General features: G+C 44.8%; 2 protein-coding genes across 8 annotated transcripts; both read right to left on the reverse strand.

Moving 5' to 3' along the window:
* Positions 1–1335: 1335 nt before the first annotated feature.
* LOC308579928 (uncharacterized protein) lies at positions 1336–8800 on the reverse strand. Of its 3 annotated transcripts, none has more exons than XR_014004642.1 (5): positions 7616–8800; positions 7483–7515; positions 7366–7392; positions 3655–3758; positions 1336–1561 (listed from the first exon to the last, which is right to left on the reverse strand). XR_014004642.1 is itself a non-coding variant. In XM_081180988.1 (5 exons), the coding sequence occupies exons 1-5, from the start codon at positions 8508–8510 to the stop codon at positions 1439–1441; spliced, it is 411 nt and encodes a 136-aa protein (XP_081037114.1). In that variant the 5' UTR covers positions 8511–8800; the 3' UTR covers positions 1336–1438. The 3 variants fall into 3 exon arrangements, 2 of the variants coding, with proteins under 2 accessions (XP_081037114.1, XP_081037113.1); XM_081180988.1 differs by having other exon boundaries at positions 3655–3789; positions 8418–8800; XM_081180987.1 differs by having other exon boundaries at positions 3655–3789.
* A 12725-nt stretch (positions 8801–21525) lies between these two features.
* SLC25A48 (solute carrier family 25 member 48) lies at positions 21526–56090 on the reverse strand. Of its 5 annotated transcripts, none has more exons than XM_081185677.1 (8): positions 55806–56090; positions 44239–44282; positions 40600–40671; positions 39229–39481; positions 35736–35993; positions 32598–32731; positions 23313–23439; positions 21526–22027 (listed from the first exon to the last, which is right to left on the reverse strand). In XM_081185677.1, exons 1-7 carry the CDS (start codon positions 55849–55851, stop codon positions 23320–23322), a joined length of 927 nt encoding a protein of 308 aa, XP_081041803.1. In that variant the 5' UTR covers positions 55852–56090; the 3' UTR covers positions 21526–22027; positions 23313–23319. The 5 variants fall into 5 exon arrangements, with proteins under 5 accessions (XP_081041803.1, XP_081041801.1, XP_081041802.1 ...); XM_081185675.1 differs by having other exon boundaries at positions 35736–35996; XM_081185676.1 differs by having other exon boundaries at positions 23301–23439; positions 35736–35996.
* Between the last annotated feature and the right edge of the window lie 15356 nt (positions 56091–71446).

Genomic DNA, 71446 nt, shown 5'->3' on the forward strand with positions numbered 1-71446 from the left:
GGGATTAAGTGATACAAGTCAAGCCAACCTTTGTTTATACTTGGTTTAAAAAAAGGAGAGATTAATCTTATCTTGGGAAATGTCAGAATCAGTAGCATGGCAAATACTGAATAATCCATAAAGGTTTGTGACCTCAAGATAACAGATGGTTTGTTTTCGTTGAAAATATGTTTTAGCACCATTGTTCCTGTTCACTTTATCTAGCAGATCTTACAAAACTCAGTTTGCCTTGTAGAATCTTAGCAATTTTGTACCCTAAAGAAAACTCCACAATAGTAAGCAGCAGCTGACTGCATGACGATAGGTTTTACTGCTGCAAATAGTCTAGTCTGCCTTGAATTGCAACTTTGCTTTGATCAACAGTAGATAGCAAAGTGTATCCAAGTTATGTATACCTGTGAACCTAGTGGAGAGTCCAAAGAGAAATTTGACCCTGGATAGCTGACAAACAAAAACAGAACATTCCATAGACACCATGTATGTGCACAACCAAACACATGCAACTGTGCACATGTGCACCACAGTCACATGTGCACACACATCTCTGGCAGCAATTAGGCTTGAAAAAAGTGTTCTGTTGTAGGTGATATGAGGACTTCTTTGGTTTTTTTAATAAATTTTTTAAATTAATTTTACAGTTTTTTATAAACAATACAAACAAATAAAAAGACAAACATGTTGGAGACCCCTGCTCCAGGCATTGTCTGGAAGAATCAGGTTGTGAAACTCTTAGTCAAGAACATAGCTGTCAACTTTCAGATTTGAAAATAAGGGATCAGCAGCCTTACCTGTCCCTGGGACAGTCTACAGGATATCTAACAATCCGGGATAGCAGTGGGAAGCAGTGGGAAACAGCACTGGAATAAGGGAATTTCCCACCAAAGAAAAGGGAAGGTTGACAGTTATGGTCAAGAAATGCCCTTTAAAATAGGGTTTCTCATTAGAAAAGAGTATCATTGTGCAAATTGATTATTTTCAAGAGGTCCTCAAACTTTTTCAAAGATATCATGATGGAAGCTCAATATGCAAGTTATAACAACAACAACAACAATAATAATAATTTATTATTTATACCCCGCCCATCTGGCTGGGTTTCCCCAGCCACTCTGGGCGGCTTCCAACAAAAAAAATATTAAAATACTGTACTACATCAAACATTAAAAGCTTCCCTAAACAGGGCTGCCTTTAGATGTCTTCTAAAAGTCTGGCAGTTGTTGTTCTCTTTGACATTTGGTGGGAGGGCGTTCCACAGGGACTTACCTGGCGTATCCTAGGCCTGTTTACTGAGAAAGCTCTTGGCACAATAATTTGGAAAATAAAAAAGGAGTAAAAAGCTAACATATGAAAATCTTTATTCTCTGCACACGTATATGGCAGTTCTGTGGTTTTACAGAAAGTTACTGAAAGGTATGGCCTTATGTGTCAAATACAGTAAATACTAATTTGAGATCCATCTCATGTTCTCCTGTGTTACTGCTTGAAGATGTTCTATACCCTCGCTGAAAAATTTTCCCGTATCTCCGCTAGTGGAGTTGTCACACATTGTGTTGCAGATTACAGGCTGTGGAAGGGGGGGGGGAACATGATGAATGGTCTAATACATTTTATCAAGCAAGTTTAAAGGACAGATTTATTGCACACGGAAATTCAAGTGCTTTTTATTTTCCCTTCCTGGCTTGGCGAAAGAGAACAGAAATAGTGTGATGTAGTGATGAATGCCTTTGATTATCAGTCAGGAAGTTCCCAGGTTTTTCTCTCGGCCCGCCCACAATCTTTCCAAAACTGGGTACAGCTTAAAACATACCTAGAGCATTTTTTCTCAATTCTGATTGAAACAAGTTGGGGAAAAGATGCATCAAAATGCAGCATTTCATAAGAAATGACAGGATCAATATAGATTGTGGCTAACATTGTGTGTGCCCTGCTTTCCAGCTCTGGATGTAGAGAAAAAAGGCATCAAGTGGATTTAGGTCACCTTTTTTCAGTCATAGTCCCCATCTGCACTATGCTGATGGTAACATGAGACAGCTTTGCAGAGGTGTTGAAAGGATGTGAAGCATTCTGAAGTATTTTGGGAAAGGGAATATACAATTGCTCAGTCTGTGCACGATTTTGGTGTTTAGAAAACTGCATAATCACTAGGCATACACAGTTTTGGTGGAAAACAACAACAACTAATTAATTCATTAATTACCATATTTTTCTGTGTAGAAGACTAGGTTTTTTCCAAAAAGAAATAATGTCAAAAATTTGGGGTGGGGCTTATACATGGATGGTGCCACTGGTGAACTGGCGATTGGTTGTTGCCCAAAAACAGGGAGCGTCTTATACATGGTGGCGTCTTATAGACGGAAAAATATGGCATGTCTCCCATCTGACTGGGTTGCCCCAGCCACTCTGGGTGGCCACCAGCAAAATATGAAAAACACAATAAAACTTCACTATGCAGGGACATTCTTTCTCTGAAGACAGGGAATCAAATGGTCCGTGGGATTTATGATAGGTAGGTAAAACAACAGGTTGTTGTTCTTTTTTACACATTTACCTGAGAATAAGTTCCATTGAACTTCTTGGTGCTTACTTCTGAGTGAATAATAATAGGACCAAGCTGCTGCATTTATGGAAAGTGTGGAAGAGTAGTTTTATCAGAGTGGCCTTCCCTTTGCCCACCATGGTGATTTTATCACTTTCAGTTTACATAAATCCCATATACTGTATTTAGCATCTTATTGGAACCAGTGGTTTGATGGTGAAGCCAGGACTTCACACACTCAATATGACAGACCATCACGCTCCTTTCCCCCCACTACAGTGTCTCAAACCTATTGAGAACACCATCTTTCTCAACTTAACAAATTAAGTTAATTTGGAGATGCAGAAAATATTAAAAATAAATTTAAGGAACCTCAGAAAGAGGGGGAAGGAAGTCAAGTTTTCAAATGTTAAAATGACTGTAAATTTTTTGAAAGGTATAAACCTGAAAAATCATTTTTTTAAAAAAGAGAGAACACCATCTTTGTCCTTCAAAACCATATGAACAGGCGTTATTGGTGACTATCTCACTGTTATGGAATTCATGTGGGCCTTCCTTAGGATGCTAGTTATTAAGATAATAGATTTCTTTTACACTTTTAGCAGTTTTAAAATTAAAAATAGATTTTAAAAAACAGACACCCAAATCCCTTAAATATGTAAAAGGTTTGGGTGAACAGAAAAGTCTTTACCTCATGCGGAAAATACCACAAATATGACACTAGGTGAGCCCGTCTGAGAAGGCTAAGTGGGGGAGCAACTTCTGAAGAGGCCATTTCCTGGGTGGCTTTTATTTTTGTACCGTTTACTGTCTTCAGTTTACTACTGTGACAAAAACTCTTAAATGTTACTTCTTCAGTAAAAAAAAAGCTATTAAAAGAAAAAATAACTAGAAAATTAACCCCATTTGAGAAATTAATACAGCGATCCAGATTTCATACGAAAACAGTCGCAGAATTGTATGAACTGCTAATAAGTGTAGAACCAAATAGAAATTAGAAAGATAATAAGGGCAAGACTTAGAAATACAAATGGTGAATAATAATATAGCTGTGTTTGTTAAGCATTATAAATATATAAACTCTTGTATGTATTTTATATTTATAGGAATACACCACCTACCTTGCATGCCTGTTTCCGCTTGATTTGTGTATAGCGTTTATTAAGGTTCTTAATCTTCTCAGCACACCTGGAATTTGGCTTCAGATTCTGAATGGCTTCAAATCCTTTATCAAGACATGACCATTTACAACCAGTCTGAGAAACATAAGTACTATTTTAACATCAAAACCAAATGCACTTATAACAATGACAACTGTGTAAAACATACTGTTCTGCTAACAGAATATAACCTAGAGTAATAACCCCTTCCTTTATATTAGAAAATGGCATAAAACCAGTGCTTTTTTCTAAAATAAAAATAAAAAATTAGGGGTACTTTCGCCATTTTACAGTTCAAATTGGGAAAAATAAACACAGTGAATGGACAAAAGTACAAAGATTCACAAAATGTTTAGGAGTATGTGTCCTCCTGGTTCCCACACCCCCAGAAAAAAGCACTGCATAAAACTGTGATTAGGACTTGAAATATGCATGTATTCGATCTGAAATTGTGGCATACCTCTCATAATATAAAACTACCATTTTATCGCTAACATTGTCATTCATGTTCAAATGTATTATTAGTGTGCGTTTATATTTCAGCCATCCTTAATGGTTAAGTGAGCGGAGGCCTAACTCACTGTGTAACAATTAGGGATGGCCAGACTTGCTCTGTTGGAACTCATAACTGTCTCCCCATTTATTTCTTCCAGCATCATCTTGGTTGAACTTTTAACAAATCCTGTAACTCAGGCATCCCCAAACTCTGCCCTCCAGATGTTTTGGGACTACAGCTCCCATCATCCCTAGCTTACAGGACCAGTGGCCAGGGATGATGGGAGCTGTAGTCCCAAAACATCTGGAGGGCCGAGTTTGGGGATGCCTGCTGTAACTTTTTTTATTTTTATCTTCCTGTTTTTTAAGAATTGACTTTTGGCTCCTGCTTGTGGCTACCGCTGGCGTCCAGTCCATGGACCTGAAATCACTGCTGTGGCTCCTGCTTTATGATAACCTGTCACTCTCTAGGCAGTACTCAGTGCCAGTACTACGAATCAAGATTGATAGAGTGGTGGCACAGCTAAAAATCAAGGTAGAGAAAGTCCCACAGAACAACAGGTTTTCTTGATGACGTGCTATTGCCCTCTGAGAGGATTCTTCACATTTTTAATGTGATTTATGTCCACATTATGTAATTTGTGTTCAGTTCAGTTCCTCTGCAGACCCTGTGCTTCCCTGTGGTAGCTACTTTTAGACTGGTTACCTTAAAAAAACCCACAACAGAAGCGTGCTGTGCCCAACCTTGGAATGCACATGGGACGTTGCTGTTGCAACCAAGTCAGCCACTCAATAGTTTTTTCAACCGTTCATATTTGACTTCTGAACTGACCAGTTATGGGTTTTGATGCCATAACTAATTATAGCCTTCACCCTGCCTGGCCTGATCTTTATTTCTATAAATTTTAAAGGGCAAAGGGAAATCAGATATGTAAGAACATAAAATTATCTGGTCTCAAGTGTAATGGAGACAGATTGTTAAATGCTATTATATATATATATATATATATATATATATATATAGATGTCTAATATACTTAATGTAAAAGTGCATAGGTCACCTAGGGGCCACCTAAGTTTTATTCTGAAAATCTCAAATCATGCCAACTTATATGTCTTTAAATTGGGCTCCCATGTATTTGTTCAGTCAGACAACAAACTCCCAAAATAAGCTATGCTATGCCAGTCTTATAAACATCGGAGAAGGGCTTTCTGTTTCCAAGAAGGAGGTAGGTGATCAGCAGACACTGGATCGTTCATGCACTTATTCCATATAACATTTCCAGCCCGATAAACAGCTCTCTACGGTTCCTTCATGAGAAAATGGTCTTAGAACAGAGTGGACCATCTGCTTGCCATAAAAATGTTTTTAAAAGCCTAGCCTCTAGGGTTGAAACCATCTGCCTAATTACTTAGCAGTAAACCCCATTGAACCCAATGGATCTTATTTCCAATTAAATACTGGCATAGGATGCGATTGTGCATCTGTTGAATGCAGTTCTCAAGGCATAGCAGGGGGAATGGTTCACATCCAAACCTAGTATGTTTGGTTTTTTAAAAAACTTAGCTCTGGTGAATATTTTGAAATTAAGTTATGTCATTTTACCTACAAGTCTTCAGTTTAATGCAGTATTTAAAATGATTTCAAGAGAGTATTTAAAGCTTCTTTACCAAAACCAAAAACAGTTGTATAATTCTGAATCTGAATTAGCCAAACCAAAAAATAATAATTTAGAAATAACATATATTTTTGAGAATCCATTTGAAAAACATGGTCTAGTCCTTTGTCACTCAGAGATTATTTTTTTAAAATGTATGACAGGTTGACAAAATCCGACAGTTTTCTTGTAAATATTAGATTTTTTTCTTCATTTGTAGGGAGCAAGAGGGAATTGTGTTTCATGTTTTATGCATTTTTGGCTGTAGTTTTTTAGATATATTTAAACATATATATATTACAAAAATGATACAGTATGATCCATCCAGATTAAGCACTGTTAAGTACTATTCATAAGAGGAGTTCAGCACTGTTGATTTCTGTGAAACTTAAAAACTGCCACAGTTTCTAGTTTATTCACTTTGATGCATATTTCACATTTCAGAACCATGCACTTTTCATGCTGGAACGATCAACAAAAGCCATTGGGCCACATTTCACTTCTTAAGACCCCTTTGTCTTAATCTTTTCATAACCCAAAATTTGTAACATGTTCAAATTTCATTTGCAAATTTCATCCTTGCAATTTCAAGAAAGGTGTTGATTTTGATATAGTTGGTTAGCAGATCCAGATAATGTTTTTTTGTGTTTTTTTGCAACAGCTGTCTGGAAAAGAAATCTAATGAATCCACTGCTTCCACTTTCATATATTAAAAAAATCAACACGAATATATACTGTAGATGTACAGTATATGTTGAAAGCAGAGTAAGTGCATGCAGTCTGTATGACATATCTAAGTTGCCGATAATTTTCATTGGTGTTTACTGGTTTTAATTGTATGGTTTTATGTTGTAAACCACTCTCATTTTTTTCAATGAATAGTGGTATATCAATAAATTTATGTGAACTGCCCTGAGACCTTCGGGTATAGGACGGTATAGAAATTTAAAAAATAAATAAATAAAATAATTTGTTGGGGGGCGGTCTGTCTTATTAAATTGGATCTAGAGTTCACTTCCGCCAGTGGAAACAACCTCAGAGCGGCAGTGTGGGATCTCTGGAGCGGTGTGGGAGGTGTTGCTGGAGGCTGCAAGGGAAATGGGGAAATTGACAGCTATCATCTTCCCCTCTCCATCAGCAGCATTCTTCTGCTAGATCAAAAGCATTGTGTGAAACAGAAGAAGCATTTCTGTTTGTGGAAGATGAAATCCAGGTCTAACCAGTTAAGTTTTATGTTTATTCAAGATGATGATGATGACGACGACACTCTTACACATATTATAATTTTTAAAAATGCTCTTACACCTTTTAAACTAATCTGGGAACAACATTCTCATCTTCTGCTAATTAATAACAATTCCGAATAGACATGTTAATAACATTATTGGTATTAACTTGTTCATTCTTGCAAGAATTTTAAACAGGTGGTAATAAATTGTTAAGAACAACAATGCATATAAGTCAAGGGCTTCAATCTTTCAAGGCTTTTGTAATTTAAGTGTTTGAATTGTTTTCTTACCCACTTAGTAGGAAGACTTAAGTTTACCTGAAAAGGTGGAGAAAAATGAGCATTAAAGATCAGCATGGATCAAATATTTGTAAAAATAATATTTGCAAAAAAGACTTGTACACTTACAAATTCTCTGTTCAGGCAGGTTTTACTGTTATTCTGAAATGACAATATTATAACAATTTTATTATAACTATGATCATTTTGTAAATAGAAAATAATGGTAATCTAAAAATAATATTAAGCTGTATATACTTACAAGGCTAATTATTTTATTTCTGAACTCATTGACATTGCACTGGTTCACTATGTTCAAACAACAAAAAGCCACATAAGACAGCATTGTGGAGTTCATTCTGTTTGATGCCAGCAAAGTTGCTAGAGAGACTCCTTTAAATTGAGATTTTTTCAAAATTCCGTTTTTCACAAGAAGTGGGGGAAAGACTCGTCTCAGAACCGAAACTCAGTAGCCATTTCTGCTTCTTCTAAGGTAACGGTACATTTTAGTTCTAATAAATTTGGAAATGAGTCATCTGTGTTTGTGGTTTTCCTTCAGACAGGGAAAATTTAATTTAAATTTTAACACGGTGATAAAATTGACTATGAATGAATAATGTCACCATAGGAAGCCATCAGTGTATAATCTTGATGAAAGTAGGTGCATTTTCCATACTTAGTAGATTCTTCCAGTTGAAACTTCCACCCAATATTGAAAAACTGTTGCATGTATACAGCCTCATTCTGAAGATACAGCATTTTGCTTGATTCCAAACTGTGTCCTACAACATCATGGAATTTTCTTATGATCACAACTGAAGAACTCTTGTTCTCTTACTCTGCTTTGCAAAACTGCACCTTGAATTAATATCACAGAAGCTTGCAAGCGCTGTCTTGAAGAACTTGGATTACATATTAGGTCCCAAAACTTGATATATACCACTATGATAAGTTGTCAAGGTGCTCACTATACACAGTACCTGAGTAAGTGACGAAGCAGGTTGCTCAAAATGAGCCTATCTAATTGCAGAACAATTGGTTCGTCTTGCTTCTAAGATACTTACCTTTCCACCCTGAATTTGCTGGGCTGAATTTGCTGGGCTGTGCAAGTTGCAGAACCTGTCTTCTCTCGCCTTTGGATAAGGCATTCTACGCATGTCGCATTTTTATAAATTTTGAAAATCCGTAATCCGTCAAGTTGCTAGGCTTGTGACACATGCCAAATGAAAAATAACTTGAAGACAAAATTCATCACCCTCTGCTCCTTTTGCCTTCTTCACTTTATCTCTTTATAGCATTTATCTTGTTTAAAGCTCTGTCTGACACCCATAGAGTTGTCGCAAGGAGAATACCTCCCTCTTTCTGTCCATGTCTCCCTGTTTCTATGCTTGCTTCTTGCCTACAAGACTGAGCAGATTTCCTGGGGTGGAGCAGGGAACCCGCCTTTATCCCTGAAGAAGTTCCTGTTGATGTGAGTGTGTTGTTTGTACCTTTTAAATGCATAAATCCGCAAGCAGGGCCTAGTATAATCTTAACAGGAGTAGCCAATAATGTATTTGGATCACTCAAACTGGTATAATATTATCTGAATTCCCTGTTTAGGGAAGCTTTTAATGTTTGATGTATTACTGTATATTAACATTTTGTTGAAAGCTGCCGAGAGTGGCTGGGGAACCCCAGCCAGATGGGTGGGGTATAAATAATAATAATAATAATAATAATAATAATAATAATAATAATAATAATTTTAAAGTTACATCCCTTAACTGGAATACCTTAAATGGTGAACTTATCTGATATCTGTTGTGTCAGTGCTTCTATTGTGCGTTAAATGATTAAGGGGAAGAGAAGAAACTTCTGACTTGTTAATCCTTGTGATTTAAACTTCCAAGAATTTACCCACTGATTTTAACTGTCTCTGTTGAATAATTTGAAGGCAGGGTGATTTTAGCTATTTTTGTTTTCATATTATCAGATGCATCTTTGAAGTCAATCAAAAATAAACAATCCTTCCTTGATTTTCTCACTATTTTTTTTTTAAATATATGATGTCATAATGATGCTCTGACTCTCTTCTTCAAATTTAAGGAGTGCTTCGTTTTGCAGAAAGATATGTCTGGATCAAGCCCAGATAAAAGAAATGAAACTCACAAGTGCTCTACAAATGTTTAGTTAACACAAGGAAAAATAAAGAATGGATTCTGAGAAATCCTTTTAAGGGGAGAATTAGAAAAGATTCATAAAATTAACCACATATTCCCAATAAGTTAGTCTAGGTTTTCTTTCCTTCCCAAATAGATTTTGATTTAAATTTTCCCTTACCAAGATGGCGTGATATAGACATACTGCTATTCTTAAATCTATCACACAAGGTGAATTGTTTCATTGGATGACTTTTATATCCTGTGCTATATTTTATGGTGAATGTTAATGCTGCTGTTCTACAGCAGTGTGGTGTAGTGGTTAAGAGCGGTAGTCTCGTAATCTGGGGAACCGGGTTCGCTTCCCCGCTCCTCCACATGCAGCTGCTGAGTGACCTTGGGCCAGTCACACTTCTCTGAAGTCTCTCAGCCCCACTCACCTCACAGAGTGTTTGTTGTGGGGGAGGAAGGGAAAGGAGATTGTTAGCCGCTTTGAGACTCCTTTGGGTAGTGATAAAGCGGGATATCAAATCCAAACTCTTCTTCTTCTTCTTTCCTTTCTGTGCTGGTACCGGGGGTAAGGTACCGTGAGTGTAGCAGAGTCCACACGAAGAGGAGCGAGGTCCGATGCAGAGAGCCGGGCGGGGAACAGGAACACTGGAACAGGAGGCTGAGCAGGTAACAGGAACACCGGATGGTCGGGAACAGGAGGCCGAGCAGGGAACAGGAGTACTGGATAGTCAGGAACAGGAAGCCGAGCAGGGAACAGGAGTACCGGATAGTCAGGAACAGGAGGCCGAGCAGGGATCAGGAACACAGGAAGGTCCGAAGCCAACAACGACGTTGCTCCCGCAACCTGGGGCCGGGTTGACCGGGCTTTATCTTCTTCTAAGGCCAGGGGCGGTCCCGGCCCCCAGGAGCCCCGCCTCCTCTGGCCTTAAGGCGAGCACTCCTCCTGGGGGCAACCAGTTCCCTTCGCCTCTCTGCCCTAAGCCTCTGCAGATCAGGAGAAGCCGAAGGGTTACTGGGCCCTGGAGGAGGCTCACCTGTGGCCACTGAGTCATCAAGCCCCTCTGGGGCCAGAAGGGCTTCACCTGGGGCCAGCTCCTGATGCACTGCCACAGGTGCAGGCTCTTCAGCATCTAGGCCTTGCCCCAGTTCAGCCGGCCCTGGAGGCGGGGACTCCTGTGCAGGCTGGGATTCCTCTGTTTCATCCTCCGAATCGGAATCCCAGGCCATCACACCATCCCCCCTCCCAGGCCCCCCCTCAACCGAGGGTCCGGACCCGGCTTGCCGGGGTACGTCGCATGGAACTCTCGGAGGCAGGCAGGTGCGTGGACGTTGGCCGCTGGTTCCCAGGAACGGTCCTCCAGTCCGTACCCCTTCCAGTCAATGAGATACTGCAGCTTTCCCCTGCGGTATCGGGAGTCCAGGATGCGTTCCACCTCGTACTCAGGCTCTCCCCGAACCAACACTGGCTGCGGTCGGGGACGGTTCGGGTGGAACTCGTCGGGTGGGGCCACCGGACTCAAAAGGGACCTGTGGAAGACCGGGTGAATCTTCAGGGTTGCGGGTAACCGGAGACGGAATGCCACAGGAGAGACTTGGTCTACGATAGGGAACGGGCCGGTGAAGCGGGCGTCCAACTTCCGCGAAGGTCGAGAGGGGTGGAGGTGGCGAGTGGAGAGCCAAACCAGGTCACCGACGCGAAGTTCCGGCCCCGCCTGGCGGTGGCGGTCGGCCTGGGCTTTGTACGCTTCCTTGGCCTGGTGCAGTTGCTCCACCCAAAGCTGTTGCTGGGACTGGAGCTCTTGAAGCCACTCCGTCACCGCCGGGACCGCGGATGCCGGCAGCACCTCTGGAAACAGCCGTGGATGATAACCATAACTGGCCTGGAACGGGGTCTGCTGGGTGGACGCATTCACCGCATTGTTATGGGCGAACTCCACCAATGCCAGGTGGTCGACCCAGTCATCCTGCTGGTAGCTGCAGTAACACCGGAGGTACTGCTCCAGCACCGCGTTCGCCCGTTCCGTCTGGCCATCGGTCTGTGGGTGGTAGGCTGACGAGAGGCAGACCTCTGTCCCGAGGGTCTGGTGTAATGCTCGCCAGAACCGGGATGTGAACTGAACGCCCCGGTCGGACACCACACGCTCAGGTAGTCCATGCAGGCGGAAGACATGCTGAAGGTACAGCTGAGCAGTTTCCTTGGCTGTGGGTACAGATGGACAGGGAGCGCAGTGCACCATCTTGGTGAAATGGTCGGAGAAAACCAGAAGGCAGGTACAGCCACGAGACGAGGGTAAGTCCACTACAAAGTCCAACGAAACCGTGTGCCAAGGGCGCGGTGGAACTGGCAATGGCTGAAGTAGGCTGGGGGGTCGCCCGGTAGGTCCCTTGGCACGCCGGCAGACATCACAACCAGCAACGTAGCGAGCCACGTCGGCCTTCAGGCGGGGCCACCAAAACTCACGACTGACCAGATGGGTGGTCCGATACCGTCCAAAGTGCCCCGCTGCTGGGGCATCATGGGCCATCCGGAGAACCTCCAGCCGCAGTAGCCCTGGCGGGATGTACAGACGACCGTGGTGCAGCAGGAGGCCCTGATGCAGGACCAGCCCCGGATACTGTGGGCTGGGCCCTTCAGCCAGCTCCCGGAGTCGTTCCTGGCCCAAGCGTCGACCCGCTGCTGTTCCCGCACCTGAACCTGCAGTGGCTGCGCCTCCTGGGTGGCCAGGAATGCAGCCGGAGGTAGGATCGTGGTGGGTTCTGCTTGCTGTACCGTGTCTGCGTTGTCTTCAGGTTTCCGGGACAGGGCATCCGCCTTCTGATTCTGAGAGCTAGGGATGTAGCGGATCCGAAACTGGAACCGGGAAAAGAACAACGCCCACCGGATCTGTCTTTGGTTCAGCTTGCGGGTGGTCTGGAGGTACTCCAGGTTCCGGTGGTTGGTTCTCACCTCCACCGGATGTCGTGCCCCCTCAAGATGGTGGCGCCAGACCTCGAAGGCTACCTTGATGGCCAGTAGTTCCCGCTCCCACACAGTATAGTTACGCTCCGCTGGTAGGAGCTGGCGTGAATAGAAGGCACAGGGTAAGAGTGGCGCTTCAGGACCAATCTGTTGAGACAAGACGGCACCGAGAGCCGTACTGGAGGCGTCGGTCTCCACCACAAAGGGTCGAGAGGGGTCAGGATGTTGTAAGATTGGTGCCCTCTGGAAACAGGCCTTCAACCCCTGAAACGCCTCCTCTGCCTCCTTGTCCCAGGAAAACGGCGTCTTTGGGCGCAGTAGCCGGGTCAACGGGGTGGTGCGATGAGCATAATCAGCGATGAAGGTCCGGTAGTAATTGGCGAACCCCAGGAAACGTTGTAGGTCCTTGCGGTTCCGGGGTGCCGCCCATTCTTGAACCGCTGTCACCTTCCCCGGGTCCATTTGCACCCCATCCGGAGAGAGCCGGTGACCAAGGAAGTCCACAGTCCGCTGATGGAACTCGCACTTGCTGAGCTTTGCGTACAAACGGTGCTCACGCAAGCGCTGCAGCACGGTCCGGACATGTCCCTCATGGCGAGCCGGGTCACGGGAGTAAATCAGTATGTCATCCAAATACACCACCACGTACTTGTCTAACAAGTCCTGAAACACGTGGTTGATGTAACGTTGGAACACAGCAGGCGCGTTGCACAACCCGAAAGGCATGACCAAATATTCGAACTGCCCGTACTGGGTCCCAAACGCTGTCTTCCACTCATCCCCGGCTCGGATCCGAATCAAGTTGTAGGCCCCCCGGAGGTCCAGCTTGGTGAACACCTGTGCCCCTTGCACCCACTCCAGCAGCTCCGAGATAAGGGGCAAGGGGTACCGGTCTGGGACGGTAATTTTGTTCAGGGCTCGGTAATCATGGCAAGGGCGGAGTTCCCCACATTTCTTCTTAACGAAAAGCACTGGTGCCGCGGTAGGCGAGGTGGAAGGCCTAATGAACCCACGCTCCAGGTTCTTGCGCAAGAAGTCCTCCAAAGCCTCGCGCTCTGGCTCTGTTAGAGAATATAAGCGACTCACCGGTAAAGGCGCTCCGGGTTGGAGGTCTATGCCGCAGTCAAAAGGCCGATGCGGCGGCAGCTGGTCTGCCCCCCGTTCCTCGAACACGTCCTGGTAGTCCTGGTACACGGCTGGGAGCGTGGGTGCTGCCTCCTCTGAGGGCGCGGCCGCCAGCGTCCCGGATTGAGCATGGGAACATGGGTCTGGGAAGTGCACGGTCCGTTTGACCCAGTCAATCTGAACTCTGTGGGCTACCAGCCAGTCCATCCCGAGCACCAGGGGGAAGCGGGGCATAGAGGCAATGTCCAAAGTTCGCAACTCCTGGTGCTGCTGGAAACACAGGACCAGGGGCTGGGTCTCCTGAGTAACGGCACCTGAACACAGAAGTCATCCGTCAATCACTTCCACCTGGACCGGTACTGGCTTGTTCCAAAGTGGCACCTGATGATGGGCGGCAAAAGCAGCGTCCGTATAGGAGCGGGTTGCCCCTGAATCTACCAAAGCATGGGTGAGGATCCAGGGCCCACCTGGAGGGTATAAACGTACCGAAACCATAAGATGTTGCAAGTCCATTGGTGCAGGCCCATTCTGCGCGGTTTGGGACCCCCGGTAGCTAGGGCCATAAGCTACTGGGGTTGGCGGTTTCCCTGCGGCTGGCGTTTCTCAGGGCAAGACCGAGCGAAGTGTCCACTTCCGCCACAATAAAGACAGAGATTTCCCGCCCGACGCCGCGCCTTCTCTGCGGGGGTAAGGCGTGGCCGCACTGCCCCGAGCTGCATAGGCTCCTCCGTTAAATCAGTTGCGACCGTGGGGCTGCCGGAAAAAGCTGGTGCCATGAACTGGAAGTGTCGGCGACCCCGGGCCTGGCGACGATCCTCCAACCGGTCGTCTATTTGTAGACTCCGTTGAATGAGAGTGTCTAGCATGGTGTGGCGATCCATTGTGGCCAACTGGTCCAGTACCTCGTCCGAAAGTCCTTCGAGATACTGGTCCCGCAGTGCCGAATCATTCCAGGTCAAGTCCTGTGCCAACAGCCGAAACTCCGTGGTATATGCGGCCACCGTGGACTTGCCCTGTTTCAAACGCCGAATCGCCCGGTTGGCTTGACTCCCTTTCTGGGGGTTGCCGAACGCGGCCTCCAAACGATTGCAAAACCCCGTATAGTCTGCCAGCAAGGGGGAGTCTTGCCTGAGTAGCGGCAACGCCCACTTGGCCGCCTGGTCCTTTAACAAACTAATCAAAAAGTGCACCTTGGTGCGGTCGTCAGGAAAGTTCCGGGCTCGCCCCTGAATATACAGCTTGGCCTGGGCCAGGAACATGGGAAAGCTGGCCGGGGCTCCATCAAATTTCTCCGGCAAAGCCACTGGATACTTGCCAGGAGCCGGGGCGTCGGCCCCAGGAGCCGGTAGGGCTTCCAAGCGTTGCTGAAGTGCCACAACCGCGTCACTGAGCTGCTGCACGGTGTGAGTCAAGGCCTGGTTCTCCTGGGCCAAAGCCACCAGTGTAGCCGCCTGGTCAGCCATGGCCTCTGGCTCTTCCCGAACGCACCCCTACGAAGGGGGAGTGCGGGTGTGGCGGGAGCAAACTGTGCTGGTCCCGGGGGGTAAGGTACCGTGAGTGTAGCAGAGTCCACACGAAGAGGAGCGAGGTCCGATGCAGAGAGCCGGGCGGGGAACAGGAACACTGGAACAGGAGGCTGAGCAGGTAACAGGAACACCGGATGGTCGGGAACAGGAGGCCGAGCAGGGAACAGGAGTACTGGATAGTCAGGAACAGGAAGCCGAGCAGGGAACAGGAGTACCGGATAGTCAGGAACAGGAGGCCGAGCAGGGATCAGGAACACAGGAAGGTCCGAAGCCAACAACGACGTTGCTCCCGCAACCTGGGGCCGGGTTGACCGGGCTTTATCTTCTTCTAAGGCCAGGGGCGGTCCCGGCCCCCAGGAGCCCCGCCTCCTCTGGCCTTAAGGCGAGCACTCCTCCTGGGGGCAACCAGTTCCCTTCGCCTCTCTGCCCTAAGCCTCTGCAGATCAGGAGAAGCCGAAGGGTTACTGGGCCCTGGAGGAGGCTCACCTGTGGCCACTGAGTCATCAAGCCCCTCTGGGGCCAGAAGGGCTTCACCTGGGGCCAGCTCCTGATGCACTGCCACAGGTGCAGGCTCTTCAGCATCTAGGCCTTGCCCCAGTTCAGCCGGCCCTGGAGGCGGGGACTCCTGTGCAGGCTGGGATTCCTCTGTTTCATCCTCCGAATCGGAATCCCAGGCCATCACACTTTCCTTGTTTATTTTATTATCTTGAGTGCCCATTCAAATGCACCTCAGAGACCCTTTCCATGTGTTGCTCACAAAGAGAGAAAGTGAGCAGGGAGAGGCTGTATGGCCAAGCTTTTGGCCCTGTCCCCATGAAACATGCCTCCTACCAGCACTGCTCCTTTGGTCGACAGCAGGGAAGCCTTTTTGTGTTGATCAAGAGGCTTCTCAGGATCCCAGTGCCTTGATTTCCCAGGGCTCCAGAATCTGTCCAAATCTCCATGTGAAGAAGGTAAGGCACCTAAGCTTTCCCAACTCAGATGGCCAAACTAAAGCAAAGGCAGGCCGTGGGGATCACTGCGTGCCACTTTTCCTCTTTCTGCATGTAACGCATGAAGAGGGGATTGAGCACGGCGGCTTCCGAAGCTCTTAAAAACTGGGTAGGTTTGTGTAGGACAGGCACCCCCAAACTCGTCCCTCCAGCCGTTTTGGGACTACAACTCCCATCATCCCTAGCTAACAGGACCAGTGGGGCAGTTATAGGACCACCAGAATTCATCCTGCATCTGTACTACTTTCCTTACAGGGTACCTGCACATATTCTCATTGGCCATTCGGCCATTCTACACTTTTCAGTGCATTCCCCCCATCACTTTCTAAACCAGGCATAGGCAAACTCGGCCCTCAAGATGTTTTGGGACTACAACTCCCATGATCCCTAGCTAACAGGACCAGTGGTCAGGGATGATGGGAATTGTAGTCCCAAAACAGCTGGAGGGCCGAGTTTGGGGATGCCTGGTGTATAAGAAGGTGCACTTTCAGCACTCCCAAGCTTTAAAGCAACACTTTGAATTATGCCTTTCACTGTACTTGTACATGCCACGCTTGCAAGCTCTGTGAATAAAGATTGGGAAAATGTAATAAGTGAAATGGGCCATGGGTGGTGTTGGTATGAGTTCCTTTCCATTTTTTTGGTAGGTTTTTAGGAGGGGGAAGATTGTCACCCCGCCATTACTCCTTGGAAGCACCTATCTATCTTTTACTCTGAAATGTAAGTACATAATCGCAAGAAATGTTTGTTAGATGCAATACTTTTTCTTTTTATAATTCAAACCGGAATCTATCCAAGAACAGTTACCGAAGAATGAGGAGGGAAATGAAGGAGCAGGTAGAAAACCAGAGGCAGAAAAAAATCTATCCCAAAAGATGTGATTGTGATCAAATAACAGCAAGAGCAAAGACAATGTTGCCACAATTTGATTATAAAAAAGCAAATTAAAGAAACTATATTAGAAGTTCAAAGAACAAAACACTGAAAACAGGCAGCATATAACTAACAAAGTCTACGGTTTAGTGTACAGAAGTTTAAAGGTACCTCACTGCAGATAAGACCATTCTTTATTTTATGAATAAATCCAAATGGAAGGCCATCCATTAATCAATTCTGGATTACCCTTATTCATGAGAAACACAGGAGCAGTAAAAACAAAAACATACTTCCTACTTTATTTGTAGGACAATAACAATGATCAATACATACCAAACCCTGATAATTTTCTTGCAGGGTGTGGTATAAATCTCAATTTGAAACAAAAATGAATAGCAAATTCGGCTTAGTAGATGTGACTAGCAATTGTTTGTAAGAATTGTAAAACAACATATTGATATAAGTACTGAAATTCTCCTGACAGCAGCCTTGTGCTCCAAGATTCAGAATAAACCCACTGAAATTAATACACAGAAGTTAATTTATCTATTAACTTCAATGGATCTACTCTGAGTAGGACTAGCACAAAACGCATGAGGATAAGGAGGATATATCTTATATTCTTATCTTCAGGAACTCAACACAGTAAAAATCAACTTGAAATAATTTAAAAGATAGGGTAGGTCTATCTTCACGAATGCCTGCAGTACTCTGAGTAACAGAGCAATCTAACCCCCACCTTGCACTTGGTGGGTTTGGACGGAGGTGTCCTTCTGGCCAGCTCTCCTAGCTCTATTGGCCTCCCACCACTCACAGAGTGCTGCAAGCATCACACCATCAGTGAGGGCATCACTAAATGTGTGGCGGGGTGAGAGTGTTATTGGTTTGCAGCCTGCTCTTGGAAGGCTCTGAAGTGGGGCATTCATGAGGCAGGGAGGGGAAAAGGTTGAGCCAGCCAAGCTCATTAGATCCCAAGGCCTGGCCACTGCAACAACTTCAGGCTGCTTCAGCGATCTTACTAATGTTCACCTTCTGCCCTGGCCATGTGCAACAGCACAGGAGATGCAGCAGTGGCGGGAGGTCTGCATTGTGGCCTAAGCAAAGGAAAGCTGACAACCCTATTGTGCTCCAACAACTTAGATACAAACCTCCCCATCTGAACCAAGTTCTCTAGAACATAATTCTGCAAATTTTGCAAGTGATTTCTTAAAGGAAATTAGTAAAATCCTGCCCTTGCTTGAATGCCATGCGTGGAAGTCCAGCATGGCTCAAATTGGAGCAAAAATCCAACTGCTAAGCTAGAGGCAAAAGAATTCACAAAGGGAAAAAGCTAGTTTCCAAAATGGTAAAAACCTGTAATGTTGCAACACAATAGTACTGGTTTTTTGCTTGTTTTTTACATTTTTGTTATTACAAAAAGTAGTTCCCTGGCATGGGACGCGGGTGGCGCTGTGGGTTAAACCACAGAGCCTAGGACTTGCCGATCAGAAGGCTGGTGGTTCAAATCCCCACGACAGGGTGAGCTCCCATTGCTCGGTCCCTGCTCCTGCCAACCTAGCAGTTTGAAAGCACGTCACAGTGCAAGTAGATAAATAGGTACTGCTCTGGTGGGAAGGTAAACAGCGTTTCCGTGCACTGCTCTGGTTCGCCAGAAGTGGCTTAGTCATGCTGGCCACATGACCCGGAAGCTGTACGCCGGCTCCCTCGGCCAATAAAGCGAGATGAGCACCGCAACCCCAGAGTCGGCCACGACTGGACCTAACGGTCAGGGGACCCTTTACCTTTACCTTTTAGTTCCCTGGCATATTTTGGGATATATCCCAGGCACATAAGTATGCATAAATGCACCTGACAGATATTTGACTTCCACTGATCACGAAAATGGCCTCCCTCTTCCCATCATGCATCATTCCTAAAACAGCCATGATATCCTTGATTTGTAATGGACAACTTGAGGATATACCATGTTTCATGTTCCAGGCAATAAGAATTCCTTCTGTGCATATATACAAGCTACAGGAGAAATTGAAAGGTCAATAACTCCTTGCAAATGTCATTTGTTCTCCTATTTTCTTCCTTCTCCAAATGACGGATAAAAATAAACATACGAAGAGTTAAAGATTTCCCTTTTGGAAGTGTTGTATTCTGAAACTCAGTTTACACTGTCACTGACCATCAGTTGATATGTAAGCTTATAGAAGAACAGTTAACGATTGCATCTTCAGTGAACCAACACTGCTTCCAGTTTTGGATTAATGTTTACACTTTTTTCTTTGAAAAATTGACAGGCCCGTCTTGGAGAACATCAGACCTTAGGATAATTTTGAAGTCAATAAAAAGAAATCTGGCTTGCAATGCTTGTATGTGCAGGGTCCCAGCTCACCTGGAATCTCATGACAGGGTGGGAGAAAGACATTTGCCTGAATTCTACAGAAACCTATTTGCCATCTATGCACAAGGGTTGTTTATCTTATCTAACATGCTGATGAGTGGTTTTAAAGTGGGCTTAGGGGGAAATGAAATGGAAGAGGGGAGGGCTGCAGCTCATTGGTGGAACCCATGCAGATGGTCCCATGTTCAATATCTGGCATCACCAGGCAGGGCTAGGAAAAACTGAAACCCTGGAGAACTGCTGCCAACAAGCGTAGACAATACTGAGCTAGGTGGATGAATGGGTCTGAGCCGCTGTAAGGCAGTTTCCTGGGTTCCTGAGATATGGACCTGTCCCTAATGACTCTAAGTACTTGCCATCTAGAAATTCAGAAGAGGAATATAAGAAGAGTCCAGCTGGATAAGCTCAAAGGCACAACTGATCCAGCTTCCTGTTCTCACAGTGTCCAACCAGATGCTTATGGGAAGCCCAAGGACATGATGTGAGTGTTGTGTGCTTCCCAGCATCTGGCATTCAGGGAATTGCTGCTTCTGATATTATACTCAAAATAGCCATTATGTCGAGTAACAATTGATATTATGAATTTGTCTAATCTCCATTTAAATTAAAAATACCATAAGTTAAACTACTTCTTCACACAATGCGTAGTTAATTTTGTATGTCCTGAGCCTTCCAACATTTGGCTTCATTCCTTGAGTTGTATCAAGCTAAATTATACTCTTGAGTCATTGAAATGAATGAACCTAAGTTTATCTTGCCCATTAATTTCAGAGGGTCTAGTCTTAGTATGATTCACATTGGATACAACTCCTTTTTAATTAAAACACTTTAAAGTCTGGTTCCTAAATGTACAAAGCAGTTCACATAAAACACGAAATGCGTCCCACTAAAATTAACCACCCTAGGTCTGTTAAAATATAATTTAAGAGCTCACTGAAATTATAAAAAACTATTCCTTTGGCAAAACCAGTCAGGCAAAGTTTTCCTCACCTCAGTAGGAAAGTGGATCAATGGGATAGGCTAGGGGGAACAGTGGTAAGTGCCCTGTTCATAGGTATCACTGTCCTAATCTGGTGTACTGATAGCATAAAGATCCATGCTAGATTTCCCAACCACAAGTGTAGCATGGGATGATGTAGGAAGACAGGATCCATCAGGTTATGTGAGTCCCAGATTAGATGTTCTTAACCAGTATGTTCATACTAAGTTACATGGTGACAGTGTTAATAATCCACAATAAGCATCCTCTGGGTCCTACTGGGCAAAAAGAACAGAGATACTGTACTGCCATTCTTGACACATAAATGGTCCAAGAGAATAGTGTGTTCCACCATAACAAAGGCTGCTGAAGCTTCCAACTACATAAACAGGGAGTTACTCCCCTTATATAAACAAAGATCACAATTTACAGTATATTTGGGGTTCAGTGGAGCTGTGTTGCAGTGCTAATAGTAAAGCAATTTTTATTTCAGAGTGATATTTTATCCAAAGTATTTTCCCTGGTCGTCTAGTTGCAGCAGCAGATAACATTCCAATTGTTAAAGAAAAGCACTACGTTGCCCGATTTGTCTACAGACTGTGTTCCTTAGCTATTTTGGTAAAGTAAAGGGATCATGCAAGTTTTATTTCGTCTGCTCCTTTACCATCCCTTCCTGTTTGTTCAAATTCTCTAGTCTCCGAGATGCACCCATAACCTTTATCCTCTCCTATATTTTCTCATCAGATACCTGTCACAACTAAACTGATGCATTCATTTATTTCTTATATCCTGAATTGAGAAATAATGTCTGAGACTGAGGTCTGCTAATCGAGAAACTGGTTTTTACTTGGCTAAGAAGGGCTAACTAGGGGAAATTCTGAAAACAGCAGCCTAGCCTTATTCTGCATGCACTACTCCTCTGCCACCCATTTACTAAAGGAGCCAACTAGGACTCATATACCTACAGCAATGCCAAATGGATGGCAGATATACAGTGATTCCACCTGATTTACTTGATCTTACATTTGGATTCTCATTTGGTGCAATGAACCATGCTCCATAAGATAAAATGTCAGAGAGCGCAACATCATGGGACAGTACAAATAATTTTATCACATTTATCACATTTGGGATGGGGGAAAAGAATCACAAGTGTAAATTTGCTACATAAATGCCTAAACTCTTCATGAGGTTATTACATTCTTTCTTGTCTTACAATGGATAAAGTATCTAGTCACATGGCAACAAACAGGAAGACAGTTTGAGTACACGGGAATATATTTTCTTTGATTCTTCAAGGACCACAATTAACTACTTACTGATGGTGCTAGAAAGTGACATCTGTGATCGTTTCCCAGCAGAACAAGTTGCACTCTTACTTCACCAATAAATGTTTTTTATCACTGCCAGACAACCATGTGCATGTTAAAATTGCTTTTGTCTTTAGAACAAAACATTTAGAAGAGAGAGGATTTGAATGAGAATTCAGCTGATCCATCCTCGAAACTCTTCAGTCCATGTACCATATCAAAAACCACTCATCGTGAACAGAACATTCTCTGATGAAATTTCTTCACTTCATATTCCATGTTGGTAAAATCAAGTTTCTGATCAAGGCCGTGCAGTTGATTTGGTTCAGGAAGTGAAAGCAATGGTCAAGTACAGAAGTTCCCTTAGGATCAAAAGAAACAGTTATCAGAAAAGCAATCCCACAAGCTGCCTACATACAGCAACATTTTGGAGACATTGGCATTATACCAATTTTTGGAATTCCTGCATCATCTCTGGTTGAACTGGTTGTGAAGCTTAAAGCTTAAACTAGTTTCTTGGAAAAGCCAAAACCAACTTCCAGAAACATGGCCAATATTCTTGCAACAGATCTACTGGATGGGCCCGTTCTGAGTAAGCTACTCCCATGACCAGAACTATGCTGTGTCAGGCTGGGTGAGACCCATCTGGAACTCTGGACAGGTGCTACCAGTCAGTGTAGACAATAGGTAGGTAAGACCACTGTTCTGACACTATGGCTATTTGGGTTTTGCTTCCTCCACTATTTTTTCTTTATTTTTACTTCTGCAAAGATTGGGATTCTCTCATGCCAGCTGATACTGCCCTCTTGTGTGTGCACAGTGCAGTTTTAGCTATATAAAGAATGGTGCTTCTGTCCGAAAATGAGGGAATAGTGGACTTAGTGGCAAAAATCCGACACAAAGGTTAAGGGGTCGAAGGATCTGTCAATTTTAGTTCTCTCCATATCTCATTTTCAAATCTTAAATTACGTTCTCCACATTTTCCAGCAATTTGAGATTTTAAAAAAAGAAATCCTCACAAAAAGTCATGCAAATTTCTCCGAATTAAAATATTTTTATATGTAGTTTTGACCAATGTATCATTTTTTGTAAGCAATTTCCCCTACTGTAATGCATTTTTTGATGTAATTTTCACTAATATTTTCATGTTATGCATACTTTCCCCTAATATATGCATTGCTGTAAATATTGTTTGGGTGAAGAACTGCATCACAAATTTCAGAGTACTGCAAATGTGTGTCTTGGTTCATATATTGCTTCAAAAAGTGCATATTTGGTAGATTTGACTTTACATAAGTGCTAAATTGAATTTCTCCTCCATTCCTAGCTGATCTGGTTCATTTAAAGTCTAATCTTATGCACACATGCCTAGAAGTAAACTTCAATGAGTTGAATGAGACTCATTCTCAAGGCAAACCATGCAGGAATACAACTTTAATTTGTTTTACATTGATTTTAATGTGCTGGAGAGCATTCAAGTCTGTGATGGATTTTAACAATTATGTGAAAGTATTTTTAACTGGTTTAAGTGGAAATTGCCTTCAAATAAATATATGCAGCATCACTGCCTACCTTGGTGTTGCAATAATTCCCTAGCTGTATAGACAGAAAAGGCATGAAATCTCGAAACACTGCCATGCAGCTGACCTGGAATTCAAGGATTTGCTTCTGCTTCTTCTCTTAGAGCTTTGAGTGAAAGTTCATATCCAAGAAACATGGCAGCACTCATTGGGAATCCTCGCACTGCATTCACTGTAAGGCCCCTGAAAAAGACCTGTTCAGAACAAAGAAGGAAGGTTTACATCAAAAGAGCTTATCAATTTGTATTTTGGACATAACAGAATTGGGATAGGACCTAACAAATGGGAATTAGACATCAGGAGACTCTGGTTTTCTTATTAATGTTCTAAAAGGATTGTGATAACTGATAAATGATCAGGACCGGATTTAGGTTTGATGAGGCCCTAAGCTCCCTAATTGTCACTGTTTTTTGTGTTGACTATATGCTCTGTTTTGTGATTCTTGCTCATCGTCTAACATTGTGTATGCCATCAAATGCCAACAGTGTCCTTCAGCTCTCTATATTGGACAAACAGGCCAAACCTTACGCCAAAGAATAAACGGACATAAATCTGACATCAAGAATCACAAAACAGAGAAACCAGTAGGAGAACACTTCAATCTCCCAGGACATTCTATACAAGATCTCAAAGTAGCTGTTTTACTACAAAGGAATTTCAGAAATAGACTGGAAAGAGAAGCTGCTGAATTGCAACTCATTACCAAACTTAAAACCATGGAGAGACCTGGTCTGAACAGAGACATTGGATTCTTATCTCATTATACATGACTAAGCCATTTCTCACCTTCTCACCCCTTGCCTTTTCCTGTAAGACCTATTACAGTCGTTAAGAGTTGTCAACAGGCTCATCTCAGCTATCTGCCAATCTCCCATTCCCACCACCCTTCTGAGTAATACCCCTCCCCACCTTCTCACTATATAGAAGGATCTGGCAACTTCTGTTTCAGTGTATCTGAAGAAGTGTGCATGCACACGAAAGCTCATACCATATGCTATATGGTAATTTATGGACCTAATATACACAACAGAAAACACTGTTTCTGTATTTAGGTTTTATTTTATTTGTTTTTTATCTTATATTTTGGCAATGTACATCCAGTTTTCTTTTTCTTTAAGAAATTTTGGGGCCCCCAAAAGAGTGAGGCTTTAAGTTATAGCTTGTTTAGCTTATACATAAATCCAGCACTGTAAATGACCCCCCTCCTCTGCAGCCTCAGAGTCTGAACAGCAATCCATCTCAGACTCTTCCTACTCACTAAACCCTGTCACTTCTCCTGTTGCTGACACCTCCTCCTCCCAGACTACTCCTTCTTCCTCTGACCACTCATTGCTGTTCCACCACCAATCTCTGAGCCTTCCTCCCCATGTGGTTCTGTTGGGGGTTTCCTGGCTGGTGCCTTCCACAAATCTTCTGCATCCAGCCAGTCCATGACAATGGATTTCAGGAGAATATTTCCTCGCATGTCTGTCCTTCTCACTTATGGTTTTCTCTTTTGTGCTTTTATGTTTCTAGGCATAGAGCCAAAAGGAATTTGAACAAGGTTGTCCCCCCCCCCAGTGATTTATTTTTTAAAAGATGATTTTTAAATATATATATATTTGAAATGGATACAAGGACTGGTCAGTGAGCAGTGTTGTGTCCATGTTACTTTAGGGAAGCTTTTAATATTTGTTGAATTATTGTATTTTAATATTTTGCTGGAAGCTGCCCAGGGTGGCTGGGGATGGGTGGGGTATAAATAATAAATTATTATTTAATAAATTAAACAAATCAATATTCCATCCCTCATCATAAGTGATCACAGGGAAACTCACAACAGTATAAAACGCAATATGAAAATTACATTTAAAAACATATCAGCACCACCATCCGTCATATGGATCTCAGATATTCAGAAGGCCTATCCGAAAGACTGGGGAAAGGGAACTGTCTTCACCTGGCACTGGAAAATAAATAAATTAGGCGCTAGCAAACTTCAGAAGGAGAAGTTTCCACAATTGGGATGCCATATAGACAACAAGGAGTTGTCTGGAGTGATATTTTTCCCACTGATGATATCTGTTTATACAGCTGTGGGTGGCTGCAGGCAATATAAATTGGCAGTGGGAATATTCATGGCAGCATCCTAAGGCTGATGAGCTGAGATAAACAGGATGATGATGATTGAGGTAAGTGCTGAGATAGCAGGATTTAATAATCTATAAGCAAGTGCTGATTTATTGGTACTGACATTCCACGTGCCTGCTTCCCTCATCACAAAATGAGGATAATTCATATTGTCAGGGGTTTAGGAGCAGAGGCACGGGCAAGGGAGGAAACAGAGAGCGAAGGGGAGGAGGCAGAAGAAAAGATGAGTGATGACGACGACCCGAGATCTCCTAGTCTTTCCAGTGAATCAGAGGATTCACAGAAAGGAGCACCAGTGGCCAGGGCAAGGGGGGCACCCCAGGAAGATAGAGCCAGAAGGGACTCAGGGGGGAGCAGCTGGAAATCGGGACCAGCGTCACCGCCAGGAAGCAGGGAAGAGGAAGGGAGCCAGGGGGGAAGCGCTGGCAGCTCACCACAGGAGGGAGGGCATGAGTCAGGAGTGGCCACACCTCCATCGGGGAGCGAAGAAACGGTTAAGAGGAAGGTGGAAGGTTGGGCGCGCGCGCCAAGTTCAAATGCAGAGGAAGGCGGCGCAGTAAGCAGCCCCGAAAGGGAACCAGGTCCTAAAGCCCGGCGCAAGGAGGCAGGAGGGTCCGGGTCAGCGTCAGAAGAATCCCGGAAGGAGGAGGCCCCGGGGGGTAGAGGGACCCAGAGGAGGACAGTCAGGCGGAAAAGGTGGAGCAAGGCTAGGATATTAAGCTGGTGCTCACGGGGCGGAGACTCAGACGGAGCTTCGCCGATCTAGCTACTAGACGTAGAGTTTGCGCGCAGCAGCGTGAGAATGGAAACTGTAATTCAATAAAGACTTTTACTTAATGATCGCTGGCTAGCGTGATCCTCTGTGAGCTAGGATCTTCAAGCAGCTCTGACAGTAAGCTCCGTCTCTCCATTGTGGGCATCTACAGCCTCGAGGAGGGGAGAGAAACAGGTGCCTACTAGCGAGCTCACGAACGGCAGACGACATGACGGCTGAGCAGCAGATAGAGGACCTCAGAAAAGCAGTGGCACAACTGAACGCCGAGGTTCTCGCATCCAGGAAGAGAGAGGAGGAGGCAGCTGCCGCCTGCAGGGATCTCCAGGTCAGGTTAGACGTGCTGACAAAGCAGACACCCCGGCAGGAGGGAATTGGGTTGGCGAGACGGACAGGCGGGCTGGTCTCTCACTTCGATGGGAACCTGCAACAGTATCCCAACTTTAGAGCCGACGTACTGTGCGCACTGCAACTGCTGCATAAAGACTTTAGAGATGAACAAGAGAGAGTGGGGTTCATCATGTCCCATCTGCATGGGGATGCGAAAGCATGGCTACGCAATTTATGGAGAGATAAGGATCCGGCGCTCCAGAATGCGGATGCCTTTATTAAAGCGATGGATGGGTGCTTTTTATCAAGTATTGACGTGGATCTTGCACGGAAGGAGGTGCATGGGCTGAGACAAGGGAGGGCCAGCGTCAGGCAGTATCATGCCCGCTTTTTCGCCTTGGTCAGTGCCCTGGAATGGGACAGAGATTCGGCTCCTGTAAGAGACCTCTTTTGGGAGGGGCTGCACAACTCGATTAAAGATGAGATCGCGAGGGGGGAGAGACCCCGAACCACCCAGGAGGTCGTTCAGAGGGCACTGGCAGTGGGGGTGAGGCTGGAAGGACGTCCGTGGAGCAAGGACGAAGGGCGTGGAGGGCGCGAACCAGCCGGGGCCCCCTCCTTCCTTCCCAGAGAAGCAGCGCGGGCGCAATCCACGCCTCCGCCAGGAGGAGGAGCCGAACCTATGGAGGTTGGAGGTGCAAGGGCTCAGTCAGCAACCAGAGCCCTAGCACCGGCAGCAGTGAAAGCGAAGCCTCCTAGAGGGAACAGGAAGTGTTACGTCTGTGAGGAACCAGGGCATATGGCAAAAGAGTGTCCCCAGAGGCCCCACAAGCTCACTGCAGCCTCAGCAATGGTGACTGCAGCAACGCAGCAAGGAGGACCACAGCAGGGAAACGACGCGGTCTGGCTGGAGGAAGAGGCACTGGGGCCCAGCCAGACGTGTTAGTGACGCAGTCCCCAGAGATTTTACAGCCCGTGAACCCCCTCCCGCCCAAACCAGTAGTGAGGCTCACAGCATCTCTCCAGCTGCCCAATGGAATCACCATAGACGTGCCAATCACCATTGACTCAGGCAGCAATGCGGACTTTATAGGGCAGGACTTTGTCGACAGGCACGCTGTGCAGTTGCTGCCGGCCACACTGCCCCTGCAGGTTGTCACGGTGGATGGCAGGGAGCTGCTCGGGGGGCAAGTGGTGAAGCAGACGCCACCAATGGTGATGCGACTTGGGAATCACAAAGAAATCATCAGCTTCAACGTCACTCAACTATCTGACACGCCCGTTGTATTGGGCATGAGTTGGCTGGACAAGCACAGCCCAACGATGGCTTGGTACCAGAGGCAGTTGATCTTCGGCTCTTCCTTTTGTGCTGAACACTGCATCGTGCCCAGGCAGGAAGGCGAGGAAGAGGAGTCACAGCTGCTGCTCGGCACGCTGCAAGCGATTCCCCACAAGTACGCTGAATTTTTGGAGGTTTTCTGCGAGAAGGAGGCAGACAGGCTACCCCCTCACAGACCATATGACTGCAAAATTGACCTGCTGCCGGGGGCGGCGCTGCCTAAAGGGAGACTGTATTCCATGTCAGAGGACGAACTGCAAGAACTCAAGGAGTTCATTGATCATAATTTGCAGCGCGGCTTCATCCGGGAGTCCAAGGCAGTGGGGGGCAGTCCCGTATTCTTTGTTAAGAAGCGGGACACGCCCCAAAAGAGACTCGTAGTGGATTACAGGATTTTGAACAGTGTGACTAGGCCATCGGACTTCCCCATGCCCCGAATTGACGACCTCCTCGCAAAGGTACGGAAGGGCAGAGTGTTCACCAAGTTGGACCTGCGGGGGGCGTACAACCTCATTCGCATGCGGGAGGGTGATGAGTGGAAGACAGCCATGTTCACGCCACTGGGGACCTACGAATATAGAGTTATGCCTTTTGGATTGCAAAATGGCTCCCACGTTTTTCAAGCTTTTATGCATCACGTGTTGGCGGGACTTCTCTACAAGACGTGCGTCTGTTTCTTAGATGACATCCTGATCTTTTCGGAGTCGCAGCAGGAGCATGACAAACACGTCAAGGAAGTGCTGAGCAGGCTAAAGCAACATAGGCTCTACGCCAAGCTGGAGAAGTGCCAATTCGACGTGACGGAGGTGGATTTTCTGGGCTACAAGCTGTCTGACAAGGGGCTCGCCATGGACAGCGCCAAGGTTCGAGCGGTGTTGGATTGGAAGAGCCCGCGCAACCGGAAGGAGGTCCAACGGTTTGTCGGCTTTGCGAACTTCTATCGCAAGTTTATCAAGGGCTTCGCGATGCAGACGGCGGCCATCACTGACACGCTTAGCTCCAAGAAAAAGAAGTTCATTTGGACAGAGCAGGCGGAGCAGTCCTTTCAGGCACTCAAGCGTCTCTTCGCGTCGGAAGAGCAGCTGCTTCATGTCAACCCCAGCAAGCCGATGAGGGTGGAGACAGACGCTTCGGACAGAGCCGTGGGGGCGGTCCTGCTGCAGAAAGACCCGCAGGGGGTGTGGCGACCGGGAGCGTTTTACTCCAGGAAGCTCAGCAAGTCCGAGCAGAACTACACCATATGGGACAGGGAGTTGCTGGCCATTCACGCAGCGTTCAAGGCGTGGAGGCACTTTCTGATCGGCGCCAAGCACACGGTGCAGGTTTGCACGGACCACAAGAATCTAGAGCACTGGCGCATGGCACAGTTCCTGAATCAGAGGCAGATACGTTGGGCTGAGTTCTTTGCGAACTTCGACTTCCGAATAGAGTATGTCCCGGGGGACACCAACATCATGGCAGACGCTCTCTCCCGTAAGCCACAGTATCTGGAGGACGCAACACCAGCGGCCGCCATGCACATCTTCGCACCGACAGTGTGGGCGTGCGCCGCGGCGACCGTGGACCTAGAGGCGGTGCGACGAGCGTTGCAGGGGGACTCCTTCGCACGAGCAAAGATGGCAGAGGTGCAAAGGGGCAAGGCAGCGGCCGACGGTTTCCAGCTAAGAGATGGATTGCTCATCCGTAAAGGGGCCATCTACGTGCCGGGAGACGAACTTCGAGCCAAGGTGCTGCAGCAGCTGCACGACGCGCCCACGGCCGGGCACTTTGGCAAGGAGAAGACGGTGGAATTAGTAGCCAGGGATTTCTGGTGGCCTGGAATGAGAGGGGAGGTCGCAGACTACGTGGCGAGGTGTGACACCTGCCAGAGGGCCAAACCGGTGCACAAACCGCCGGCCGGACTGTTGGAACCGCTGCAAACTCCGGTCGAACCTTGGGAAAGGGTGGCCCTGGACTTTGTCACGGATCTGCCCAGCTCAAGGGGCAAGACGGCAGTGCTGGTGGTGGTGGACCTGTTTTCCAAGATGGCCCATTTCATTCCGTGTGCTAAGGTGGCCACGGCGGAGCACACCGCCAAACTGTTCATAGACCACGTGTTCAAGGTTCACGGTCTGCCACGGTCTATTCTGTCCGACCGGGGGCGGCAGTTCATCTCGAATTTCTGGCAGAAGCTGATGGGCTTCCTGAACGTCAAGATCAACCTGGCGTCGGCGAGACACCCGCAGACCAACGGGCAAGCGGAGCGGGTCAATGCCATCATGCAGCAGTACCTGAGATGTTATGCAAATCAACAGCCTGCGACGTGGGTGGATTACCTGCCGCTTGCCGAATTCGCCTACAACAACACGAAGCACGTGTCCACGGGGGTCACGCCGTTCTTCGCCAACAACGGGAGACACCCCAGAACCTTCCCGGGACTGGAAAGAATGGGGGAGGGGGAGCCGCAGACAGCAGATGCGTTCGCGTCGGAGCTGCAGGAAGTCCACGATCAGCTGAGGCGCCACCTGGAGCTGGCCAAGCACGCATACAAGGTACAAGCAGACAAGCACAGAAGGGTTGGAGAAGAGCTCCACGTGGGAGACTGGGTTTGGTTAGCAGCCCATGCAGTGCCGGCCAGGTCGTTGGCCAAGAAGAAACTAGGGCATAAGCAACTGGGGCCCTACCAAGTCGAAGAGCAGGTCAACCCGGTAGCTTTCAGACTGGCACTTCCGGAGGGTTCCAGGATGCATCCAGTATTCCACAGATCGGTGCTCACTCCCTACAAGGCACCGCACAGGTTCCAGGAACCCGGAACGGCGCCGAGTCCGGCCAGAGACAGAACAGGGCACGCGGAAGTGGCACAGAAGGAGCGCATCAACGAAGTCACGGAGATTTTGGACTCCAGATGGGGGGAAGAGGGGGTAGAATACTTTCTCGCCAAGGAGGGCACCCCGGCCAGTGCGAGCAGCTGGGTGCCGGGATACGCCTTAGACGAACCTCTGCTCAAAGACGAGTTTCATGCCCTCTTCCCACATAGACCTATGCCAGCAGACTTTTTCGACGACTGGCTTTTCACGCCCACGCTTTCGGCCAGCACGTTCCGGGGGTTCGACTCGGACGAGGAACCGACACGAGACGTCCGTTCCCCGGAGGGGTCACCCTCGGGATCCGCCTCGGAACCCTCGTATTGGTGGGACGATAGGCCAGAGGAGCAGTTCCGCAGAAAGTGGCTGGAATGCTCAGGACGAGCAACGCCGCCAGGAGGAAGTGAGGGAGAGACGGACATGGACATTTTCGGGGACGACCCTGGTTTCGAGCACGGCGGCACAGAGATGGAAGCGGAGGTGACCGTCGTCGACGAGAGCAGGGAGGAAGAACCGGAAGACTTCAGATGGAGGCCCGCCACGGGAAGCGACCGATATCCGACGTTCGTCCCTTTGCAACAGCAGCCCCCAGCTCCAGCACCGGAAGGAGGGGAGGGGGGAATGGGGGGCTTCGAGGGGGGGATGGATGTCAGGGGTTTAGGAGCAGAGGCACGGGCAAGGGAGGAAACAGAGAGCGAAGGGGAGGAGGCAGAAGAAAAGATGAGTGATGACGACGACCCGAGATCTCCTAGTCTTTCCAGTGAATCAGAGGATTCACAGAAAGGAGCACCAGTGGCCAGGGCAAGGGGGGCACCCCAGGAAGATAGAGCCAGAAGGGACTCAGGGGGGAGCAGCTGGAAATCGGGACCAGCGTCACCGCCAGGAAGCAGGGAAGAGGAAGGGAGCCAGGGGGGAAGCGCTGGCAGCTCACCACAGGAGGGAGGGCATGAGTCAGGAGTGGCCACACCTCCATCGGGGAGCGAAGAAACGGTTAAGAGGAAGGTGGAAGGTTGGGCGCGCGCGCCAAGTTCAAATGCAGAGGAAGGCGGCGCAGTAAGCAGCCCCGAAAGGGAACCAGGTCCTAAAGCCCGGCGCAAGGAGGCAGGAGGGTCCGGGTCAGCGTCAGAAGAATCCCGGAAGGGGGAGGCCCCGGGGGGTAGAGGGACCCAGAGGAGGACAGTCAGGCGGAAAAGGTGGAGCAAGGCTAGGATATTAAGCTGGTGCTCACGGGGCGGAGACTCAGACGGAGCTTCGCCGATCTAGCTACTAGACGTAGAGTTTGCGCGCAGCAGCGTGAGAATGGAAACTGTAATTCAATAAAGACTTTTACTTAATGATCGCTGGCTAGCGTGATCCTCTGTGAGCTAGGATCTTCAAGCAGCTCTGACACATATTGACCAGAACAACTAGCTAGCCTTGTTTAGTGGTTTCTTATCAGTTATAAACAGCTCCATGATCAACAATGGTTAATGAGCAAAACTTCAAGCCGTAATTCTTTAGTTTGCATGATTTTCAAGTGGCATGAGGCAACATTTTTCACTTGGCAAAAGAATGTCTGTAAAAATTATGGTCCATGGGAATGGGTGATGTGCAGTCTGCCACCACAGCTTGGCCAGTAATATTATTAATTACCTGCCCCCCACCCCCACCCAAAGGTCCTATAGTGAGTTACAGCAAATAAAACACGTTAAAAACAGCTTACAATCATAGAAATAAGGTGGGCCCTGAAAATAAAAAAAACGGGTAGGCCCCATTTACTGGAGGCAGAAGATGGTTATCATGGATATTCAAGGCTATTTGGACTTGAATTCCATTTCTTCATTATGCATAACTGTGCTAGTTAAGTTGTAAATAAGGGCTGCCATGGGGACAATAGACCCACATGCAACTTGTTGCCAAAACCTATTTCCTGATATTTAGTATTTTGATAGTGCTTACTTTTAGACCTTCACTGTGGTAACTTTGGGAGATACAGTCAATGACTCCTCTGTATTTGTTCAAATAAACCCCGTCAGCTTGAAGGCGACTCTTGACAACATCCATAGGAGTGGCTGTTCCCCAAGATATTGCTCCTACGAGAAAAGGGGAAAATATTATATATGAATACAAAAGGTCTTCTGAGCACCTTCATCGAAGAGAATGGTAGTTGTCTTTAGGAGTCAAGCTATAAAAAATATGCTAGAATATGAAATGTAACTTAAGATTGGTAGCTAATGGTACTTGGCTTGCTTGTCTAAATACAACATGCTCATTGTTTGTTGAATGGCAGACGGGTGTACTTTTACTTAATAACAAATATATCCACTTCTGAAGTGGCCCTAGCTTGCCATTTAAAATTACCTCATCTGCTTCAGACAAGCTTGTCAACGTTTCTTGCTACAGCAGGGAAGTGAGACACTTCAGGAAGTAGATTTTGACCTATTTTATTCAATGACTTATTCTGCCCCCCTTCTCCTAAGTGTTTCTCTGTTCAGTACTAAAAAGAGGTGACATTTAAGAACTGCAGAGTTTTGAATGTAGTATTTGTTGTGAAATGTTAATGCACTACAGTTTCATAAATATGGATTGCTTGCTATAGTTACATCTGGGGCTTTTCACATTGGGCTAAATGTGTTTTTACAGGACAGTGACTTGAGATGGTGTCAGTGTTGTGAAATACTAGAGCAGACATAGGAAAACTCCAGATGTTTGGGACTACAATTCCCATCATCCCTAGCTAACAGGACCAGTGGTCAGGGATGGTGGGAATTGTAGTCTCATACATCTGGAGGGCCGGAGTTTGCCTATGCCTGTTCTAGAGGTCCTCTTCTTGTTAACTGGCAACTAGTTTGTCTTCAAGTGAGATGGTGCTAATGTGCTGGAATTGTCACTTAGCTTACTTACTTCAGCTGGGCTTCTGTTCTTCAGTAACAGAGAGCCAACAGTGGAGTAAACTATATTTTCTAAGTAAAATGATGCTCCATCCTTCTACAGAAATTACCAGGGTGGTTTACAATGAAAGATCCATGCTCATAAAAATGCATAGGAAGGAATTCAATGCCAGCTTGCCAGATGGAACAATCCTTGCTCTCTGCTGTTCTGGGATTTTCCCTCAAAGCTCAAGCTTCCCCCCAAAACCACTCTGGCTGATCAGAAGAAACCCCCCCCCCATCTCTCATGGTGGAGAGGAGAGAAGGATTGTTCCTTCTGGCAAGCGGAAATGCTTGCACTGGCAGAATGTTGAGAAGAGCGAAATGTTGAATTCCTACCACTGTATTCCATGTAAACCACTTTTTAATTGGTTTTTATAAACAAGAATAATAATATACAAATAAGCATACCAAGTTTTCTCATGTCATTTGTATATCACAAAAACAGCACAATAAATGTGGGAAAATATCTAAAACATATGTTTCATTATTAGTGATCAATGTATAAATTCTTGGTTTATGAATTGGTTTAAACAATTAGAAAAAGAAGAAAAAAATTAAGGGGGGAAGTGGGAGTGGTGAGTGGGGTGGGGTGGTTATGCTTCTATTATTCTACTTAGCGTGTGTGAGGGGTTGTGTCAGCGTTACTTGTATGGGTTCTATTACTGTCCACTTGTTGTATTTCCTTGGTGGTGAGAGAGGTTGGGTGTGGCTAAGGGTTTGGGTGGTTGTCTTTGGTTGGCTGTAGTGAGAATTGTTTTTGTGTGTGAGTGGGGTGTGAGTGTGTATTTTTTAATCAGGTTAGCCAGATTGATTCGTATGCTGTCAGGGGATTCTTCTTGTTGTCTTGTTGGGCTGTGTATGTGATAAAGGGGAACCAAACCGGGGTGAAGGCGTCTTCTTCTATTTGTCCCCATGTCAGTTTCGGGGTATTGGTTAGCTTTTCTAATAAGGTTGTTTCCCATACTATTTGATACCAATGGTCCATGTTTACTCCTGACAGGTCTCTCCAGTGTCTGGCCATGATGTTTCTGGCTGCTGAGAGTAGGTGGGTTATGAGCTCTTTATGATGTGAGTGGGCATTATTATCTTGGAAGATGTTTAGTAGGGCCAGTTCTGGGGTGACTTCTAATACTTGCTTAGTTATTTCACATATTTCTTGTATGATTGATGTCCAGGTTTTGGGACATTTCCACCACATATGGCGGTATGTTCCTGTGGAGGTGCACACTCTCCAGCATTTTGGTGAGGTTCCTGGGCGTATTAGCATCAGTTTCCATGGTGTTAGGTACCATCTGTAAGTGAGTTTCAGGGTGAGTCCTTTCCTTATCGCTGATATGGATTTAAAGGGAGGTTTAGACCACATTCTAGTCCATTGGGTGGGGTTAATCTCATAGTCTATGTTGTCCTCCCATTGTTTTTTAATTACATCAAGGGGGTCTGTGGGGTTTTGGAGCAGTAGTTTGTATATTGTGGAGACCATTCCTTTGCCGTGTCCCTTTGTTGTTAAGAGGTTTTCGAAGTAACCATGTAAACCACTTTGAGCTGTGGCTGATTAAGCAGTATAGAAATCCAACTAAATAATTAAAACTAAATTATTGGACTTAGGCAGGCACCAAGCAGATGAGTGAGACTGAGCTAGCTCATTCTTAAGGGGAGATGAGCTTGGCTTGGCTGGTGGACTCAAGGTGTCAGTCAGATGTCAGCTTCTTCTGACTGTGTGCCCTGTTTTCGTCACCTTTTCTCTTCCGTTCCACTGTGACTCTACTGCTCAAAAGGCATGTGCCACCAAGTGGAAGGAGGCAGCCAGCCAGGCACCTCATTGCCTTGTGCAACATCAGCCACAGCACACAGCTGCTAAATTATGCACACTGGCCAGTGCATTGCACAGTAATAACAGATTTTTCTGGGCCTCTCCCTGCACAGTGTGCATGTTTGTATAATAGATAAGCACATTAAAGCTTTTCAAAATACTGATGGCAATCCTAGGAGCAACTTATGTGAAAAATAAACGAAATATGTCTTCAATTTAAAACACTTCTAGGGCTACCACTAACACTGCCACCACTACAGAAAAAAGCATGTTAGGAATGAATAAATGAGCTCAAATTTGATCAAGCCTCTAGACAGCATCATATCTGGTGAAGGAGAACAGAAATGGACATACCTGCAATGCCACCGGCCATCCACACAGAAAAGGGACTCGGAGAAAGGCATCCATCTGGAGTGATCCATCCACAAAGTAACGTGTAAGGGATGAAGTATAAGCAATATCCTGGAATATCCCTCAGAATCATGGCAGAAGAACCGCGGTACAATCCCCCTAAACCCTCCTGCCGAAGGATCATGCCAACACAGTGAACTGGACCTCTGTAAGCAGTCTCTACTGAAAAGCCAGCCGCTCTGTGCTTCAGGTTTATGTTGGCTGCTGGAGCAAGGAAAAACATGCTTAGTATCAAGTTACCTAGTATTCTTCAGAACATCGCTTTCCATGTCTGTTTCCTTTATGTTCCTTCTTTTGTTTTGACAATCTCTGTCTGACTAAAAGCTGCTATGGAAGTTTTAAAGCAGAGGTTGGCTGGCCACAAGTCATGGATTATTTAGCTGCCATTCCTACATTGCTGGGGGTTGGACTAGATTATCCTCAGGGTCACTTCCAACTCTATGATTCTTCCCAGGTGGTTCTGGGAAAGTGGGGGGGCACCTTACCTACAAACCCAGTGCTGGCTCTGGTGCTTGGGATTGCAATTTAAGGTCCAAACAACTTGTATATTTAACAAAAGTGTTTGATCCAGCTGCTCTTGTTTTGAATAAAAAGTATCTGCACTGCAGAACCCTAATCTGGAACCTGCTCCCATTCTGGTTCTATTCCAACGTTTGCTGCCAATTATCCTTTCCTGGTCTGCCTTTTGCCCCTGAAACTGCTCTCTAAAATGCAACTGGTCAGATTAAGTGCTAATCACACTAATTTAAACATGTGACTAACGTGATGCGGTTTGCCTGTAGGACAAATAGTTTTGGGAACATCCCTCTGTAATATTACACTGGGAGAAAACTGACAGCAATGGCAAAAAAAGGAGGAAGGAAAATTGCCTGCAGCTTTGATGGTAATCTTTTCATTTCAACAACAGCTCACTTTTCAAAATGAGCTGTACAATACATTCAGATTTTCTTTGTCATACTCATGTTCTGGCCTTAACAGCTTATAAAAAACCTGTTGTTTTCTATTTGTTTTCTGCTTTAATAAATAAAACAATACTGTGGCAGATACTGTTTTCTGCTTGTGTAGTTCTCTGTAGCTCAAAGCTTGGAAATTAAAGAGCGAGAGAAATTCTCCACTCATATCAGAGCCTCACAATATTGCTTCTATCCACTGTATGTTTTCCATCACATAATTTGAGGTCAGGACTCTGAAGAATCTTTGCACCTTCATGCGGCAAACTATTTATCCATCTGCAATTGTTGTTGTTGTTTAGTCGTTTAGTCGTGTCCGACTCTTCGTGACCCCATGGACCAGAGCACGCCAGGCACTTCTGTCCTCCACTGCCCCCCGCAGTTTGATCAAACTCATGCTGGTAGCTTCAAGAACACCATCCAACCATCTCATTCTCTGTCGTCCCCTTCTCCTTGTGCCCTCCATCTTTCCCAACATCAGGGTCTTTTCCAGGGAGTCTTCTCTTCTCATGAGGTGGCCAAAGTATTGGAGCCTCAGCTTCACGATCTGTCCTTCCAGTGAGCGCTCAGGGCTGATTTCCTTCAGAATGGAGAGGTTTGATCTTCTTGCAGTCCATGGGACTCTCAAGAGTCTCCTCCAGCACCATAATTCAAAAGCATCAATTCTTCGGCGATCAACCTTCTTTATGGTCCAGCTCTCACTTCCATACATCACTACTGGGAAAACCATGGCTTTTACTATACGGACCTTTGTTGGCAAGGTGATGTCTCTGCTTTTTAAGATGTTGTCTAGGTTTGCCATCGCCTTTCTCCCAAGGAGCAGGCGTCTTTTAATTTCGTGACTGCTGTCACCATCTGCACTGATCATGGAGCCCAAGAAGGTAAAATCTCTCACTGCCTCCATTTCTTCCCCTTCTATTTGCCAGGAGGTGATGGGCCCAGTGGCCATGATCTTTGTTTTTTTGATGTTGAGCTTCAGACCATATTTTGCGCTCTCCTCTTTCACCCTCATTAAAAGGTTCTTTAATTCCTCTTCACTTTCTGCCATCAAGGTTGTGTCATCTGCATATCTGAGGTTGTTGATATTTCTTCCGGCAATCTTAATTCCGGCTTGGGATTCATCCAGCCCAGCCTTTCGCATGATGAATTCTGCATATAAGTTAAATAAGCATGGAGACAATATACAGCCTTGCCGTACTCCTTTTCCAATTTTGAACCAATCAGTTGTTCCATATCCAGTTCTAACTGTAGCTTCTTGTCCCACATAGAGATTTCTCAGGAGACAGATGAGGTGATCAGGCACTCCCATTTCTTTAAGAACTTGCCATAGTTTGCTGTGGTCAACACAGTCAAAGGCTTTTGCATAGTCAATGAAGCAGAAGTAGATATCTTTCTGGAACTCTCTAGCTTTCTCCATAATCCAGCGCATGTTTGCAATTTGGTCTCTGGTTCCTCTGCCTCTTCTAAATCCAGCTTGCACTTCTGGGAGTTCTCGGTCCACATACTGCTTGAGCCTTCCTTGTAGAATTTTAAGCATAACCTTGCTAGCGTGTGAAATGAGTGCAATTGTGCGGTAGTTGGAGCATTCTTTGGCACTGCCTTTCTTTGGGATTGGGATGTAGACTGATCTTCTCCAATCCTCTGGCCACTGCTGAGTTTTCCAAACTTGCTGGCATATTGAGTGTAGCACCTTGACAGCATCATCTTTTAAAATTTTAAACAGTTCAGCTGGAATACCATCACTTCCACTGGCCTTGTTATTTGCAGTGCTTTCTAAGGCCCATTTGACTTCACTCTCCAGGATGTCTGGCTCAAGGTCAGCAACCACACTACCTGGGGTGTACGAGACATCCATATCTTTCTGGTATAATTCCTCTGTGTATTCTTGCCACCTCTTCTTGATGTCTTCTGCTTCAGTTAGGTCTTTACCACTTTTGTCCTTTATTATGGTAATCTTTGTACGAAATGTTCCTTTCATATTTCCGATTTTCTTGAACAGATCTCTGGTTCTTCCCATTCTGTTGCTTTCCTCTATTTCTTTGCATTGCTCGTTTAAGAAGGCCTTCTTGTCTCTCCTTGCTATTCTTTGGAAATCTGCATTCAATTTCTTGTATCTTTCATTATCTCCCTCGCATTTTGCTTGCCTTCTCTCCCCCGCTATTTGTAAGGCCTCGTTGGACAGCCACTTTGCTTTCTTGCATTTCTTTTTCATTTCATTCATTTCATTCATTTCTTTTTCTTTTTCCATCTGCAATTAGAAGCATTTTAAACTTTTTTGGTCCATAAATGAGAGTTGTATTAGGTATACTTCATTCTACACATATGAGAACACATGGTAAAGTAAAAAAATATTATATATAAGATTGAGCCATATATGTTGGTCATATCTAGTTATAACACCACTGACATATCATTATAAGTTGGGATAAAGCATAAGCTAGAAACACAGAAGATTAAAAAGAAATTAAAAAATGATTTTCTTTTACCTGCAATAAATGTTTGTGTCTGCATCTGCAGCCTTATCTTTACCAGATCAACTGGACCACCAATTCCAACTGAAACAGCCCCTGCTGCCATGCTTGCTAAAGCCAAGTCCGCAAGTGATGGAGGATGGTGAGAATTCCCATAGCGCTGTTGGCTAATGAGCCTTTGGGTATTGCTAAATACACCGAATACCACTGAGTTGTAGATAGCAATGCTAACTAGTGGGAAAGACATTCCCTTGAAGAACCCAGCCACCTGCAGATGAAAGAAAGTTGGATGTGAATAAGAATGTGTATGATTGTTCCTTACAGAAAGCTTTAAAATCACTGTTTTACCCAGATAAGACAAGAATGATGACTTAAAAAAAGCCACAATAACCTTCCTTCCTCTTGATACTGAGCAATACAAGAACAAGTGCAGCAATTGTACACGGTAACTCAATACATTTAAGAACAGCACAACTAAAATAATGACATCAAACAGCAGCAGACCCTCCAAGTGTCCATATTTTCCAGGGACATCCCTGATATACAGAGGCTGTCCTGGTTTCTGATTTGATCCTGGAATGTCCCACTTTTCCTTAGGATGTCCCTATTTTCACTGCAGAAGTGTTGGAGGGTATGTTAGGCTATCTCTATTTTTGTTGGAGAAATGTTGGTAGGGTTTGGAGTTCTCCGACCCCTGAGCCGTCTGAAGGCAATCCTGTACAGGGAAGCTTTTTAAAATGTTTAATGTTTTATTGCATTTTTGTATATGTTGGAAGCTGCTCAGAGTGGCTGGGGCAACCCAGTAAGATGTGTGGGGTATAAATAGTAAAATTATCATTATGGAATGGGACGTCCCTCTTTTCATTGGAGAAATGTTGGAGGGTATGCAGCAGTGGAGCTATAACACTGTTAAGACCCAGGATGAAAAGCATATCTCCAACAAAAAAATCTTTTTACCTGATATTGCAAACTTGACAGTGTGTGGGACAATCACACTTTCTCAGGGAAGGAACTGTCCAATCTGGGTGCTGCCACCAAGAAGGCCCTGTCTCAAGTCACCACAGAATGGGCCATGTTGGTTAGCAGAATCATGAGCCAGTTGCCTTACATGAAATTAAACCATTGATCCATTTAGTGTTGTATATTCCAAGGACAGTTTCAGCACCTGGTATGTCCTGCTTGGGTCAAACGCTGCTCGGCACCCTTTTTTGGCACTCTGATCACCAACACTGCTGCTTGCCACTAACACCCACCAGCAGCTATGGCTGCCACGGTGAGCAGGTGGGTAGGGGAGACACTAGCAGGATAGGATCAGAGGCTGCTATGCTGAGGGCCTCTTCAAATCTAGAGTTGTCATGGTGTATTCTGACAAAAATATATACTTACAGCTTCATTCCTGTAGACAGTGAGAACACATTTAAATGTGTTTCCATAGCCTTGTCCAGCTTGTAAGCGAGTCTGCAGAAGAACACAATTATGAAATTAAACAGAAAGAAATGTGTTTCCAATTAATCGAGAGCACATGCTTTACAAACAATGTCCACTTTTATTTGACCATAATTCTTGCTTTGTTCCAAAGAAAAATCAGGGCAACAAATCATGCTCTCTGTCCAGTCTATGCATTACCAGAAGCAATTCTAACCACAATGTGATATCTAAAGCCCCTATTGTCAACATATTTTGAATGTAGGAATTACCGTATTTACTACTACTACCACTACTTCTATAGAGCCCTTCATCTGAGGAACACAGGACAGTTTACAATATACAAGATTTATATACTGCTACATTGTAGGATAAAATTATTTATTTTTGGCAAAAAAGAGTACAAAAATTGGGGAGGATCCTATATTATTTATGAGAATGAATCTTATACAGATTCATCAGTATGGGAAATAGCATTTAAATTCTTTATAGAATACCAGGCTAACTACTGCCTTACCAGAAAGTAAAAGAGAGAGAGAGGCAGACAGACAGCACATGTGGGACTTAGCACAATCTTTTACTTTTTCACCTCTTTATTTTATTATTTGCTTGGTTAATTATACTATATCATTTAACAGATTTGTTACTCAAGGACTCATCAAAAACTAGTGTGCTGGGCTGCACTTAAGTATCTCTGTCTGGCTTTAAGCGAAAGCTGAATCCCATACTTGCCCATACACAGACACAAACCATAAGAGCAATCTGGTTTAGCTACATTAAAATCCAGGTCATGCTTGCTTAAGCTACCTTCCAAATTCCTTTTATTCACTGACCATCACATTAATTTCTTGTTCACTGAAATCAGCCCTCTGGCTGGCAGATCTCTCATGGGGTTTAAAGTTTTGTCAAAGTACTCCCTCTGAGCACGGCCTACATGGCTTACTTGTTAGTTTGAAGAGACCTGATGTACTGGAACATAATCCACATTCAATGCACCAAGCTATTCCTCACGGCTCCCCATTCTCACCCCCCTATTCTTCAGGATGCGCCTTTGCTATGTTCATCAGTAAATACTGAATTACTCTATGACTCCACTTCTCCATTCACCATTTAAGACCTTTCCCTTCCCCCCACTGATTTGGAAATGCAACAAAGCTGCCTCGTTGCTATTCCTCTGCTGCATCCAGATCCAAGGGCAAAGAAGGTGCCAGCTTGACAGTTGTCTTTTAAGCCTTGAAAGATGCGTTGCTTGTTTCTTGGCTGTGCTCAAGCAAATGTAGGAAACGTAGCAAAAATGTTCCCACAAGACCTATTGTCGGCTCGCGGCACGCACTACCAGCAGCGACAGTATGAAACAATCCATTTGCCAGAACTGGAAGGCACATATTCCTTCGACGCTTGCTTCATGGACGGCACAACAAATTGTAAACACACAAATGCGATTAGTGCTCTGGCACAGCAACAACAGGAAGGAGGGGGGAGAGCATTCAGCCAAGCACTGTACTTTGACGCCTCTCGCTTTCAAACCCTCCAAGCATGCACAGCCACAACCCTGTTGATGGGAAGACAGCACTTGCTACACGCTGGAACAGTCTCCTGCAATATCCTGGCCCTGACAACAGGCAGCATCTTCTGCATCGTAAAATGGACAAGGCTGTAAACCAAGGTTGGAGCAGACTCCCAGTCTCAGGGCCGAGTCTCACATGGACAATCAGGGCTACAGTGCAACCTACAGTGCCATCCGTGTGCATCCAAGGGCTCCTTGGGTTGCAGCATGGCAAATCCATGGTATAATGTTCACAGTGGCATGCTGAATCAGGAGCTGAACTCTGGTGGTGTTTTCTGCACTCACAGTGGCTTCTCTTTAGATATCTTCAGTGCTTTTTTCTGGGGGGGACGCAGGAGTACACATGCCCCTAAACATTTTGTGAATCTTTGTACTTTGGTCCATTTACTGTATTTATTTTTCCCAATTTGAACTATGAAATGGTGATTTTCTTGAGTCAAAATGAGAGTACCCCTAAACATTTTTTAAGGAAAAAAAAGCACTGGATATTTTCAAGCCACGGAAACAAACACACAAATGTAGGCCATCTCTAGAAGAATCTCCCAAATGGAGCAGCTACCAGTTTCCTATAACATGGACCTTCATTTCTGACTCACATTACAGAAACCCTTTTTGCCCTTTTTATTATGCCCTTAGAAATAATTGCATCCACCCATTGTTAAGAGGAGAGAGAAAGGTTGTTTTCTGCTGCTCCAGAGAAGCGGACACGGAGCAATGGATCCAAACTACAAGAAAGAAGATTCCACCTAAACATTAGGAAGAACTTCCTGACAGTAAGAGCTGTTCGGCAGTGGAATTTGCTGCCAAGGAGTGTGGTGGAGTCTCCTACTTTGGAGGTCTTTAAGCAGAGGCTTGACAACCATATGTCAGGAGTGCTCTGATGGTGTTTCCTGCTTGGCAGGGGGTTGGACTCGATGGCCCTTGTGGTCTCTTCCAACTCTATGATTCTATGATTCTAAGATCGCAGAAGGGAAGGATATCTCTTGCAAAGATCTGTTTTTTGTTGTCTGATGTAGAGAGGTACATATATTTATCCTTTAGAACTTTACAGATTTGTGTAACAAAACTTAAAGGGGGAATGGGAAATGATTTATCCTGTAGAGGTCGGGTAGTAGAAATGTAAACTACTATTATTAGTAGTATTCTTGTTGTTACTAATTTTATGTGTATAGTGACTGCTCGCTAAACACAATAAATAGAACTGAACATTGCAGAAACAGGACAAAAAAGGCATATGGGCTCCCCCCCCCCCCCGGCATAAAGCATACAGACACCTGCAACTTACTTCTTTACTGTATGATACTAAACTTCCTGCCAATTATAGCTAGGATTTGCCATTTTTAAATTAGTCCTGCTTCTGTGAATTAACAGCAGGGGAAAAAATAAGCAGGTAAAATGTGGAGAAAACTTCACTGATATTTCTGCGACTTCTCTGAAGTTAAGACATAAGAGCAGGGTCAGTGAAAAGGTGGCAACCCTAAACACAACTATGGGGGTGTTTCATGCATTTGTGAAATGCTGCCCCAGGCTTTCCACACGACCCGGAAAGCCATCCGTGGACAAATGCCAGCTCCCTCAGCCTGAAGCAAGATGAACGCCACACCCCATAGTCGCCTTTGACTGGAATTAACCGTCCAGGGGTCCTTTTACATACACACACACACACACACACACACACACTGTTGCACACCACCTCAATCTCTGAACGGTGTGCAAGATTCTTACTACGTATCGCACTACAAAGAGTACCCATGTTATCTGTAACATGATCTCTTTCTGTTTTGTATACAGTGGTACCTCTGGTTAAGAACTTAATTTGTTCTGGAGGTCCATTCTTAACCTGAAACTGTCCTTAACCTGAGGTACCACTTTAGCTAATGGGGCCTCCCACTGCCGCCGCACTGCTAGAGCACGATTTCTGTTCTCATCCTGAAGCAAAGTTCTTAACCCGAGGTTAGCGGAGTCTGTAACCTGAAGCGTCTGTAACCCGAGGTATACTAAACTGATTTCAGAACGACCGCAACACTATTTACCTTTACTGTGTCCAGAGGATGTCCCACAATTACAGCAGCAGCTCCTGGAGATTAAAATAAAACAACTGAATAAAAAACAAGTCATTTTTAAAAAATGTATCTTGTTGTTTACCTCAAAGCATGGCCGGGGGGGGGGGGGGCGGCTGCCATCTGAACAAACGACAAACCTCTCTGTTTTGTAAATTCCTAGTCAGCTCCCACCAGCATAATTATGCAAGCTGAGAAAACAATGTGAACCATAGATGGTCGCTGCATAAGCACCCCAGAGGAATTGCTTGTCAGTACAAATCCGTACTTTCTCTGGACCAGGCTGGGGTGTGGATTGGACTGGATAAAAGGGTTCCTCTGCCCAGCTCTGCCAGCTTCTGTCTGCAGAGTGATGCCCCATCTCTAGCATAGAGCCACCCTTCTGCCCACCAAACAGGTGGGTGAAAGTGCTGCTGGTGGGTTCCCCATTGATAGAAGGCAACAGAAAGCTCTGGAATAGATCTCAGGCCAGCCCCACTGCTGCCACATGATAGCATAGGGTCCAGTCTGGGTCCATTCCCTGTGTCATCTCCAGGCTGGTGCAGCCATCAGCCTTCCCTTCACCCTTGACACCATGCTCAGTGGGGCTGTGGATGCAGCAATGGCCCCACCACTCTGTTAAGCCTTGCCAGGATTAGAGTTGCATCCTGAGCCGGCAATTTCCAACCTGTGTGTCAGAACATAATAAGGGCTTTTTTTTCAGGGAGAACTCACAGGAACTCAGTTCTGGCACCTCTCAGAAGAATGAGGGAGGGGTTCATGGTGAGTTCTGGCACCTCTTTTTCTAGAAAAATATTCCTGAGCACAATCGTTTGGATGCCATGAAAAATACATGAATGAAATAACTACAGACCATCAGCTGAAGTTAAATATTGCCTATTTTCAGTTCACCTATCCAGGCGGTACTTTCCCTATGAGGAATTATGTAGCCCATAACCCTCCACAACTTGTGCTAAAAGTGATCTACAGAATGTATTTGGAAAGATTCTCTGAAGCTTTCTTTCACAAGTCAGGATGTGTTGAAAACTTTACCCTTAACATTGATTTTTACATCCAATTGATTGTTCACCCGATTTGAGCTCAAGATGACTCAAAATTGCCAGGAGACACTGAGAATACAGACAAATAATTAAACATACTATGGATAAGACGTGCATAACATGCATACAGAAATTAAGTTTTCAGATTTCTCTCATGGAGAAAATAAATGACAGTTTTGTGTAGATTTTTTGTTTTTTTTTACTTACTTGGGAGCATTTCTGAGAGTTTTTCAATAAGACAGTAGTTGTGCAAGAGGAGGAGGCTGCCAAATCTGAGCTAACACTCTCAACTCTTACCCACCTGTTTCTCATTCAGCAGGAAAATATCTAATGCATCATCATCATCATCATCGTCATCTGTGAAGTAAGGTGCCAGGAGAGGATTTTGCTCCTGGGGAGGTTTTTAAGTACAATATTGACGAGGATCCCAATTGTTACCATGCTATTTGGTTTGGTTAACATTGAAACCAATGTAATTGGTAAACCAATGTAAATAAATGGGGCAGGAATTTGCCTACCAATTTGAAACCAATTAGTTTGATCAGCTTTATTGGCAACTATTATTGGAAACCATCTGGAAACCGTTTCCTGTTTTAGGGTGGTATTCAACTAAGTTTTACTCAGAGTAAACCCACTGAATTGAATGAACATCACAGATTTAGCCCATTAATTTCAGTATTCTGAGTAAAATTTAGTTCCACCCTTTGTCTCTTTCTTTTCAGGTATTTTGTCATATGTGATGAATTATCTTAATTGGAAGGGATTCCCTTCTAGTTACTTTCAGTCAGAGAAAGCTACCTATACTTTCCTGCACCAAAGGTGTGTTTCTTTTAGCACATACCAAGGTGGAGTCAAATATACTGTTAACTTTTCCGAGCGAGTGCTATGACAAAACTTATTTAAGTATACAGATGAGGAAATGAACATTCTCGTCTTTGGTCATTAGCCAGGTAAGTCACAGATGATGTACTGACAACCAATCTATAGGACAAGTTTGAACCCATCAGTATTTGCGGTTGTTATTCTCAAGCTGAGATATCTGGCAACTACAGCTTAGCTGTTAGATGAAAAGCCAAGCAATTAGCACCTTGGCATTTTGGCTTGCTTTCCACCAAGGATCTAAATATTGCCAATGTTTCGAAACTGTTAGGCCTGTATCCAATATAGCGCTGCATAACCATCCTGTCAGCACAAGGATTTCCACTTGCGCAATGGTGCTTTTCCTTTTTTCCTCCCCCTATATGCTCCCTAAATCTGTTCTGGGATTTCCCCCCAATGCTCCAGAGCAGATTTTGGGGGGAGGGCACAGGGCATACACAGGAGGTGTGGGAAGAGAGAGGGGGGGGAATCCTTGCACCAATGGGAGAATGCAGAGGGCTGGACTGGATGATTCCAACTCTACAATTCTATGATTCTATGACAGCTACCCAGAGGTGTAGGAAGGTCAGGTTGTACCCGGTGGGGAAATTTTTTGTCATGCCCCCCACATTGATTGGGGTTTTTTTTGCCTGCAAAAATGGTTTTACGTTATTTCATATTTTCTTACAAAGGAATGTGGATTCTGAGCCTCTGATAACAACCCAAAGGGTGCTCATCAATGGTTCCTCTTCATCCTGGAGAAGAGTGACTAGTGGGGTGCCACAGGGTTCTGTCTTGGGCCCGGTCTTATTCAACATCTTTATCAACGACTTGGATGATGGACTCAAGGGCATCCTGATCAAATTTGCAGATGACACCAAACTGGGAGGGGTGGCTAACACCCCAGAGGACAGGAACACACTTCAAAACGACCTTGACAGATTAGAGAACTGGGCAAAAACAAACAAGATGAATTTTAACAGGGAGAAATGTAAAGTATTGCACTTGGGCAAAAAAAATGAGAGGCACAAATACAAGATGGGTGACACCTGGCTTGAGAGCAGTACATGTGAAAAGGATCTAGGAGTCTTGGTTGACCATAAACTTGACATGAGCCAACAGTGTGACGCGGCAGCTAAAAAAGCCAATGCAATTCTGGGCTGCATCAATAGGAGTATAGCATCTAGATCAAGGGAAGTAATAGTGCCACTGTATTCTGCTCTGGTCAGACCTCACCTGGAGTACTGTGCCCAGTTCTGGGCACCACAATTCAAGAAGGACACTGACAAACTGGAACGTGTCCAGAGGAGGGCAACCAAAATGGTCAAAGGCCTGGAAACGATGCCTTATGAGGAACGGCTAAGGGAGCTGGGCATGTTTAGCCTGGAGAAGAGGAGGTTAAGGGGTGATATGATAGCCATGTTCAAATATATAAAAGGATGTCACATAGAGGAGGGAGAAAGGTTGTTTTCTGCTGCTCCAGAGAAGCGGACCCGGAGCAATGGATCCAAACTACAAGAAAGAAGATTCCACCTAAACATTAGGAAGACCTTCCTGACAGTAAGAGCTGTTCGACAGTGGAATTTGCTGCCAAGGAGTGTGGTGGAGTCTCCTACTTTGGAGGTCTTTAAGCAGAGGCTTGACAACCATATGTCAGGAGTGCTCTGATGGTGTTTCCTGCTTGGCAGGGGGTTGGACTCGATGGCCCTTGTGGTCTATTCCAACTCTATGATTCTATGATTCTATGATTCTAAGTATGCAACTATGGACAGATACTTAAAGCTACAGGATGGATTGTGTTTTGGCTTGTGTTATTGTATTTATATTTATTGTTTATTTATTTAATAAAACTTATTTTAAAAAACCTGCAAAGTGGTTTACCAAAACAAAAAACAAAAAAACACCACAGCAATAAAATCAAGAAAAATGAACAATCCTACTTTAAAACATACAAAAGCTGAAATATTAAGATTAAAATTACTTCAACTTCCTAAGCATCTAGGTATGCTTGCCTAAAGAAGAATGCTTTTAGCAGGTGCCCAAAAAGAGTCTAGCAAAGGCACGTGCTGAAATATTAAGATTAAAATTACTTCAACTTCCTAAGCATCTAGGTATGCTTGCCTAAAGAAGAATGCTTTTAGCAGGTGCCCAAAAAGAGTCTAGCAAAGGCACGTGCTTTGTTGAAATTTCAGCCTTCATGACATAGGAAAAAGGCTGAGTAAACAGCTATTTTCGTGGAGGAGGGTCAAGATATTAACTGATATGCATGAAATTTCATATGTCGCTATATAATCCCTAGTGTAGTAAGATAAGACCTTTGGAGCAGGCATTAAAAAAAAGAGTTTTTTTTTATGAACCGCCCTATTAGGGCAGTAATTGTTCCTTGATAATTTGTCACCCCCCCCTTGATAATTTTTCACCTGGGGCGACCCGTCCCCCCCTTTCCTACGCCCCTGCACCTACCTAGCACTACATGGGATACAAGCCTTAGGTTCCAAATTTAATCAATAGTTGCTCTCTCTATGCAAGAATTGTGTTCTGTTTATCTATTAGAAACATAGGGAAGTTGCCTTATAATGAATCTAACCCATGGCCCATCTAGCTCAATATTATACGATCACTAGCAGCACTTTTTAGATCTGATCAGGCCCGGCTACCTACCCCTCATTTTCCTCTACAGCACTTGCAGAAATCACCTTCTTGACCATTGGACTATCAGTCTTGCCTGCTTATAAAACTATACTTTTATCAATTGACCAAATTTGAACAGTTATTGTTCCTTGTGATATTGTTTAAGCAAAGTCTGAGAACATGAGTAGTTCTGTACATGAAGTAACAATCATCTTCTCCCATTTTTCTTTTTAAAAAATAATGTAAAATTGTAGGTGGAATAGAAGAGAGAATTTTGGATCCAGAATTGATCTTCCATTCTTGGAGAGCCTTTGATCCGGCAGAGACTCTCACTGATGGAGGTGATTTATTTTATTTTGGGGCCAAATTTCCCACGTTTCTGCTTCAAGCTTCTATACTACCTTCCATGAAGGATTGAAGGATCCCCCAATTATCCAGAGTAGATTTTCAGGGACTGAAAGTGTTTATAAAGTACCCAGTGAATAGGCACTAATGAGTGGAGATATAAATATATATACTGTAGTGCCATTCAATGGAAATTGCCTCTCCATGCATCTATAAGAGGGAGCACTGCAAGAGTGGAACTCCATTCACAGAATTTCATGATCCAACCCATTTGTCATTTAAAAATAAAAAAACTTGTTTTTATTGCTTGTTAGCCGCCCTGAGCCTGGCCTTGGCTGGGGAGGGCGGGGTATAAATAATAATAATAATAATAATAATAATAATAATAATAATAATAATAATAATAATAATTTATGTCTCTTTATTGTCATACCAGTTTATCTAATTTTCAGAATCTCTGTAAATGATCTTGTATGATTTTATGATGTTTTAAACAGATAAATTGGACAGAGAATGTTTACATTACTTTGCTTAGATTTTCTTCCGCATAGAGGACAGAAGCTGAATTACATCAGCCATCAACTCAGTGGTCCTAAGAGCTTCCTCATACGCTATCTTTTTAGCATGGTAAACATGTTGTGCATTTACTAGAAAGATAGCATGCAAGGCAGACTATCCCTCTTTAACATGTGTACACACAGTGCAACTGGTGTTTATTTTTAGTAATGTGAGTAAACAACATTTGCCGCTAGTAAATCTTCATTAGAACTGATCCTGCGTCTACTGTAAAGGTGACAGGTCATTTACATTTTCCTTACCATTAATTACCTTGTCATTTTACAGCTTTACAGTATAAGCAACCACTACAGTGTCTGGGACTGCCACCAGACAGAATCAGCTGGAAAGGCTGGTGGCCATGAAATGTGCTCCCTTGGGAGGTAATAGCAAGACGGCAGGCTGTGCTATTTGCCAAATGAACATTTGCCCATTGAAAAACAGAAGAGGGTTTTGCATGAGCATGGCACTATATATATATATATACACATACACACGGTCATACCTCGGGATAAATGTGCTTCAAGTTAAGTATTTTCGCTATGCACTCCGCAGCGACCCAGAAGTAACGGAGCGCGTTACTTTTGGGTTTCGCTGCTCGCACATGCACAGACAGTCAAAATGACACCACGTGCATGCGCGGAAGCAGCAAAAAGCAATCCACGCATGCGCAGACGCGCAGTTGCATCTTACGTTCTGTTCAGGATATGAATGGGGCTCTGGAATGGATCCCGTTAGCATCCCAAGGTACCACTGTGTATGTATATATAAACACTATTAGGCTATAATGTGAAGACTTTCCCCTTCCTTAACTCTTTCATCAAGTGAAATATAAGAATTTTACACGTGTTACAAAAGCTATGCATCTTAGGGTAAGAAGCAATGAGAAAAATAGCCTTATTTCTCTTACTCCAAGGATTTTGCAAAGTAACTAACAGTCTCTCTTATAAGAGTTAATTAGTAAAACAAGAGTCCTGGGATAGCTGGCTTTTCTATTTGCCACTTCTGTATGTATGTATGTATGTATGTATGTATGTATGTACAGTGGCGTAGCGTGGGGGGTGCAGGGGGGGGCCGGCCGCACCGGGTGCAACATCTGGGGGTTAGGGGCGCAATTCCACGGGTTAGGGGGCGCAAATCCACGGGTTAGGGGGCGCAAATTACTTGCCTTGCCCCGGGTGCTGACAACCCACGCTATGCCACTGTGTATGTATGTATGTATTTACATGCTTTAGCTGAGATTCCTGCATTGCAGGGGGTTGGACTAGATGACCAACTCTCCAATTCTATGATTTATATATACCACATTTTCTCCCAAGGAGCTCAAGATGGTGCACATGATTCTCCTGCTTAAGAAACTCAACAGGGTTACCAGGAACACCCCCAGTCCATCTTCCACCCCAGCCTCCTTCTATGGCTGGTAAACTAAAGGACATTGTTGCAGCCTCTTCAGGAGATCTCATACGTTTTCCTGGGACACCTGCATGCATGAACTCTTACTCTGGAAATAACAGTAAGAGGCTGTCACCTCAGGTTCTCCTGAAAGGAGTAGGATTACAATTCGGTACTACAGTGGTACCCCGCAAGACGAATGCCTCGCAAGACGGAAAACCCGCAAGACGAAAGGGTTTTCTGTTTTGGAGGCGCTTCGCAAGACGAATTTCCCTATGGGCTTGCATCGCAAGACGAAAGCCCATAGGGATATGCTGGCGGTCGGGAGCAAAGACTTTCGCCCACAGCCGGCCTTCAGAAGAGGACCTCTTCTGAAGGCCACGGGGGGCAAAAGTCTTTGCTCCCCCCCGCCTGCCTTCCCCCCGCCTGCCCCGGGCGATCTTAAAATGCTGGCGGGCGGGAGCGAAGCGTTCGCTGCCGACCCCCAGCATTTTAAAACGCTGTTCCGAAGCGGGGGGCGGGAACAGCTGCCCCAGCCGCCCCACTTCGGAACGCTGTTCCGAAGCGGGGAGGGGGGGCGGGAACATCTGCCCCAGCCGCCCCACTTCAGAACGCTGTTCCGAAGCGGGGAGGGGGGGCGGGAACAGCTGCCCCAGCCGCCCCACTTCGGAACGCTGTTCCGAAGCGGGGAGGGGGGGCGGGAACAGCTGCCCCAGCCGCCCCACTTCGGAACGCTGTTCCGAAGCGGGGAGGGCGGGCGGGAACAGCTGCCCCAGCCGCCCCACTTCGGAACGCTGTTCCGAAGCGGGGAGGGGGGGCGGGAACAGCTGCCCCAGCCGCCCCACTTCGGAACGCTGTTCCGAAGCGGGGAGGGGGGGCGGGAACAGCTGCCCCAGCCGCCCCACTTCGGAACGCTGTTCCGAAGCGGGGCTGGGGGCGGGAACACCTTCTGAAGGCGGGCAGGGGGCGAAAGTCTTTGTCCCCCCTGCCTGCCTTCCCAGGGGCTTTTAAATCGCCCCGGACAGCGGAGAAGTCCTCCGCTGTCTGGGGCGATTTTAAAATGCCGCCCGCCAGCATTTTAAGATCGCCTGGACAGCGGAGAAGTCCTCCGCTGTCTGGGGCGATTTTAAAATGCCGCCCGCCAGCATTTTAAGATCGCCTGGACAGCGGAGAAGTCCTCCGCTGTCCGGGGCGATTTTAAAATGCCGCCCGCCAGCATTTTAAGATCGCCCCGGACAGCGGAGAAGTCCTCCGCTGTCCCGGGGTTTTTTAAAATGCTGGGGGTGGGAAGAAAAGCCCTTGTCCCCCCCCCCAGCCTTCAGAAGAGGTCTGGGGACAGACTGTCCCCGGACCTGGTCTGAAGGCGGTTTCCCTAGGAACGCATTAATTGATTTTCAATGCATTCCTATGGGAAACCGTGCATCGCAAGACGAAAAACTCGCAAGACGAAGAGACTTGCGGAACGAATTAATTTCGTCTTGCGAGGCACCACTGTATACATCTTCGCACCTCTTAAAAGCAGGAAGGCACGAACCGGCAATATCAAGAGAGCACAAGCATTCACATCATTATGAGGAACAAGCCCTGGAATTGGGTATGAGAGAGCGGGGAAGCCCATGGAGAAGCTGTTGGACCTGAGATCTAAGGCCGTCTCCAAGGCCCGAGAAGGAGGGCCAAACACTGAATGTGGCAACCCAATCTAATGAGTAGGGAAATTCCTCAAAAGAAGAAACAAGGAAGACTGTACTCCTGTTCTTCTCTATAACTCATCTCTTCAGTGACTTAGAATCTTATGACTTGGTGGAGAGCGCCAAAGGAAGCACGAGCCACTCGCACTTCCTGTTCTCTGCTTCATTGTAATCTGTGAAGCAGAATCCTTTCATCACCCACCACCAATATGACCCTTGGGCTCCCTTCCAGCTCAACAATTCTAAGATTCAATGATCTTCATAATGAACATATGAGGGCCTCATGAAGAGAGGAAGCTCTCACATTGCACAGGGGGGAAATATGTGCATATTCTGCCTCAGACAGTACAAAGAATCATGGGATAAGACAGACCAACCCCCTTTTTGGCTCAAAGGAGGATCAGGCTCAATGAAACTTTGCAAAGCTATCACAGACATTTCATATTTCCTTTCTGGAGAAAGCCACAAATCCCTGATACATTCCAGGAGGGTCTTACTTTGTGTCAAACTTAGAAAATACAGTAAACACAAGAACAAAGGTTCAGAAATACATTAAAGGGACCCCTGACCATTAGGTCCAGTCATGACCGACTGGGGTTGCGGTGCTCATCTCGCTTTACTGGCCGAGGGAGCCAGCGTACAGCTTCTAGGTCATGTGGCCAGCATGACTAAGCCACTTCTGGCGAACCAGAGCAGCACATGGAAAAGCCGTTTACCTTTCCACTGGAGTGGTACCTATTTATCTACTTGCACTTTGATGTGCTTTCGAACTGCTAGGTTGGCAGGAGCAGGGACCGAGCAAAGGGAGCTCACCCCGTCACGGGGATTCGAACTGCCAACCTTCTGATCGGCAATTCCTAGGCTCTGTGGTTTAACCCACAGCACCACCCGCGTCCCTTTCTCGGGAATACATTAGTCATATCTCATTATGCTGCTTGCTACGGGGAGGCTCTTTAATCCATCAGAGGCTCCTGTCAATGGAACAAGGAGGGTAATATTGATCCCAATTTGCCCTTTCCTCTTCACCCCCATGCCACCTCTCACATGGTTCAAAGAGTCCCCCAATCCACCAGGCAGATTTGGAGGGGTGGGTGGGAGATAATGCAGGGAGAAGAGGGAATATGCAAAAATTGCTTTCCTCCCTTCATTCTGCTTACATAAGCCTTCACTGAATCAACTGTCCATTACTGGAGGGACAAAAGCCCATCCTACCCAATATGACCTTTCTACTAAAAACACACACCGGTATTTCCAATTCCTCTTAGGAACATAAGCTGCTGGTTTGTCTAGCTCAGTGTTGTCTACTGGCAGCAGCTCCCTAGGGTCTCAGGCAGGGGACATTCCCAGCCCAAACTGGAGATGGCAGGGATTGAACCTAGAAGCTTCTGCATGCAAAGCAGATGCTCTGCTAGCACTGAGCTATGACTGTTCCTTTCTTCAGCTTCATCTCAGGGGCTGCAATGCATTAAGAGCTCATTAAATTGAAGCAACTTTTTGCATGACTATTCCTCCAGTGAGAAAAGCACAGAAAGTGTTTTTTTCCTGTCCGGAATGTTTCCTTTGGACAGTTTTACAAAAAAATAAATAAAAATCTGGCAAATTGTCTATCTGAGCTCTCAGTAGCCGTGGATGTATGGCAAATGTCACCATCGTAAACCACAAGGTCATCTCCTGGGGTGCATGTGGCTCCTGTAGTCCACATTTTTAGAAAACAGATGAGATTTTCCCAAATGCTTGCTCAAAGAGCTAGTAAATTCTGAGCAAAAAGGGAGCTGATGAGAGATTTTACCCATCAATGTACAGTGCAGCGCATGTCACCACAAGATCCACTTTTGAATGCTTCGTGTATGTGTGGATTTACTCATGGACTGTTAGTAGCCCATTGTGGCAAGCACTGCCGTTCGATTCCCAATAGGAATCCGGAAAAACAACTGGCGTGAAGCCAGCAGAGCCCATCCATTTGCAAAAGGGGTTCTTCCATCCTGGAAGGGCTCAATCTCTTTGCAGATCTGCCTTCAGTCCAGCAGAAGCTCTCTCAGTTAGAGGAGGGAAAGGTGGTTTTCACTTAGTTTCCCCTATTCATGCCCTAGGGATGCGGGTGGCGCTGTGGTCTAAACTACTGAGCCTCTTGGGCTCGCCGATCAGAAGGTCGGGGGTTCGAATTACCCGCATTACCTCACATGGTGTTCTTGGGGGAAGGGAGTCTTCTGAGCCTCTGATGCAGTTTTTGTGGAGAAGGCTCCTGGCAGATAAATTTGGGAAATTCGCTTCCCTCTTTCTATCAACTGAAACATTCAATGAGCAGAAATCCGCTGGATCTATGAATCCAGCCCATTGGTATTTATGTTTCCCCCACATCTCCAGGGCAAATTTTGATGGAGAATAGGGAGCTACATGGGAAGAGGAAATCCGAGGAAATGATCTCTTTTTTGTAGGGCCTTACAGTACCTCTGGTTCCAACTGAACAAGAAGAGTGAGGGGAGGCAATCAGCCTTTTTGTCCACACACAGAAAACAGGCAGCAAAGTGGACTGGAAATGCTGGCAATTATCCATATTTTCTTATCAGGATTTCTAGAAAGAACTGGAGTTCATGAAGGGCAAGGGAGTGGATGAATGGTGCATTTTGACTGGCCAACATAATGTCCCAGCTGTCCAAACATCAGGCTCTGTCTCCATAGCTAATTGACTTAGGATATGCTAATAATGGTATTTCACTCAGAAGTATACTTTTTTTAAAAATCTGAACCATACATTACCTGTGGGTGTGAGTATGCTACCTTTGACACACACAAACACAAAAACACACTCACAGGTCTTTATATCCATAACAAGTAGATAAAACTTCACGAGGCACAAGGAATACTGCTTAATTCAGAACTTTTCTTCCAAAATTGGACATATTAACATACATGGAACACTTACACAGAATGTCATGTGTACCATCAGCCAAGCTCAGAGTTAACTAGTATTCAGCGAAATATGTGCCCCTCTGCTGATCCTTTTTCACAGCACCCCACAAGGGTCACTTACCTCCTACCCATCCAGCTACAAAATCATCCAACTGAAGGCTGCCCATAATATTATTATTATTATTTTTTAAAAAAGCAGTCCTGTTCAGTTTTATTCTTGGGCAGTTTGCAGTTCACATTCAGCTCCTTCAGCACCAAGCAAGCAACAGAAGAGAATCTGAATCTGCCTCCTTCAGCCTGTTTTTTTTCCACATCCCACAGTGTCCCAGAGTGACTGCAGCAGTTTGTTTCTTTGACAACTTTCAGCAGCCACAGAACTGAAACAACTCTGATTCCAACCTCTTACACTGTGTCTCTCCCAAAGTGCCTTCAAAGCCCACAGTGACATCACACTCACCCAGTTTAAAGGGACAGTGCCACAAGAGTCAAAGGCTACAGAAACAGTCTGGATATGTTACCAATTAAATGCAAATAACTAAGTTGCTTTGTTCACATATATGTTTTTTGCTTTTGAAAAAGGGAAGCGCGCGCTCTCTCTGTGTGTGTGTGTGTGCTGGTTTGCAACCCAAAAGTACAATTGTATGGGTGAATATCAGGGCTGGATTTAGGTTTGATGAGGCCCTAAGCTACTGAAGGTAATGGGGCCCTTTATATGTCCAGCTGTCCTTTGTCAACAAGCAATTTATCACTGTTTTTTGTGTTGAATATATGCTATATGGTAATTTATGGACCTAATTGTTATCTAAAGCCATTTGCACATACCAAATGTGCAAATAACAATTGTGGGGCCCATTACTTACATCATAGGAGCCTACACAACACAAAACACTGTTGCTGTATGTAGGTTTTATTTTATTTGTTTTTAATATTATATTTTGGAAATGTACATCCAGGTTTCCCCCCCCCCTTTAAATCCCCCCCCCCACAAGAGAGTGGGGCCCTAAGCTGTAGCTTGTTTAGTTTATACATAAATCCGGCACTGGTGGGCATATAGCTGGAATTACATAACCTGACAGAGTATAAGAAACCCAAAGTGGCCGGCGATATTTGCGGGGATGAAATGAAAGTCATCTCACCTCCTCATCCATTGGGTGAACATTACTAAGCAGTTACAGAAACATGAGAGCACCCTGCTTCTAAAAGATCTTGACAATCTTTAACTTAAATATCCTCCTGAAAACAGAAGAACTCAAGAAGATCATCATGAATTCTCTGGATGAATAGGAAGGAAAACTTAGCCAAAAGAGAATTTAGGCTAAATAGCATTAGCTTTAACACAGATGAGTTGCTACTGCTTCATTTTGAGCTATAAAGCAATCCTGGTGGGGGCCTGGGGAGGGTCTGGCACCCACCACTTCAGCTGCAGCTCTGCCAACTCCTGCTGGCCAAGGCAGAAAGTGCGAGTGGGGGACACTTCCCACCCACCCCACATTTTTTGCTGCACTAGCTCTAGGCTGGCCCAGCTGAGGAGTCTGAGGATCAGGGCTGTGGAGGGATTACAAGGATTTGGATCCAGCAGATGCAAAGCTGCCAGTGCCGTGAAACACCCTGGGTTGCTGCTAGTGGTACATTCCCACTTGGCAGGTGAAGCTTGCTTAGTGAGCCCCCTACTCCCCAGCAGCAGTGCTCTTCTCTACTGGCAGAGGCTGGTGAAGAGGCAAGTAGGCTAGGATGGGGCATACTTGCTCCTCTGTTAATACCCACCCATCCCCAGCCACCAACACTAGGAGGATTGTTGTTGATAGTCAGAAATCTACTTATGCTCTTAATTGTTTTTCCAGTAAAATGTAACGATGGACAGGAAGGTATTTCCAATAGATACTTGGATGTGGAAGTTTGTGCCATAATCAATTTACCTTTATGTTGTCTCTTTTCTCCTTTTGCTGCAACAAAATAACCTACATATTTCTAGAAGGAGTGCTCAGCTAATTATTTAATATTCTTATTTCCTATATATTGTTATTATTATTTAATATTGTCTGTTTTAGATAGCAATCCCTTTGGGATATGGACTTGTCATACTTGCTGCGTCCTCTGTCTGTTCGCCCACATGCCTGCACAGATCTTGCACCCATTCATCTTGTATGTGCTTTGGGTCAGTACACATGTCCTGCAATCCTTGTTTGCATCAGTGATCCCCGAATTACATGTAGACTCCTTTCTTAGGTTCAAGTGAACATATGAAAGCCAGTGGTTGGACCAGCAGGTGCAATGCAATTTTTCCACCCTCACATGTTTATTCCATATGGGGCTTTTGTTTCTGCTGAATTTGTTCCTGTGTACATTTCACTATATGCACACACTGCTTAGATCTGCAGGCTTGCTTTTCACATTATTGGGACAGTGGTGCAAATGTCATGCAAAGAAAGAGACTGGACCAGCAACAAGCAAATTAATGGGTTGAATTCTTTGGAAACAGATTGCTAAACTGAGGCATATTTTAGGAGCAACATCACCTGCTGCCAGGTTACTAAGAACTAGAAAAACGGGTTTCCTAATGTCAGAATTATGAAATACAAAGTAACTGTCCAGAATGGACAATGTATCACAGAGGTTGCAAAACAGCTAAGCCAGCATACACACAGAGTTATGTGTACTGTGCTGTTCCTTCACTGTATACACTGTGTATGTGTTTTGTCCCAAAAAGCAAATCCAAAGAAATTGGATACTGTATTCTGCACATTCATCAGGGTGGGGGGTGGGGGTATTTGCCCCTCTTTGTAAGAAAATGTCTATGTACCCAGTTCAATCATGGCTAGGCATACATTTGAATATGAGCCTCCCACTCCCAAACTCAGCACTGCTTCCCCTACCCTGGCCTGGGCATTTAAGAAAATTTCCATGATGGAAATGACATTTTGCTACTCAGAATCCACAGAGCCCAGTGCTAATACTTTGAATGAGGGTTGGGATTCACTAGCACAGTAGTAACCAAACTCTCAGGATTTTTACTCTTGACCTACAGTTATACATTACCAGATAAAACCAGTGGCACATTAACTAAGATCAAGTAATTTCATAATGTGATGACCTCAGTTCTTTACTTTTTACCCTAAAGGTAAAAGATTTCCAACTGTGAATTGTGCAGACCCAGAATGAACTCTTATTTCCTCACGTCTGTGACTATTGTTAAGAAAACAACCGCTTATCATTTAAGTGCCTTCATATTTAAGTTAAGCTTTTAGAGAAATAATCCCTAGAGGTGTAAAGAAGCAGGCCAGTCAATCATGAAAGCAAATGATCTCACTGAGATTTTCTAAAACAATACAGTTTGGACATGAACAAGTTGCTAAAACAAAGTCAACTATGGAAAATGTGTGAGAGACCACTGTGTGACATCTTCTGAATGTCATTATCATGATCCTGATTGTATAAAAGTACAGTACCAGTGAAGGAAGATATATTTATATAATGTATGTGCAAAAAGATGAAGAAAAGATAATTTAAAAATGAAGAAAAAAGATTACCTTTTCCATTAATACTGTCATATACATGGCCATATAGACTAAGAATAAGTGTGCATTTGATAATAATCATAGATCACACCTAACAAAGTACAGTGGTACCTCGGTTTATGAACTTAATCCATTCCAGAAGTCTGTTCTTAAACTGAAACCATTCTTAAACTGAGGTGCGCTTTCCCTAATGAGGCCTCCTGCCGCTGGTGCCCATCCACCATTTGGATTCCGTTCTTAGATCGAGGTAAAGTTTGCAAACCAGGACAGAACTTCCAGTTTTGCGGAGTTCATAAACCGAATCGTTCGTAAACAGGGCTGTTCTTAAACCGAGGTACCACCGTATGTGTGAGTTGCATTTGATTGTGCCTTAGTCATCCGATGTATTATGAACATACTTCATTCTTCTACAAAGCATTCTAAAACTGCCTTCCCCCTCTTGCCCTATCAGATTGGTCACTTTTACCATATTCACTATACCCCATACTTTGGTTAACCAATCTTCTGAATTTCTGTTTGAGAGACTTCCACTGTGACAGTCTGAGTTCTTACCCAATCCAAACTCCTGTTGTGCCCACTCTTCAAGTCATGCCAGAATGAATTTGGTGACTATTCTTAGCTCTTCTGCAACATGAAGTTGAATTACATACAGTGAAAGAAAACAGTAACTGGAAATATAGTACAGTACAGGTCTAAAATTAAATGAGGAGGTTTGGGTTTTGCTGTCCAACAGCAGCTCAGAGGAAAGATGACCTGTCAGAAATGTCTGTGAGAGAAAAAGTGCCAAGGCATAATACTCTGCAGTGGGCTTACTTTATTACATCAGCAGATTAACAGCTTCTCTAATATCTTCTCAGCCGTCTCAAGAATGATTGACATAGCAAGTCTAATAAGGCTCGCCTTTCCAGCTCTTTAGACATATTGCCAGTCACAAATACCGGAAGGTAAGACTGGTTGAATTCTGTCATCTCTTAGTTCTGAGCAGACAGGGAAGAGAAATTCAATTCAGTTCTCATTTAAAGGCAAACCTAACTATTTCACATTTTTTGAGACATTGTGCAAACTGAAAGACAGCCACCCTGTGAAATTCACGCTTCTCCAAACATTGCAATGCAGGTCTCCAGGCAGGAGAATGTGTGCAAAAAGTCACACACTAGGAGAAAAGGTATATTATAAAAGCATATATCTGTGAAAAGTAAAAAAATGCTTTGTAAAAATGAGCCTAGTAGGTAAAATTGCATACAAATATTATATTAGGAGAAATTTGCACTGAAATACTGTTGATTTTGCATGAGGAGTTAAAAAATTCGCAAAACGATTGGCTAATGTAAAGAACGGAGCATAAGATTGGACAAATGAGAAACCGAGGGAAACCAAAATCACTGCACATCATTGCTCAAAAATATGTGTTAAATTACTTTAAGGTTCCTTAAGCTGCCTAGATAAAACTTTCAAAACACCTATGTGCCATATTTTTGCAACTTTCCCCAAAACTAATTCATTTTCGCTGTACTTCGTTTAATAAGATAATCACAACACACACACTCCACCTTGAAAGACTGCTTTTCCCAGGAAAGGGGTACATGTGCAACTGTTTGTATGTGCCTGTAAACTTAGCTCAAAGTTCACCTAAAAAAAGAGAAATCCTGGCTCTGATGGCCCCACAAACCTAAAGCTCTAACTACATGTGATATTAAATGGGTCACTGCCCATCCACATCAGTGGCTTTTGTTTATTTAATAGTGAACACCCACTTTTTATCAAGACTATGATGCAAGGGTGATTTCACATCTCCAAATCCGCGCTGTGATATCCATGAAAACCCCTCCCCTCCCCTGCTATTGGTGGTGATGCATTTAGTGTCATTGTAGTTAGGCTCCAAGTCATGGCTTGCGAGGAATTCGTTTGCCTTTTGCTTTGGGGCCATCAGCGACAAGCCACAAACTGCTTCTGACTCAAGCAGCAGGTGAAATTAAAAAGAAACAAAGAAAGGAAAACTGTTAGCACACTGCCATCTGCTGTCAGCAAGAGCTGATTTTCCCCGGGCCTCTATTATCCCATTTAGTGAACACCAAGTCTGTCCAATACAACTGAGGGCTGGTAAATAAGACACGATGAGGAATTAAATACGTGACTGGCACTCTGAAATTATGTAAAGAAACAAAACAAGACAGGTGTGGGGTGGACTCCCCACTTCCCCCAAACTACACAATTCCACAGGGGGTAGAATACAGGTAGAATACTGTATCTTCATTTTTCACCCCTGCTGTGGAAATAACAGCAGGTGAGGAAGGACAATTTAATTAGGAGGCCAATTTAATCAGGAAACTGGTGTCGATAAAAGAATTAAGCATCTTTACCAGCTCTGCTTTTGCAGCCAAACCCAGAGGGCCCTGTGTAAAGTTAAAAAAGGGAGATCAGATCAGAGATCTCCTTCTGTTGTCATATCTGTCTTAGCCCTGAAGTGCTAAATTTTCTAAAAAAGACAAATGAGACGCATGAGAATATTCAGCAGAAGATATTTTCATCAACGTGTCAGTTAATGCCAGAGCCTAGCTATTACTCTGGTACTGACTTGCTCAAATGTCTTGAAGCAAAGGAAAGATATAACAACACTTCGTTTGCAACCCCTCCTCTTTTTTGCCTTCAGTACTTTAATACATGCTGGGTATGGACTCTTGAAGAACTTGCCTTAATATAGGAGTTTGGACTAGCGTGAGAACTTGAACTAGTACAGGATATTTGGACTTTTGGCAGACAGGCTCTCTCCCCAGTTGTCCAGTTCCACTCTTCTCCTGCCTTCACTTGCATTGCCAACAACTTGTGCTAATGGAGATGTTTTAAGCTCTCAATCCAATTGGCTGCTGAGGATATGAAACTCTCTGGGTGGGGAAAGAAAGCCACCTGGATGCCATCAAGGCCTTTAGGTCCTTTATCCGCAGTTATAATTCATGTCTCTGCACCTGCTTTGCTGCAACACATTCTACTCCCATATTCATAACATTCATCAGTTAAAGTCCTGGATTTCTTTCATGTTCCAGCCTCTGGGCAGAGTTCCCTCCTCTGTTTATACTGACTTCATACACAGAGGGAAAATATTCCTTTGTCCCAAGTGGAACTCAAAGTCATCTTTTCTTTCTAATAAGAAGCCTGGAGATTACCAAAGAGATACGGGATTAGTATATCCTCATCGCTGAGTCTTGAAGATGAACTGGAGCACACAGTACTGTAATATAGCCAGAAGTGGAGCAACAGGAAGCTCCCCATTCCAAACTTGGTGCAAAATTCTGTGCTTTTATGCCCAGAGATGTTGTGTTTTGAATCCCAAATTCTTTCCATAAAAAAGTGTAGCTGTCAAGCAGGCTTATGTTTATTGTGCACAGACCTCACAGAGCTACAGTATGATCAAGAGATTTAAGTCTAACATAATTTGCACATACAAAGTGGAGCTGTCTCCTGTGTGTGCTGCAATTCCTTCTGCAGCTGTGTCTAAAAGTAAGCTTTCTTGAGCCAAAGCCTCTAAGCCTGGGATCCATCATGAAGGATAACTTGAGAGGGGTAGAAATGAAACAGCTAGTTTTTGGCTGCAGGCATGAGTTCACTGTACGCCCGCTCTCAGGTATCTCTTACCTCTGTATGAGTGGAGAGAGAAAACTTTAAAGCAGAAGAACTGGAAACTCCTCTCTTGACCGCAACCTTTTGCTTATCCTTATTCAGGTTGTTGCCGGCCTGGTTCTTTGACATCATTCAGTTTTCATGGGGGAGATTGGTGTTTGTTGTTGGGAGCAAACCAGAAGGATCCCAATCACTTCCTGCCTAACTGGAAGTATTATACCACTTATTTGCTGTTGAGGCAGGACTAAGGACAGTTACAAACAGCGCTTTGTTTGCACACAAATAATCCCTACATAGAGCTCACGGTGACAGTAAAGATGTTGATATGAAATGCTCACGCCTAGGGACAGTCAAACCTGTCAATTTCTCATTTTTCCAATAATAAATCCAGTTCTCCACATTTCCACAGAATTTTCCAATTTATTTATTTTTAATCCGCATGAAAATTCATGTGTGAATTTCTCCTGATAATCACATTTCTGTATGTAGCTTTGACTAATGTGCACATTTTGTTTTGCAAGCCCCTTTCTTTACCCAATAAATGGCTCAGGACTGCAATACCTCAAGGACCACTTCTGCCCATATGAACCAACCCAGACCCTGCACTCATCAGCTGAGGCCCTTCTATGTCTGCCCACTCCACAAAAGGGCCAGAGGGCAGCAATATAGGAATGGGCCTTTCCTGCAGTGACTCCCTATTTATAGACTGCTCTCTCCTGGGCGGCCTGCCTGGCACCATCATTACATATCTTTAGTGCCCGGCAAAAACTTTCCTCTATAACCAGGCCTTTGGCCTTTAGCTACCTTTGGCTTTTTACAAGTGGGTGGGATGTTTTTATTGTACCGTATTTTTCGCCCTATAGGACACACTTTTTCCCCTCCAAAAATGAAGGGGAAATGTGTGTGTGCCCTATGGGGTGAATGCAGGCTTTCGCTGAAGCCTGGAGAGCGAGAGGGGTCGGTGTGCACCGACTGCTCTCGCTCTCCAGGCTTCAGGAGAGTCCCAGCGCCAGCCCCACAAGGTCGGGGGACAGAGGGAGGCGAAACGCCGGCATCCCGCTGTCTCCCGAAGTGGTTTGGAGGCTGACGGTGGGGAGACCCCGCCGCCAGCCCCGCAAGCTCCGGGGACAGTGGGGAGGCACAGCGTGTCTTCCCGCTGTCCCCGTACCTGATCTGAAGGCGGGCGGCGGGGAGAAGAGCGCTTCTCCCCGCTGCCTGCCCCGCAAGCTCCGGGGACAGCGGGGAGGCGCAGCGCGTCTTCCCGCTGTCCCCAGACCTGATCTGAAGGCGGACGGCGGGGAGAAGAGCGCTTCTCCCTGCTTCCGGCCCCACAAGCGCCTGGGGGGGAAATAATTTTTTTTCTTTATTTCCCCCGCAAAAAACTTCTATGGGCCGGTGCGTCCTATGGGGCGAAAAATATGGTATTTCTCTTTCCTCTTGGTTTTAATGTATCTATGAGGTGTTCATTGTCCATCTGTCTGTCTGTCTGTCTGTCTGTCTGTCTGTCTGTCTGTCTATAAGTTTCTTTGGTTTGCCCTGGTCAAGATAAAGCAACTAACAAATTGAAATAATAATAATAATAATAATAATAATAATAATAATAATAATAATAATAATAATAATAATAATAATATAATAATGCCTATTTGCATGTTACTTTCACTAACATATTTACTTGCTAGCTAAGTAGCTTGATATGCACAGCTTTGGGGAGAAGGGCTTTCAAATGCCAAAGCAAATCCAATTTTTAAGTAGTTGAAATATTTAATTCAGGAAAAGTAAAAGTTTGTGGGAATTTGTCGAAGCTAAATATAGCTCCATCCATGTTTGCCTCTCCAAGCGTTCTTCCCCCTTTCTCACTCCGTTGTTTGCTTTCCATGGATGGGATTGTGTTGGTGCCAACATGGGGCTCAATGGCAGCCTGAGGTCATCGTTTAGGAAGGAGAAGCTGGCTTGTCTTGAAGGCAAATGTTTCTGTTTACCCACAGACGTATTGGCAAACAATAATGGGGGCAAATACAGTGCTACAGTGAAATCACAAGGCGGTTTTTTAAAAGGAGAGTTCCTAGAGACTTATGAAAAGCCCTGAATAGCACTGAGAATTTTTATGGAAGAAAGGAAATACCAGAATAGACGGAAATGGCCATTTCTGTTTAGAAGAAAACACACATTCTCTGATTTCTATTTAGTCTCAGACGTGACTCTGTCCCTATATCCAATGTCCATTTCAGCCCTACAAATTCCCTGGTTTCTTACAGAGTTACATTTCTCTCCCCCCCACCATTGTTGCTCTTTATTTGAGGAATGAAGGGAAGGTTACAAGATCCCCAAGGCAGATAAATGCAAGCAAAATTATCTTTAAAACTGTTTAAACTGTCTGCTTTCAATTCCTAAACATGCCTGCTCCAAAATAAGTTAATTTGGACTTGCTCCTAGGTAAGTGTGCTTTGGAGTGTAGCCTCAAAGCAAATGGCCATTGCTGTGTGTAGGATTATGAGAATGGTTCACATCTGCATGGAGAAACATTTGTACAGATTCAGGGAGGGAATTAACAGGATCAAGAGCAACCATTTGCTAGTTAGGAATAGCAGTTGAGATTTAAAAAGGGCAGCGCAATGGATGCAACTCTTACTTTTGCGAAGTAGGCTGCATTTCAGTTATGCAAAGGCCAGTACTTTTTTAAAAAAAATACTCCCCCTTTTTATATACACTTCCATCCATCCATCCATCCAAGCTAGAGGCACTATCACAATTCAAGGAAATAGGAAATAGTCCAGGCAGGTGGGGTGTGTGGAGCAGGACTGTTAAGCCATGCTGACTGGGGAGGGAACTGCCGCACCAGCGCCGGAGGAGGAAAAAACTTAAACATGTAGCAGAGTTTCAAAAAAAATAGACCACAGGTAGATAAACAGATAAACCTTCTCTGACGGGAAGGTAAACGGCGTCTCCGTGCACTGCTCTGGTTCACCAGAAGCGGCTTAGTCATGCTGGCCACATGACCCGGAAGCCGGCTCCCTCGGCCAATAAAGCGAGATGAGCGCCGCAACCCCAGAGTCGGTCACGACTGGACCTAATGGTCAGGGGTCCCTTTACCTTTACTTCATCCAGCAGAGCTTTACTTTCTACTGAAGGCAAATGAGCATAAATGGTCACAAACCCAATATATCAGGATTGGCACAGTCCATAAAAAAATCCAATTGCAGCACTTAAAACAAAACCTATATTTAAAAGAACTTATAATGAGACTTAAACCTTAATAATAAACATACAGAACAGAACATCAGAACAAAGAGACAGAAAGAGAGAGAGAGCGAGAGCCAGGCTCCTCCTGGCCTGGCTATTATAGTATGACCTTGACAGAAACATAACAGAACGGGTTTAAACCAGCTGTACACAGCTTCCTGTAAGGGCTGCGGGTGGTGCTGTGGGCCTAGGACTTGCTGATCAGATAAAGAGAGATGAGCACTGCAACCCCAGAGTCAGTCACGACTGGACCTAATGGTCAGGGGTCCCTTTACCTTTACCTTACACAGCTTCCCAGAGAAATAACCAAAACATCAGAAACCTTCTTTCCATTTCTCTCACATAGAAATAAACCTTCTAGAATCTTCCTGAACTAATCAGAATAGGAAAGCTCTCTACACATCAGATCAATACTTTCTGTAGTAAGAAATGAAAACTGACAGGAACATGGCCCAGGAGAGTCCTGAGTCAAGATAGAAAGTTCTGAAGTCTGCATTTGTCCCCACAGGTCTGAGTGTAACTGCCCCTGGTTTACACAGACTGGCAGAGGCTCTCCAGGGTTTCAGAGTGAGGTCTCCCCCACCCCTACCTAGGATTGAACCCTGGGCCATGTGCATGCAAAGGAGGTGCTCTGTCACTAAGCACAAACCTTCCCTCCTGTGGTGTCTCCTCTTATCTTGCAACTCAAGCACGCATCTTTTCACTTGCTGCAATTTGGAATTCAGAGCAAGGGTGTTAGGACCTGAGATTTGATGTACTGGAGTGTTTATTTTTTAATAGGTGGGGCAAAGGGAGTAGCCAACTTTTTAACGAGGTTTCTGATATTTGCTCATTATTACTTCCCCAAATTAACCTATCCTTAACAAAAAGCTGGAAGAGAAATGGAAAGATCTTCTTGCAAAAGGCCACCTCCACAACAGTCCAAAAGTTCAGTTCTGCAAAGAATTCAGTGTCTCGCTACAAATCTGTTTCTGTTCATATGTTCCTCTCATTTCAGCTGCTGTTCCCAAAATTTCCCTTTAGCCACAGTTGTATAATCATAAAATGTGTGCCACCTAAACCCACGGAAACATATTGTTACCACAAATAATCACACACCTTCCCTGTTGCCACAGTAACAATGTTACCTCAATGTTATTTTTTTAACACTTGATGTTTTATGTTTTTAGATATGCTGTAAGCCACCCAGAGTGGCTGGGGAAACCTAGCCAGATGGGCGGGGTATAAATAATATTGATTATAAACTATAAACACCTGCTATTTTTTATTATTGGATGTTATGTATTACCGTAACACAGAGTACATTTCCTTTGCCTGTTGTGGTATAAAGGCAGGAGTCTATCTATCCCATTAATAACTTTTTGTTGTTCAATTCTAACAGAGAATATTCCTGGCAAATGCTGTGTGTATCCTTCAAAAACGAAAGATAATTTTCCACAGAAAGGCACAACATGTGCATAGAGGATTATTGCAGGCTGAAATAATGCTCTGCTCTTGACTGTGAGCGACAATAAAGTACTTGTCAGGTTTCCTGACTGGTGCATCCTCTAAGCCAGGAATGGGGAACCTTCAGACCTCCAGAAGTAGGTAAACTACAAATCCCCTGAGCCATAGCAAGCATGGCAAATGACATGGGATGGTGGGAACTGTAGTTCAACATCATGTGGAGGTCGGAAGGCACCCCACACCTGCTCCAAGCCTTCCACTGCACCAACCAAATGCAGGCCAAAGTGGATCATATCACACATACAAAGGATCAGAAACAAATAATTGATTATGAATCTGCAGAAATAGCTATTTACAGATCCCAGAATATTAGGAGCACATGCTTTGCCATTAAAAATGCGGCACTTGCCCATAGAGGGTGTCCATGTGGCCATATATTTTTCTCTCTCTCCACATCTGTGCATGTCAGGTATTTTATAGGAAACTGAAGATTCATGGATATGATGCAGATTTTGAGTAAGAAAAGGGGCAACTATAGAAAACAGGGCACTGACTGACTGACTGAATAAATAAATATTTATACCCCACCCATCTGGCTGGGTTTCCCCAGCCACTCTGGGTGGCTCCCAACAGAATATTAAAAACACAGTAAAACATAAAACATTAAAAAAAAACTTCCCTAAACAAGGCTGCCTTCAGATGTCTTCTAAAAGTCAGATAGTTGCTTATTTCCTTGACATCTGATGGGAGGGTGTTCCACAGGGCGGGCGCCACTACTGAGAAGGCCCTCTGCCTGGTTCCCTGGTTTTTAGTTTATAAAAGTTTTATACAGTGGACAGGAATATAAAAATAGCCCTGAAAGATCACAGAAAAGTCAGATGGGTGGGGTACTACTGTTGTTGTTGGTGGTGGTGCTGCTGCTGCTGCTGTTATTATAGCATCTTGTTCTGGCAGTGGCCAATCAGCTGCCTACAGGGAGAATTCTTTCCTCCTCTCTTAATACTAGAACCTGGAGTCAGCCAATTAAGCTGAATGGCAAGAGAGTCAGAACAGACAAGAGGAAGTACCTCTTTACATGGTTAAAACGATGTCGTTTAAGACACAGTGAGGGCTATAAAGTTAGAGGGTTTAAAAAGGGGATTAGACAAATTCATTGAGAATGCCCCAGCATCTCCTGAGGTGGTTTGGAGACACATTGCACTCTACTGATCCTTCATAAGAAGCCCTCCATGTTTGGTGCAGTGACGCTGAACAGGGTGGGATTCTGCCCAATCCCAAGCATGTTACTAGCAGGACTGGCTTGAGAGAATAAAGGCTACAGATCAAGTTCACAGGGAATCATGCTGGAAATATTAATTTTCTGTATTTCACAGCATTGTTGACAAAGCATTGCCTAAAATCATTGTTTCTCGAAGTTTTGATGGGTTTTGGGGTGTTGCTTTTAAAAAAAATTGTAACTGAAACATAAGTTGAACACACCGGTGGACCTTTTAAAATTCAAGGCTATTTGCTTAGATTGGTGATGTATATTTGCAAATATCATACAATATATTCAGAGCACCAGTACTTCCCCCTGCCTTGCTTTGAGTCATTCCTCAGATATCCTTTAGGCAGCAGTGTGTGCTTATAATTTGATCGTTTTTTAAAATAAATAAATAAACAAACAAGCCCCAGCACCTGTTCACCTGCTTTCTTCAGCCGATTATAACAAATAAAAAGCAAAAACAGGAGGAAACTGATTCAAGAGGACTTCTGTGCTATTCAAGTTCTGATTACAACAAATAGAATAAAACTGTCCTTCCCCCATGACAAAAAAACAACAACACAATTTTGTAGTGACATAGAGAGTGAGCTCCTACATGTGAATATGCAACCACCACCATGTGGATTGATTCATTTCTATTTATTCCATTTCTACGCTGCCTTTCTCCCATAACGGAGCTTTGTCAACTGGAGCTCGCCTTGCACTCATGGAGTCGGGCTCTTCCCCATGTGTTCCTTACTTATATACTACTGCCTAGCTTCCCTCAAATTCTGCTACAGCCAGTTACCGTAAATTTGGAGACCCTGATTGTTTGTTTTTTCCTTTCTTTTTTTTAAGGGGCACATGAATCAATAGCTGAGCTTCACCAGACTCCAGTGGGTGGAAATTTAAAGAGCAAGATTTAGGTCAGCTGTATAGGATGGGTTTTAATGGGTAGGGGAGGATATCTTAATTCCCTTTTATGCCTCCAGGCATCCACATGTATGAGTTAAGCAGAGTTTTAAAATCCCCTTCTTGACAGCCAACTGAAAGCATAAGAATTAGGCTGCAAAGCCTCCTTTTGAGCAAGTCCAGCTAACAAAGTAAACTGGCTGCCCCTTTTCTTACCCTGTTTAACAAAGAAATAGGTTGTTCTCATATGCCTTCAGCTTGACGGTGTGTACATCCATTCAAGGAGTGATGGGAGTCTGTTCAACCTGACATGTCTCAGTGCAAAGAAACATGTGTGGCAGGTCCTTATCTGAGACATATTGTCTGTAGACGACACAGCCTTGACCACACACTCCAATGAAGCTCTGCAGAGACTCATCGGCCATTTTGCCCAAGCCAGCAGGGGGTTTGGCTTTATCATCAGCCTGACAAAGACCAGCATCCTAAGTCAGGGCATCGCCAGCACTCCACACATCAGCATTGGTGACCACATACTTGTGGTGGTAGACAATTTTGTCTACCTGGGTTTCACCATAACCAGTAATCTCTCCGCTGAGCTGGACAAACGTGTTGGCAAGACAGCTACGGCAATGGCTCACCTCTCCAAAAACGTATGGGAGAATGTGATGCTAATGTCCAATACCAAGATGAAGGTACAGTGGTGCCCCGCAAGACGAACGCCTCGCGAGACGAAAAACTCGCAAGACGAAAGGTTTTTTTGTTTTCGAGTTGCTTCGCAAGACGAATTTCCCTATGGGCTTGCTTCACAAAACGAAGCTTGCCCCCGCACCCCGGACCTCTTTTGAAGCAAGGGGCGGTGGGGAGAAGATCGCTTCTCCCCGTTGCCAGCCCCATAATCTCCAGGGACAGAGGGGAAGGCGTGCACGCGCCTTCCTCTCTGTCCCCGGACCCCTTTTGAACCAAGGGGCGGCAACGGGGAGAAGCGATTCTCCCCGCTGCCCCTTCCCTTGCTTTAAAACAGGTCCCCTCTGTCCACGGACGGTCTCCATAGGAACGCATTGATTGATTTTCAATGCATTCCTATGGGAAACCGTGCTTCGCAAGACGAAAAACTCGCAAGAAGAAAAAACTTGCGGAACGAATTAATTTCATCTTGCGAGGCACCACTGTATACCAGCCTTGCGTGCTGAGCATGCTACTTTATATAGCAGTGCGTCATGGGCAATTTACAACCATCAGGAGCGACGCCTCAAGGCCTTCCACATGTGCTGCGTCAGGAAGATTTTGGGCATTACATGGCAGGACAGAGTCTCAAACAAAGATGTGCTGTCCTAAGTCCACATATCCAGCATGTTCACACTCTTGTCTCGGTGATGTCTACACTGGCTTGGTCATGTCCACAGAATAAAAGATGGTCGTATCCCCAAGGACGTGCTCTATGGACGTGCTCTATGGGAGGAGCACAGAGAGTAGAAACGCCATGGTGCATATGCAGCAGCACAACCAGATTCCTTCATCTGCCCCTGCTGCAACAAAACATGTCTCTCCTGTATCAGTCTCTACACCACAGCAGGCGCTGTAACTCTCCAACAGGTTGACTTCATCATTGTTTCCTGAGATAGACGGATGCCAACCAGGACTGCAGTTCTATCCCACTACCATGGAAATTAGTGGCCACAAACTCAGTGAGGTTTACTTCTTAGTAAACATGGATAGGATTATGTTGCAACTACGGGGGAGGGGGAAGAGGTGTTTTTCACCCTTCACATTCCATGGCTTGACACATCT

This window comes from Podarcis bocagei, assembly GCF_964188305.1.
Source record: "Podarcis bocagei genome assembly, chromosome: 2".
In the NCBI taxonomy this organism is placed as follows: Eukaryota; Metazoa; Chordata; class Lepidosauria; order Squamata; family Lacertidae; genus Podarcis; species Podarcis bocagei.

What these genes read in the sequence shown, in the direction of transcription:
- LOC308579928 (XM_081180987.1), bottom strand. Translation starts at nt 7,711, where the DNA reads ATGAACTCCACAATGCTGTCTTATGTGGCTTTTTGTTGTTTGAACATA. An exon ending in GAAATAAAATAATTAGCCTT is followed by an intron (nt 7,516 to 7,615) that starts GTAAGTATATAC and finishes TTGTCATTTCAG; the next exon opens with AATAACAGTAAAACCTGCCT. An exon ending in CCTGCCTGAACAGAGAATTT is followed by an intron (nt 7,393 to 7,482) that starts GTAAGTGTACAA and finishes CCACCTTTTCAG; the next exon opens with GTAAACTTAAGTCTTCCTAC.
- SLC25A48 (XM_081185675.1), bottom strand. Translation starts at nt 55,851, where the DNA reads ATGGGCAGCCTTCAGTTGGATGATTTTGTAGCTGGATGGGTAGGAG. An exon ending in GACACAAACATTTATTGCAG is followed by an intron (nt 35,997 to 39,228) that starts GTAAAAGAAAAT and finishes TCCTTGCTCCAG; the next exon opens with CAGCCAACATAAACCTGAAG. An exon ending in ACCACAGTGAAGGTCTAAAA is followed by an intron (nt 23,440 to 32,597) that starts GTAAGCACTATC and finishes TGTTCTGAACAG; the next exon opens with GTCTTTTTCAGGGGCCTTAC.